Source organism: Ambystoma mexicanum, chromosome 4q, assembly GCF_040938575.1.
Source record: "Ambystoma mexicanum isolate Mex_15411 chromosome 4q, UKY_AmexF1_1, whole genome shotgun sequence".
Classification (NCBI taxonomy): domain Eukaryota; kingdom Metazoa; phylum Chordata; class Amphibia; order Caudata; family Ambystomatidae; genus Ambystoma; species Ambystoma mexicanum.
The window spans coordinates 387540200-387612288 of record NC_090928.1 but is presented as its reverse complement, the minus strand read 5'-3'; positions in this window follow the sequence as shown (position 1 = coordinate 387612288).

The window sequence follows — 72089 nt, the reverse complement described above, 5'->3', positions numbered from 1 at the left end:
CTAATTTCCCAGTATCTCTTATAGGCCTTTGTGATTCCTTATTCTTGACAATATTCGTGGCTCTCGCCAATGTTCACAATTTAGGTTTATCAGGCACCTGTAACCCACATTCACAATTACTTTACTTTTTTCCAGTTGCCTCCCCCTTCTCTGAACCACCCTGCTACCTTCTTCAGCGTTGGACTGGTTCCCAGGGTTTGGTGTTTCATCAGGGAATCTTCCCCTGGTTTCGCTCTCCGGACTCTCAGCGTCTCTGTTTCTCAACCTGCCCACCTTGGCAGTCTCCATACACATAGTCGGAGGGGATGACACTTGCCTCCTGATGCGCTCGGGATCAGCTTTCGTTTGTGGACTCCAAGCCCACCATGGGAACCCTATCATCATGCCACCAAGCGGGATGGTCCTCTCAACCCCGTCCCTGCAGCGGTTGCTGCACTGCTCTCTTTGCCTACCTTCTGGTGGTCATCTCTGCTCCATTGATTGATTCACGCTGCCACTCACCCTGCAGCACTCTGCCCCTCCAGGACGATCCTTCGTCAGAGGCTCTCCTCTTCGTAAGGTTCTCTCTTCTTCCCGTTGGGTTCTTCGTCTCTTTAAGTTTGCTGCCGACTCATTAAGGGGTGTTTCGAAATTCAGCATTGCCTAAAGCCAAGGAGATGGGATCTGAATTAGTGGTTGTTGAATGCAATACTGCAGTAAGTCAGGAATATGAATTCCCATATAAGCTGATAGTGTTTCTCTGATAGGGAGTTCATAGGGAGTTTGTCATGAGAATGGGAGTCCTTGCCCCCAAGAGGGGGAGTCAATCCCAGTTGGGTCCCACTTCACCAGACCCATAGCAAGGGTCTTGCTGAGCGGGTTCACCTCCCTAGCCACAAAGGGGGTGGCTTCCCCCCTGTGAAGTAGGGACGAATACCCTTGATTCGTCACAGTACACATTAGTGACATTATGGTAGGAACATGTTGCTATATCTTGGCATGCATGTGCCCCTCATGCATCTTCCCATTGCACTGCATGATTGAACCCTGTAGACGTTCTGGTTCTGTGATTGGCGATGAGTGCTGCATGTGAAGGCAACATCATATGTCAGGTATTTGTGTGTGTTGGTATGGTGGCAGCCCGAGGATTCATTGTATGGCTATGCATGTGGGTGAAAGTGCATTGCATGTGGTTGTCATGTCCCCTGTGTCCATTTGGTTTGACATCAGATGGTTATTGAGTGTGTCAGGAATGGACATGTAGCTTGTCTTGATAGGTGGTGGTTGTGGGGCTAACATATGAGTGGTGTCTAGACATGTTGATTTGTGGCAGAGCACAAGTGGCACATGTGGCATGTTGGAATGTTCACTTTAGGTGTATCTAAGACATCCATGTGACTGGGTTTTTGTGTGTTTTTTGTGGAGTTGGCGATGCATGTACCAATGGTGGTGTCGTCTTCTGTGAGGGATGGCGACTTGTGTGTGGAATGGGAATGGGTGTTGTGTGGACTTCGGCATCCAGGTCTCTATGTAGTCTTGGCGCTGTGTTGTGTCCTTTGCGCCGTAGGACAATTTGGTGTACTTGAAATGGGTATGGGTAATGGCCTACGTGCATACATTTTGCGTTCCCCTTGAGCCAGTTATATTCATGTTTCAGGTTTTGCATGGGTGGCAGAGATGCAGATGTGAGTGGTTGCGCAAAGGTGATGTGGTTACCACAGAGGTTCATTCCTATCACTGTGCTTCGTATGTCAGTGCACACCTTCTCTGGGATCGGGCTATGGGTCTTCTCTTCCCAGGGTGTCAGTATAACCCGGTCTGGTGGTTCTCCTCCAAGAGCTTGAGCCACAGTGAACTGGGTGTATTTGAGTTTGACTCACTGCTTCTCATCCAACCACTTCTTTTTCAACTCCTTCAGGGTGCATTGCTCGATGCCCAGGGTGTTGACGTCCTCCGTGAGTCTGACCAACCCAGTGTGTCTCTAGCTCTGTGTTGCGGTTTCCACGCATACGGATCATGGTGGTCCGGTGACTGTTGATGAACTCCACCATCATGTACACCTCTCCTTCGGTGAAGTTTATCTTGCGCCGGACCTCCTTTGCAGCTCCCATCTTGCTGAACCTCGACCACGACCTCTGCAGCAATTGCGGACACTGATGTGGTGGTTTATGTAGATTATCAGAGGTGGGGTTGGAGGCATTTAATGCTAATTATGATGTGTATATAATTCTGTTTTGTGTTGTCAAGCACGTTTTGATGGGTTGGTTGAGTGAGCGCATAGGTGTCGGATCCACCATATGGCCAGGACATTCTCTTTTTCAGAGTGTCCACTTTGTTTGCTGATTGAAAATACAAGGGTGCATTTTGTGTGTTTATGTCTTGGTATGTGTCGGAACATGTCTTTGTCAGTTTGTGATGTGCATGTCCTGTCGGTTCTGTGTCTGTTTTGGCCATGTTGACATAGTTGAAGTAGTGCTGGCATTAATGTGACATTAGCCGATGTTCCGCTATCCCGTGGCGCAATGTCCGAGTCGGGGAGTCTGACATGTAAGGACCAGGTGTCGGTGGCCTGCTTTCTGATGCTTTTCTGCATCTATGGCCGAGGTGGTATTGGTGTTTCTGTGGGTGTGTCCTGTAATTTGTGGGCATGTTGGTGGGTGTGTGTCTATTTTTGGTGGGTGTGTCCCTCATTTGTGGGGTGTGTCCATGAATGTGTTCTGGTTTTGATGGGTGTGTCAGTGGTTTTGCGTGTCTCAGTGAGTCTGGCGCCCTCAGAATGTAAGTTTGAGGATATTCACTAAATAAACTCAGATCTTGGGAAATGTGTGTCAAGAGTCGTGACTTTAACCATAAAGTTGATGGTGGAAGCGTTGTGATTGATACATGCATATTTGTGGATTGCCAAATTGAAGGCAAGGATGTATTGCAAAAGTGTGAGAGTGTAAGGGAAACATTTTCTTGGATGCAAAGTAGATTGTTTATCGTGTTTGGCAGAATATTTGTTTTCCGTGTTCACTTGCCCTTGCATGTGTTCCTCCGATTTATGTATTCATTTATTTATTTGTTTGTTTGTAAGACGCCGAAAGCCCACAGGCATCAGGGCGCCAACATAGAGACAGGATGAAAGCGGACAAGACGTAAGATACAGGACACTTAGCCAGAAGAAGACCAAACAGTGAAACATTCAGTTTATCTTTCTAACTGTCTTGTGGCTTTATTCATTTGAACAAGAGTGTTTTCAGCTTTTTTCTTAACACAGGGTGATTTCTCTCTAATCTTAGGTTTAAGGGCAAGCCATTCCAGCTTGTGGCTGCACGTACCAAAAGTTGTATCGGTTGTTTGTGTTGTATGTCCTTTTTCTAAGTGAATCAGGTGTGACTTACGTCTGAATTTGTGCAAGGAGTAAGATCTGCTAGTTTGCTAGGTCTGACTTGGTAAATGTGCCTTTTTGACCTGACGTACACTGCACGTATGACTGCATGATTTTCACGTACATTACGAGCAAAAAAGACATAGTGAAAAAATGTGGGCGATCTATATCTCCCATGGTGTGTTGCTTGACCCAATCCTTTTAATTTCTGATAATCCGCCATTTTTAAAATTTGGATTTGTAAGAGTAAAAAAGTGATTTTTGTTCTCTTTTTTTAAAAGCAGCCATAAAATGATATAAGATAAGGGAGTAGTATCATTTTGAGGTTGGGGGCATGTGGGCTGGGTAGGAAAGAAAGATTTGTAAAGGTTTGGGGTTTGGGAATAGTGTAGGTTTGTTTTTTATGAAGCATTTCTCCAAGATCACAGTCTAAATTCTCGATTCCTATGAAGCAGGAAAAGTAAGTACTTAATGAATATAAAATGATATGGTGGGATAAGCAGAGCATATGCTAGTTGGGGGAAGAGAAGTATTTTAAGTGAATTTAAAAGGCCATCCCTGATTTAATATTATTAAAAAATGCAGGGATTACTTCCTAAATGACCATAAATTAGGTGGGAGGTTGGTGTTAGGGATTCTATGGTGTGGGTATGTGGGATTAGTTTAGAAAGCTTTAATATGTGGATTGAAATTGAAAGAAAGTGCCCCACAGAAGTGCAAGTCCTACCTATGGATGTTTTCGTTATCTTTTGTTTTGACTGGACAAGCGTTTCATGTGATTTAACAATGAAGATCTTAATTCTCTCGGCACATCAGCGGTGAAGAGTGCAATCTTCATATGAGACTTGAATCCATATATAAAACAGTAATTTGAGATTCAATGGATCAAGGGAATATGTGTCAGGACCTCGCTTGATGCTGGTTCATCTGCCAGGAGATTCCATGCTTTATCCACAAAAGGATATAGCAACGTATCTACTCCCCGGAGTGTTATCAGGAGGAAACAGGGTTTACAATCCATAAACAACAACAAAACTGTGGTAACGCGTGGCTGACGATTACCATGGCAACTTTGGCGTCCCTTGCATAAACGCTCTTTCTTACATAAGGGAGAGCGTAGCCTGCTGGTTACGTGACAGTGGGAACTTAAGCCCCTCCTACGAATTCAGCTGCACTTCTGAATCTGTTCTTTGAGCCTATTATACGTTCCTGTGTTCTTTGGCACTGAACTTTTGCTACGTTATTCTTGTTCCCTACCCTTTGATTGCCTTCCCTTCTTTGACATTGCATTCGCCATTAGAAAATGCCCTGCACGCCGACTTTGTACCTTGCTGTCCGCCTGAAGCTCTGACTCAGAAATCGCCATTAGACCCCGCTCTGCATGCCGATTTTGTACCTTGCTGCCCGCCCGAAGCCTCAACCCGAAAATCTTCTGGATATTCTTTGCAGGCCGACATTGCATCCTTTGTGACCCACCTGAATACAACGATCCGGACGGCATTCTAGTTTTCCTTTGCTTCAAGACTTGGCATTGTTCTATGTTCAACCTCTTCGACCCGGAACTTTGGGGAATCTGTTCTTTGTTTTTAGATTTGCTCCTTATGAACTAACATCAGCATACTTTTCTACGCATTGCAAACTCGGACTAGAGACTTCCTTTGAGTGCTCTGAACTGCGGTTAGGCGTCCTCGTGCCGTCAGTTCAGGCTTTCCTGGATTGTTTGGACTTTTATGGACCCTTAAAGACCTTGTTTGACTTCTTTGCTGTTCACAAAGTGTTAACCATGACTCTAGTTTCACGAGGGACACAACACGATAAGCCAGTTCTCTGTTTACTATTTCTGATGGATTCTTTCCCAGTTCAATTGACTAAGACCCTTTCTGGTATATTGTTTCAGAACTCCTGTTTAGCGCTCTAAACCAAGGCTACGCTACCCTCTAGAATCAACCCCTGATTTCTATGTACACAGGTTAGCCTTTGCATTTGCATTTGCACTCTGAAGAAATTCTTTTTTTTGTTTAACACATTGTACTTGTATTTTCTTGCAGCCACCAGCAGCTCATGTTGTGTCCATCTTTCAATTAATTGTCTCCTCTGGATGTTCATTTGTACATCCAGAGGGGAACATTGGTAGGAAGAACTTGTCTCCTACACTGCGGGATCAACCAAGCACCATAAGAAATTGGAGGAGACTTCTGACAATATGTAAGGAGCGTTAAAGGGAGATAGGGGCCAAGTTGCTTTGGAAATTGATACAGTGAGGAGGGGGATCAAATTTGCACTATTTTTTTTTTAAACATCCTGTTTCTCATTTCAATTCTGGGCGCAGGCCACCTGAAGATCCAAATGCCTGGGATGGAAATATGGATTCTGAAAAGAAGAGATAGAATAAAGATTAAAAAATACATCAATTTATATGAGGTGGGAAGCACAATGGTCCTCATCACAAGTTTGGCTGAAACAAATAGCTTTACCAACGGTCATGTAGCAGTAACAGCTCTGCTTCACAACCTGATGGTAACGCTATTAGCGGCAAGCGGTAATTGTGCCGAAACAACGGCTACTTCTATAAAACTGGCGCTAATTGCACTACCGCCTGTGAACCCAGTGCTATTAGCGCCGGTGGAAATTGCTAAACCGCCGGAACAGGAAGCATTGCGGCAGCCATTTTGAAAAACACAATCCATTAAAGATCTCCACTTCCTGCAGCCATCCAGCACAGCAAACCATCCATAAAGTCTCAGGAGAGGCTAAGAGGCAAGGGGGCCGAATCTCACTTCAGAAAGTCCAGATTTAGTGAGGGTGAACTTGTGGTCCTCACAGAGTAGGTAGTGGCCCACTGTGAGGAACTGTATGGAGCCCAGCAAAGAAAGTAAGTAAAAACAGGGGGAATGCCGGGTCACACCTGTTTTATAACTCTAAATGTGCGGTCTCTACCTCTTCCCGGAGAAAAACCATAACATTAAACATGGAGTTAGAGAGTTTATACTACCTGTAATGTGATGCAATAAATCATACAATGAAAATTATCAAAAATCTACTTTATTCTATGGAGGTTAAAAAATGGTAACAATCAATAAACCACTTAGACAGTTTATAGATGACAAATGGAAGACAGGACACAACAATATGTAGTGTACAGTTAATGTACTAGATACAAGATAGTGACTATTGACCTTTCTAGTGTGGGATATTTTTATCCATACAAATGAGCCCCACTGCCTCAATTTACAAATGGCGAAAGAAACAGCCAAAAATGGATGCACTAACTACTGTGCATGCAAAAATCTGCAAAACTGCACATGGGTCACACTCACCAAAGGTTGCACACCCCTGCCACACAGTCAAAGTGGGGGTGACAACAGAATTCTCACTGCAGGAGAGTGCCAGTGGGTGCTGTTACAGTTAACATGAAGCAAGGCCACAGAATTGGACTCAAAACCAAATATGCCTTTTAAAATGCAGCTTTTGCAACCTTCACAGTGCTGTTTTGGCGCTAGATCCATTCATTTTCCAGTGAACCATTGAAAATTGTACTGAAATCACAGATCCTCCAGGTGGCTCTGAGAAACCGGGCCTCACTGACTGACAGCAGCTAAGAAATTTATTTTATGAAAAACCATTCCAGCAACAGTTTGTTTTCAGTTACACCCGAAAAATGGGACTAAAAGTGGCAACATATAACAATTTCAGCTGTACAGAGAAAACTCCAAACAAAGGCTGGATACATATATCCAGATTGCAAAACAAAGCCCAGCAGCACTCAAAAACAGAAATAATGCTGAATTAAAAGTGTATGTGCTGCATGAGAAAAGTGGATTTAAAAGTCTCTGTTTAAATGTGCGTTTTCAGGGAAGAAGTGCAAACATTGCCTGTTTAAAAGCATGTTTTTGTGAAGGGCTTAATTCTTTAAATATCAAACTCTACCTATAAACTGTGTTCAAGTTATATGTTGTAATGAAAGCTTTAGGTAACACCACAGACTAAACCTGAAAAACGAAACTGGTAAAAAGGATAACTAAACCGAAAAGACACGGACATCCCTGACCGGGGAGAGTAAAGCCTACGGCAGCTGAACGGGTGACATCGGATAGACAGGAACACAGGCGGCACGCACGGAGACTGAGTCAACTGACCCAGACAATCCCACCAACACTTTCGCCCGCCCCTTGATTTAATTACTGCCAGGTACCACACTGGTGTGGAATTATTGAGACATTGACAATCTCCCCACTACCTGAGAGGTTGTCTTTGGCAGATGCACTGGCCACTAGAGTCTAAATGGAGGATAAGGGGAGCTATGAGAGAGCATGTTAGAGGCGGGGACTAGAGGAGTATGGAACCTGTATGCCAGTCAGACTCAGATCAGGACAGAGCCGCAACAGGGGAGACTACGCAAGCCGAGTGCTTCAATTCAGGATAGAGACGCAAACTAACCAACCCTACTAACAATTTCCCTTTCTGCATACACCTCTCAAACTCCAAACCAAACACAACCAAAACCTACAGCACAACAAACCGCACAAACTTCACTACATTTCAACAACAAAACAAAAACACACATAGCCTTGCACAACAGTACATGATGACTACCGGCCGCAAACACCCCAGGCCCAGCCAACGGACCCACCGGGCTGAGGCTGCCAACAGCACATGACTGCTCTCTTGCACTTTTCCTGCTTGCTCCCACTAACTCAACCTCCCCTCATCTTTCAGAGCCGCCAGAGCACCAAGGGACCACTACGGTGGTGATAGTGCACGGTACAAATGTCCTTTAACATTAACAATAACATTCCTTAAAGTCAAAACCCAGTTTGGAATTAAATAATTAATTGTGACTTGACAGTGCCCAGCCTGGGAAAGATGACACTTCATGTTAACACCTTGCTGCTACAGGAAGGCTTAATTGATGCTGGGGGTTCTCGCATATTGACAACAATGAACTGATTAGACATTCGTCTCTGGCCCAGCCAAGGACAATGGCAGGATGCCTACAGATCTCTACAGGGGAGGAGCTGGGAGCTTCCCTCTCAAGGAAGAGGACACCTCACCCTGATCAAAGGAATTTGACAGCTGTTGCCAGTTGAATGATAGTTAAAAAAAACTGCCAAGAACTTTTGATGTTTAAATGACTATTTGTAATTAAGCTTGAAAGACTTTTAACTTTGCCACAAGAAGGAGGATAAATCTAAAAGTTGGTAGTTGTAAATCTAATTTTATGCCCTTTCTTTGAAGATGTGAGTGAACCTTGTACTGCATAAGGAACCCAAGATACACCAAAACACGGATTGCGCCAAAACTATGAATGCTGCAAGTCTAATATTGTATACCCATGCTCTAGTGATGATTTCCCAGATATGTACTGAATTAGGAATTGTTAGGCCAAAATGTTATGATTACAATTGACAAAATTCCACAGAATGACAAAGACAGCTCTCACTGAGATGGGAATTGGATGTAAAGATAACCCATAAAATATGTAATGCATGTGTCTGATGTTAGTAGAGGGCATAGTTATAGAAATGTGCATTTGTGGGAAAGTTAAATTGTGGTCAAAATCCCTGTGGGAGTTCCAAATCGCATCATAAAATATGACGGCTCTTTCTGACTTCCAATCAAAAAAAAGGCAAGTGCCTTTGACCTATCACAGCCGTAGGGGTGTGGTTTGAAATTCTGCCCCTACCATAAACTTTGTGATGTCACTTAGCATGCTAAATATAGGAACTTCACCACACACAGACACACACTGATTCCTGACTACATCCTGATTTCCGCGCAGTGCTTTGTTCCTGACTTCTTCATCCTGTCCCAGAACTTTTCATCTTGTCCTGATCCAGAATACTTTGCAAAACCAAGGCCCAGCAATTGCTGAACTCTTCTTCAGCTAGGCCCAATTCTTGACCCATCCCAAAAGTCAGGAAAGAATCATTCTGATCCAGTCTGGCTAGCTACCATTCATACTTGCCTACTGAACTGGCCATCCCGCTAATCTACCGTGTCCAGTGACCAGAAGTGCCAATCCAATCCAAATCCAGTCAGGTGCCAGTCCAATTGAACAGAACCGCCCAGCTGACCATCCTTCCAGAAGAGCCCTGCTGCCCGTAGACCCAACCCGGATTACCAGAACCCTGATGGTCCAATCTTAATTTACAGTGGACTGTAAGTATCAAAAGGAATCATAATAACCCATAGTATATTGCCTTGTCCTATCCCAATCTCAACCCATCCTCTCTTTAACTTAAGAACTTGTATTAGTGTCACACCAGTCTGAAACCTTGCTTTGATTTCTTGTAATAGTAATTATTTCTTGAAAATCCTTTTGTCTTTTGAAAATCCCAAACCCTTAATATCATCCAACGGGTAATCCGACTGAGTACTCCAAGGCGGACACGGCGGTGCTGGGGTTGGTTTACCCGGACAGCTGTGGTCTCCACCCACCTGATGCGTAGTGCAGCGATGACTGACTGGATCTGCCCTCCTAATCCTGTCTGCTTAACCCGTAGAAATATTCTCCTGCAAGTGGAGAGATGGATTTAGCCACTTGTAGATTCAAGTGATGGCACCCCCACAGTCCTCCCCAACTAATCACCTCCGAAATGCCCTCACAGCAATCTCACCTTATATTCTTGAAAGATGAGCTCTCCATCATGCGTGGATTTGCAGGGGCGCGTCGATTCCAGTTACTTCACTGGTTTGAAGGCTCGGGAGAGTTCCGGAGAGTATTGACTCTGAGGTTCCTGGTGAGGACCAGTAAGTATTAAGTTCATAGAGTTCAATATGTCCGATGTGCACTCTTGTTCCCCCCTTCCTTTCTTGTCTTGCAGCTGGCTCATGAAAAGATGCTCTTGTGGCAGTTGGTGGCGCTCAGGTAAGAGTCTGTATTACCCGGCGCTGTCCGGTAAATGTTGCACGAGGAAAACGTGTTGTTTTGTCTCTCTTTACAGATGCGGCACGTGAAAATATGGAGAGTCACAAAAGGATCCCTCCGGTGGTAAATCAGGTAAGTCTATGGTGGTAAGAATTATATTTGTTGGTTCCCTCGGCTCACCTTGTGGTTTTCTTTTGTCTCCTAGGTGCCGAAGTTCGGCGAAGAAATGATGGAGGCAGCGCCGACCCGAAGGATGCTGTGAAGACTGGTGAATATGGCGCGGCGCTGCAGCTGGAGGTGCGGCGCGTGCAGAGATGATGTTCTTTACAGGTCCGGAGACAAGATGGATCCGGAATCAGGTGTGGAATAGAAATAAGTTTGTTTTCTAACCTTGTCCCTTTCTTTCCTCTTTGTTTTAGGAGCTCCGGATTCGGGGCGGGCATGGCAGAAAGCTGGATGCAGGCTGCAGGCACGGTGAGTGTTGCGCTGCTGGATGCAGAATAACACGAAGCGTGTGTTGCTGGTCGGGTGTGGTTTAAATAGCCTCAAAAGTAGTCCCAGGTAAGAAGTCCCTAGAACCACACCCGAGTAAAAAATAGTCCCTGTAGAAAAATAGTCCCTTTCAGGCTTCATGTTGGATTGGAGTCATTTGCAGCATGGTCTGCCTGAAGTAAGTAATGACTATGAGCCTGGCGCCTTAGGCGCCAGGACTGATTCCTACTATGAGCCTGGCGCATAAGGCGCCAGGACTGAACCCAGATAGCCCCTAGCCGGGGCTGCTGAGGTTTCACTAAATGTCTAGATGCCTGCTCCCAGGGCTGATGGGCTTGGTCCGGATGCCTGGGGGTAGGCATCATGACAGCACTCCCCCCAAGGCCCCTCCTAAAGTTGTTCTTCCCCTGGGCCCTGGTTTGTCTGGGAAGTTCTGATGGAATCTTTTCACCAACCGAGGTGCATGGACGTGGTCACTTGGTTCCCATGACCTTTCTTGTGGTCCGTAGCCCTTCCAATTGATTAAATAAAAAAGTTTTGATTTAACCATCTTGGAGTCCAGGATATTTTTTACCTCGAATTCAGGTTCTCCATCTATCAAGATGGGGTCGGGTGTTTTGGTTAATCTTGTTCCTGGTTGAACTGGTTTTAAAAGTGAAACATGAAAGACAGGATGAATGTGCATATTAGAGGGTAATTCCAATTTGACGGCTACCGGTTTGATAATGGCCTTAATATCGTAAGGTCCCAAATATCTAGGGTTAAAAGTCTGAGTTCCCTTCAGAGGTATGTGTTTTGTAGCCAGCCAAACTTGATCCCCAATCTGGTATTGTGGAGTTTCACTTCTATGTTGATCAGCATTTTTCTTATATTTCTCTTTTGCTTGTTTCAAATGTTCTGTTGCCTCTTTAAAGGCTTGTGTAATAGTAGAATGCAAATGAATAACTGCAGGCATTTCTAAATGCTGAGGCGAATCTAGTTCTGAGGTTTGAGGGTGATGTCCATATATGGTATAAAAGGGGCTTTGTCCGGTTCCTGAATGTACAGAGTTATTGTATGCATACTCGGAAATCCATAAAATATCTTTCCAATTATTTTCGGTCTGGTGTAGCAAGCAACGTAGGTACTGTTCAAGGGTCTGGTTGGTCCTCTCCATCTGACCATCGGTCTGGGGATGGTGACTGGTTGATAACCTCACGTCGATTTGCGCCAGTTGACAACATTTCTTCCAAAAATGTGAAATGAATTGACTACCTCGGTCAGAGACCAATACGGAAGGAAATCCGTGTATTCAAACAATGTTTTCGAGGAACTCCTTGGCCAGAATTGAAGCAGAAGGTAATCCCTTTAGAGGAATAAAGTGGGACATCTTGGAAAAAAGATCCACAATAACTAGAATGGTGTTAAATCCATTGCATGGAGGTAGATCTGTAATAAAGTCTAGCGATAAGGTGTGCCATGATGTAGGTGGAATATCCAAAGGTTGTAAGAGGCCAGCTGGTTTTTTCTTCTGACTTTTGTTTTGGGCGCAAATGCCACAAGACATTACAAATGACTTTACGTCTTTTCGCCAGGTGGGCCACCAGAATTGTCTCTTAATTTTAGCTTCAGTTTTTGCGATACCTGGGTGTCCTTCCATCAGGGTGTCATGATAATTGGAGATGACTAGTTCTTGTAGTTCCTTGTGTGGTAGAAATAGCCGCCCTTGATAATAAGGTAGGTCATTGATGACTGAGTAGTCCGGGCCTTTCTTCACCCAGTCCTGCAGGGCTGTTGGATCGAAGAGTTGTTGGATCTTTACTTGAATATCCTCTAGTGTCTGTAGAGTGGTTATGCCAACAATTCTTTGTTCTGAAATTATAGGCACCGGTTCCGGGTTCGTATATGCTTCTCCCATCCCTATTCGGGATAAGGCATCTGCCTTGCCATTTTTACAACCTGATTGATAAGTGATCACGAAATCGAACTCAGCAAAGAACAATGCCCATCGAAGTTGACGCGACGATTGGGCGTTGGCTGTTTTTAAATACTGCAAGTTCCGGTGATCGGTGATTACCGTAATGGTATGCCTGGCACCGAGAAGATAATGCCGCCAAGCCTTGAAGGCGGATTTGATGGCTAATAATTCTTTATCGGTAACCGCATAGTTTAACTAGAATATCGTTTATGTATACAACAACACAGACGTCAATGAGTTCACGAAGGACATCGTTCATAAAATACTGGAAGGCTGCTGGTGCATTGCACAACCCGAAGGGCATCACCTGGTATTCGAATAACCCGTAATTAGTGCGAAAAGCAGTCTTCCATTCGTCGCCTTTCTTTACACGTACCAGATGATATGCCCCTTGGAGATCTAATTTAGTGTAGATGCAAGCGTCCTTTACTTGGTCTAGTAATTCGGGGATCAGAGGCAATGGGTATCGGTTCTTAACCGTGATCTGATTTAATGCGCGGTAGTCTATGCACATTCTGAGGTCACCTTCCTTTTAAGGCACGAAGAACAAAGCTGAAGATGCAGGGGATTTGGATGGACAAATGAAGCCATTAGCAAGGTATTGGTCCAAATATTGTCGTAGGTGAAGGTTTTCGGGTTCCGTAAGGGCGTAGATCCTACTACATGGAGGTTGTGCACCGGGTATGAGATCGATTTGACAATCGTATGATCTGTGAGGTGGTAGGGTGTTTGCCTGTTCCTTTTGGAAAACATCCTGGAATTCTTGATATTCCTGAGGTAACTGCACGACTGGAGTAGCAACTGTGGCCAGGCCTTGGTTCAAGGGCTTTTTTGAGTAACAAGTATGTGCACAATCTGGGAAGGTTATTCTCTTCTCTCGCCAATCAATACAAGGATTATGTGTTTCCAACCAAGGTATCCCCAGTATTATTTGGAACTGCGGGGCTTTGATTAAATCAAACACAATAGTCTCTCGATGCCCATCCTGACCCAATAGTGTCATCTCCGCGATGGAATGAGTTACAGGCCCAGAGGCAATTTCAGTTCCATCAACTGTGGTGATGACATCCGAAGTGGTCTTTTTGCAGAGAGATAGATTCATCCTAGAAGCCAACTCGTGGTCCACATAGTTTCCTATGGCCCCGATATCAATGTATGCCCTCACTGCGTGCATACGTGATCGCTGCCTTGGATCTATAACCACCATCGGTATGATGAAGTGCGAGGTCTGAGTATCCTTCTTCAAGCTCGGCAAGCGGACCTCTACGCTTGTCGGGCGTGGTCGTTTCCCGAATCAGGCTCTGTTTGATTTTTATCAGCAACTCTGACTACTTTTTTAGATGTTTTTATAGAGAAATCCCGTAGAAAATGTCCTGAGGCCCCACAATACAGACACAATTGCATCTGCTGTCTTCTTTCTCTTTCCTTTTGAGTTAAGGGTCCCTTGACCCCCCCGATCTGCATCGGTTCTGATACATCTGTTCCTTTGAGGGTAACATTGGGTTTAACCAATACCCGATTCTCGAACTTAGCTCGATCAGCCTTTCTATTCTTAAGTCGGTGGTCTAACTGGACCACTAAGTCTATATATTCTGCACAATCCTGAGGTTTAGTTTAGTTTAGTTTAGTTTATTATTTATAGGGCGCCCCATACCCTGGGGCATCAGGGCGCACAGGACAAGAATATGCTCAACTTAGTTACAGGTACATAATAAGTAGGAACAGTACACGGGTATCATACAATATACAATATACAGTAGGCATATATATACACGTCCGGAACTAGGTCCAGAAACAAAACAGTTTTACAGGTGTGGGTATACTACCGGGAGTATACAATAATATATACAGTAGTAATATACAGGTATCAGGAACATTCCAGTGCAAGAGGAAGTTGATTTAGATAGTCTGGTATAGGGGTGCCAGTGGAGCTTCAGTTAGTTTGCCAATGGAAACAGTCAGGACAGGGTAGTTAGGCGTCATTTGCTCTCAGCCAATTGATCAAATTCTGCCTGAATTTCGCAAAGGGCCGGGGTTCTCTGATGCCAAGGGGTAGTGAGTTCCACAACTGCGCTGCCTTGACTGGGAAGCTCTGTCCTCCTATAGTCGCGAGTTTAAATCGCGGGACATGTAGGCAGTTAGCATTCGCTGTTCTTGTGGGTCTGGTCGAGGTTCTAGGGTGTAGCCTATCCTTGAGGTATGCTGGTGCTTTGTTGTTGAGGCACTTGTGGGTGAGGGAGGTAATTTTGAGTTGAATTTTATCCTGCATGGATAGCCATTTATGTTCTCTTCTTACCGAGGATATATGCTCCTTTCTGCTAATTTTGAGAGCTGCTCTCAGGGCTTTGTTCTGGAGGACCTGGATTTTATGAATAGTCTGTTTATTAGCCCCAATGTATAGTCCATTGCAATAATCCAGTTTGGATAGTATGAGGGCTCTGGCAAGCGTGATGCAGCTGTCTGTAGAAAGGAATTGTTTGCTCGCTCTGATGAGTTTGCATGTGTATGCGGTAGCTGAGGCTAGGGAGTTAACTTGTTTAGCAAAGTTCAAGGTGGCATCTAGGTAAAAGCCTAGGGTCTTCACTTCCTTCGCTACTTTTATGTTGCTCCCATCGATAATGAAATTGGCATAATCCGGGCTGAGTTTGGTTATGTATGTTGGGGTGCCTAGGATAATGAGTTCAGTTTTCTCATCGTTCAGGCATAGGCCGTGTGTGGCCGTCCATGCCTGAACGATGCTGTAGATTTTATTCACTAAAGCCAGATCACTGACATAGTCTCCTGAAAGCGGGAGGAGGATCTGGGTATCGTCTGCATAATTGGTGTAGGCAATACCCAGATGATCCATTTCGTCAAAGAGTGGCTTTGTGAATACATTGTAGAGGGTGGCTGACACACAGGATCCCTGAGGTACACCACATGTTATGGGGATCGGGTCTGCTGAGGATGAAGGAGAGAAAACTCTCATAGTTCTGTTACTCAGGAAAGACTTGATCCATATTATGGCCTCTTTGGAGAAGTGGGCTGCAGAGTCTAGGTGGCTACATAAGACTGTATGGTTGACTAAATCAAAGGCCGCTGAGAGGTCTAGCAGTAGAAGTAGGGCTGCTTGGCCATTGTCTCTACATTGATCTATTTGGGCCTTGAGATCGATTAGGGCTGTCTCAGTCCCATGCTGTGGGCGGAATCCGGATTGTTGTGTTCCAAGTAAAAGGTTGGATTCAAGGAAGTTTTGTATTTGCATGTATGCCACTTTGTCTAAGATTTTCAGAAGAAAGGGCATGGTCGTGATAGGCCTGAAGTTGGTAGGAATGGCCGGGTCAAGGGTTTGCTTCTTTAGGAGTGGCAGTACCCAGGACTCTTTTAGGTTATTCGGTACAGTGCCTGTGGTAAAGGATGAGTTGATGAGTTTGGTTATGAATGGCGATAATTCTCTCGCAGCATCCTTGATTAATTGGGCAGGGCATTGATCGCATTTACAGTTGGATGGTTTAAGTCCCAGGATAACTTTTTCTACCTCAATGGTCGATACCTTGGAGAAGCAGAAACGTGATTCTTTTTTGGGTTTTAGAGGTGGAACTATAGTCTGTGGTATATGAGGTGTAAGAGATGCTTTTTTGAGGGCAATTTTAGTTTGTAGATTGGCTACTTTGTTGGTTAGGGCCGACTGTAGGCTGGAGCACCAATTTTTATCCTTGGTGCAGTTTTCTTGGGGAGCAATAGGAGTTTCCAGTTCTTTAAGGATGCTGAACAATTCTCTGACACTAGATTTAGATTGTGATATTCTGGTGTTTTACATTTCCTGTTTGGCTAGTAAGATGTCTTTCTTATATTGGGAAGATGCCTTGGCTAGGTTGAGTTTGTTTTCGGCTGAAGGAGAGAGTCTCCAGGTGGTTTCAAGATTTCTTTTGATTAGCCTGAGCTTTTTTAGGTGAGGAGTGAACCATGAGTTGAGATGTTTCTTCGGTTTACTGTTACGTAGCTTGAGCGGAGCTATGTGGTCAAGGACTGTGTTGATAGTTTCATTAAATTGTTCAACTAGCACATTTGGATCCGTATTCGCTGGGAGCGAGTTCAGATGTGGTATTATGATGGGCAGCAATTTTTCCACAGTCATAAGTTTTTTGTTCCTCATGGGCATCGGAGGGGCAAGTGGGGACTGAGCCGTGGCCGAGTTCGTAGCTACTGTGAATAGTAGTAGATGGTGGTCAGTCCAGATCTGGGGTACAGTACCTGTGATGGTTACTCCACAGTTATGTTCCGCTATCCAGTCAAGGATGCGGCCTTTGTCATGAGTGGGAAGGTTAACTTTCTGGGAGAAACCCAGTTCTTCTAGGATCAGAGCTGTAGCTGTGGACTGGATATCGTTTGCGTCATTATAGCCTAGGTTGAAGTCCCCTAGCACTATTGTTTGGGAGGTGCTTTTTAGGTTGTTGGATATGGTCGTAGATAGATCCTCAGCGAAGGTTCCAGTAGGACCTGGAGGTCTATAGATAAGGATGAGGCTTAGTGTTTGGGAGTTAGCAGTGGCAATTTTGACCGCAAGGCATTCGCAAGATTTCGTAATAGGGGTTGTGGTAATTCTCATGTCAAGACTGAGCTTGGCTATGATAGCTAGACCCCCACCTCGAGAGGTGTGTCTGTCTGCTCGTAAGATGGTATAATTGTCTGGAACTGCTAATGATAGGGCAGGGCCTGCTGCATCATGAAGCCACGATTCTGAGTTAGCCAGGAAATCGAGGTTGTCTGCGAGAATGATGTCTGAAATCTCTGTTGCATGTGCTACTAGCGACCTAGCGTTTATGAGCGCACCTTTGAGATGATGTTTGTGACTTTCAGGTTTGGGGTTCGTGGTACTGAGACTAGCAGTGGTGATGGATTTGGAACAGTTTTGTGTGAGTTTTTTGGGATTGCTATCTTTCCTAGTATATTCTACAATTGGCTTCGACAGTAGGTGTTTTTTTTTGGAGATTGAGTTGTTCAATTTTCTTAGCTGGTAGTTCGTGCAATTTAGGTAGGCGTGCGCAAAGTTTAAGGTTTCTGTCTGCGGTACTACAGGGCCTTTGTAAGATAGTATCTTCCTGATATTGGTTCACTATAGGTCCTATGATTTGTTGTGATACCGGCATGGTGTGGTAGGGGTGGTGGGTAGGGAGTGGCCTGGTGCTGTGGGACAATATGCTAACTTTAGTAGCTAGGCTAAGTGATAATGCTACTAATATGATGGAGGAGGTGATGAGGCGAGGTAGCTTAGCTATCCTATGGTTGGCAGCAATAGTTTGTTTCACTAGATTTAGGGAGTACATGCTAACTGGTTAAAAGCGAGCAGCCTGGATGCGACAAACAAGCCAGGTGCGGTTTGGATAGCAGGTGCACTTAAGATTGCTTAGTGCCGTCAACCTAGGTGCGCATGACTGGCTAGGTACAAAATTGAGATATTTCAGTGTATTTTAGGAAGGCTAGGTATAGGCGGGCTAACTGAGGCTAACAGGCATTGAAAGGTTTTAAGGTGGCAGGATGTAGATAGGCTAGATGACGTTTCACAGTATACAGCAGTCTGAGTGCCACTAGATTCAAATATGCAGAATACAGCGCAGCTAGATTCAAATATCAGGCACATCAGGGAATGCAGTGCAAAATACAGCGCCGCTAGATTCAAATATCAGGCAGATCAGGGAATGCAGTGCAGAATACAGCGCAGCTAGATTCAAATATCAGGCACATAAGGGAATGCAGTGCAAAATACAGCGCCGCTAGATTCGAATATCAGGCACATCAGGGAATGCAGTGCAAAATACAGCACCGCTAGATTCGAATATCAGGCACATTAGCTAAAGCAAAGAGCAGTATGTACCAGGCTGAAGGATGCGCAAAGTTAGGTTGTTAATGTAAATAGGCAAGGCAGTGTAGAGTTCAGCCAAGGTGAGTGTACCACAGTGAACAGCTAAGGCATGGCGTATCATAAACAAGACAGAACAACCTAGGGTAGGCGATATGAACTTATAATAGTATGCTAAAGCAATCACTTACATGGGATATGTTAAATGTACTTTCCACAGGGTGCGCAGAGGTGGGTTCACAACTTGGGCCAAAACGTCTTTGAGTTCACCCCGAAGTCCACGATGAAATAATGTAATTCGTTTTACCTCTGGCCATCCGGTTTCCACCACTAACCTATTGAAAGTGGCGATATAGGTTAGTAGATCCTGGTTACCTTGTCGTAATGATAAAAGTTTGTTATCCAGGGCCTGTCCTTGTGAATGTCTGGCAAATAGTCTTTCCATGCTCAATTGAAAACCTTGAAAATCCCGAAGAAGAGGGTCATCCTGGTTAACTAATGGAATTGACCAATCCGCTGCGCTGCCAGTAAGATATGATAGTACAAAGGCTACTTTGGTTTGGTCGTTCGGAAAAGCTCCAGGTCTGCATAAAAAGTGCAAGCGGCATTGGTTCATAAACAGGGCAAACTTTTTTGGGTCCGGGTGGAGCTAAAGGAATGCTCCCTGGTAGAACCACTTTTACAGGATTGCTCGATGAAACAGGAGTTGGATTCCCCCCGAGTCCAGGTAATGGTGTTTGCCCAGCTTGGTTTTGCAGTAATTGTCTAGCAACATCATCAGTGCGCTCCTTTGACACAATCTGTTCTCTCCTGAGGGCATTAGTCTCTTGGCGCACGGAGTGCACTTCTGCCCTAAATTCCCCTAACAATAGGGCTAGTTGGTCGGTTTCTGAGGTTTCCATAACGCCCGGATGGGGATTTGTAGATAGGCTTTGCGTTCTGTTATGCTCACCTGGCTCCCACAGGGGCGTCGGTCGGACCCGGACAGCTGCGGTCTCCACCAACGTGATGCGTAGTGCAGTGATGACTGACTGGATCTGCCCTCCTAATCTTGTCTGCTTAACCCGTAGAAATATTCTCCTGCAAGTGGAGAGATGGATTTAGCCACTTGTGGATTCAAGTGATGGCACCCCCACAGTCCTCCCCAACTAATCACCTCTGAAATGCCCTCACAGCAATCTCACCTTATATTCTTGAAAGATGAGTTCTCCATCCTGCGTGGATTTGCAGGGGCGCGTCGATTCCAGTTACTTCACTGGTTTGAAGGCTCGGGAGAGTTCCGGAGAGTATTGACTCTGAGGTTCCTGGTGAGGACCAGTAAGTATTAAGTTCATAGAGTTCAATATGTCCGATGTGCACTCTTGTTCCCCCCTTCCTTTCTTGTCTTGCAGCTGGCTCATGAAAAGATGCTCTTGTGGCAGCTGGTGGCGCTCAGGTAAGAGTCTGTATTACCGGCCGCTGTCCGGTAAATGTTGCACGAGGAAAACATGTTGTTTTGTCTCTCTTTACAGATGCGGCACGTGAAAATATAGAGAGTCACAAAAGGATGCCTCCGGTGATAAATCAGGTAAGTCTATGGTGGTAAGAATTATATTTGTTGGTTCCCTCGGCTCACCTTGTGGTTTTCTTTTGTCTCCTAGGTGCCGAAGTTCGGCGAAGAAGTGATGGAGGCAGCGCCGACCCGAAGGATGCTGTGAAGACCGGTGAGTATGGCGCGGCGCTGCAGCTGGAGGTGCGGCGCGTGCAGAAATGATGTTCTTTACAGGTCCGGAGACAAGATGGATCCAGAATCAGGTGTGGAATAGAAATAAGTTTGTTTTCTAATCTTGTCCCTTTCTTTCCTCTTTGTTTTAGGAGCTCCAGATTCGAGGCGGGCGTGGCAGAAGACTGGATCCAGGCTGCAGGCACGGTGAGTGTTACGCTGCTGGATGCAGAATAACACGAAGCGTGTGTTGCTGGTTGGGTGTGGTATAAATAGCCTCAAAAGTAGTCCCAGGTAAGAAGTCCCTAGAACCACACCCGAGTAGAAAATAGTCCCTGTAGAAAAATAGTCCCTTTCAGGCTTCATGTTGGATTGGAGTCATTTGCAGCATGGTCTGTCTGAGGTAAGTAATGACTATGAGCCTGGCGCCTTAGGCGCCAGGACTGATTCCTACTATGAGCCTGGCGCCTAAGGCGCCAGGACTGGACCCAGATAGCCCCTAGCCGGGGCTGCTGAGGTTTCACTAAATGTCTAGATGCCTGCTCCCGGGGCTGATGGGCTTGGTCCGGATGCCTGGGGGTAGGCATCATGACAGTGTTACCTTTCATACATACTTGCTCATACCCTTTTCCCTCCCTCTTCATTCGTAAATTGCCTTAGTGGAGCGTTAATCTGAATTATTCCTCAGAGCCTCAGTGTTTTAGAAGTGAGCAATTAGAAAGAAATGAGCAATGCTAAGCCTTGTTGTATTTTACCGTATACATTGATTTGATAGCATACACATGTCCTTAGGTTTCCCCTTGTTGCTGTTTTGTGATCAGCTAGCCTGAGTGACGTCGGATTGGGGTATATTCTGGTCTATTACCATACAAGCTCCTGATTACTCCAAATCGAGCGTTCAGGTCAAGCATTGTTTATATTATTATGTACTTTATAAGCTGTTTGTCTGTGTTATATGTAGTCAGTGCCAGATTGTTGTTCCTGGTATACCACTAAATTTTTGTGGCTATATGGAGAGAGAGCGTGTGCACCATCAAGAATAGGCGGTTTGGCGTTGGAGACTGGTATTACTCGCCACCCCCCATCGTTGCAGCCCTGCCATGGAAACAATTATAAGTGGCGCATTGCTAAATTAGGGCTCATGGATTGTAAAAATGCGAAATGATAAATGAGTTTACCGTGAGTGCTTATCCTTTGGCATTCGACTCTGCCGTTGTGGCAGTATCTGGTCTGAGTTTCAATGGTTACTATGCTGAAGAAGGCTAGGAAGTGGGTGGAGACTCTAAGTTGTCTGCTCCGGTGGTGGCCATATTAGAATGGTGTCTAGATGGGTAGTTCACCATCTTGTGTATATACATCTGCCATATGGCAAGGTGTGGAATTTTTAAACCCTGTAGATAAGACAATTTATAGGTGAAGTATCTATAATACCTCGTGGGCAGTTGCAGACAGCAATATGGCAAAACAGCACACAGTAGATCACAGCAGTTGGCAGTGTACCCTGTGATGGTGAGGACTGCCGAAATAGGTGGAACGACCGAGGGGTAAGGGTGCGGGCACTGCTGTCCCAACAATGCTGTGAGTTCTTAGTGACAGGAGGAGGCACTGATGAGCCATTGGCACTCACCACTTGGGAGGAAAAATTCAGCACAGTACTGGACCTCAAGGGGATAGAGGGAGTCAGGACCCAGTAGCTAGGAGGCAGGAAGTGAGTGACCCCCCTGCCCACAACCCAGCATAGGAAGCCCCAGTGGACAGGGACACAAGTCAGCTTACCCCAAAGTTGAGCATGCCGACAGGGCAGAGTGGCGGGTTGGCACATCAGCCACCCTCCAAACCAGCCATGGGTCATGGCACCAAGGGTACCCCTGAGTGTCACAGCAGCGGGAAGGGCAGGCAAGTGAACAAAACGAATGCCATGAGTACCACACCCCTACTGGTGCACCCTGTGCCAGCGTGAATGACCATGACACCTTGCAGCAGTCACCGCAGCAGGAAGCTGTCCCAGTAGACTTGCCCCATGAGGGCATGTCAGACAAGTCACAGGGAAGTTCATGTGCTGCAAACAGACATGTGCCCAGCCTGCCAATCACTGTGTACCACAGTACAGCCATGCTGGCAGCGCAGCATTGCTTCATGGAGACATGACAGTGCCATGGAATAACCCCCCACCTCAACCCCACCATGTCAATGCCACCACAGGGGGGATGTGTGGCAATGAAGGTCCACAAGCATGCTCATCAGACATAAGCCCACCCAGCATGGACATCTTGCCCTACACAAACCCAGGCCAATGACCAACAGGTCATGGGTCTCACACCCATCACCACAGGCAGCCCCATGACGGTGACCCCACATGGAACCTCCCAAAGCCAACCATGGCCATCTGCCCATATGTGTGGAGTCACACACTGTACCTTTGCAGTTGTGTCTTGCATGCCAAAACACGTGGGTGAACCATACCTGATGACACTTCCTATGCTCCCTACAGGATCAGATGCATCACCAGAGGCCTCGGACGAAGATGCCGATGGCTCATCAGGGAGTGTGCCTACAAGGCCGTCAAGTTCTGCAACCAGCACCCCATGAACGCAAACGATCCTTGCCACAGCACATAGACCGCTGTGCAACGCCTACAGCCAGCAAGTCCAGGCCTGCAGGTGGCCCCTGAGGCCCTGCCTGGACACCAGCAACCATAGCCATGGAGACAGAGGCAACACCTGCTGCCACAGACACTGAGCAGTCACAGGGGGACATCAGCCCAGAGTCACCACCTGCTGAAGGCCGTGAATCCCCAGGGAGCCCTCCGCACCACCAACCCCATGAATCACCAGGGACCACACTGCATCCTCCATGTGTTAGTAACTAGGCAGGAGTCTTTATTTAATACATGTGGATGGTGCCCTCTTCCAATATATATATACATGGTGGGTCCCTGTCGTGAATTTGCTTAAAGCCTTTGGGGGTTAGTACACCCTGTTAATCCTGGATTGTGTCCTTTACAGGACTCATGAGATAGACAGTCCTGTCTCCCCCCTCAAATCTGAAAGAGAGAGATTAGTTTGAGTGAGGCTTTTTTCGAGCAAAGTACGGGTACGCTCCTGAAGTTGTTGTTTGCTAACCATAGCAGTACGCACTCTTTCTAACAAACCAGATACACTGTCATGGCCACAGAGCAAGGACCACAAGCTCCATCCTTTGGCGCCAGGCTCATGATAAAGTGTGCTCTGCACACTTTTATTCTGGTGCACGTGTTTTTCCTCCCCTGCAGGGCCCCCACGTGCATCCAGGTCGGGTGTGGCCATAGGAATACATTGGGCTGCACATGCAGCACCTTCTGGAAGTGGCAGAGTGGGGCCACATGGCAGAGAAAAGGGGCGTGGCTGGGACCAAGCTATTTAAGCCTGCCCCGCCCGCATGCAAGCGATTCGCGTTTGTCTGCTCATAGCAGCGTAACGCTCACTGCCGCCTGAAGCGCTTCTTACCTGATTCCACTGATACCATCGCCTGAAGCGCATCTTACCTGATTCCAGCAATACCATCGCCTGAAGCGCATCTTACCTGATTCCAGCAATATCATTGCCTGAAGCGCATCTTACCTGGTTCCAGCAATACCATCGCCTGAAGCGCATCTTACCTGATTCCAGCAACAATCATTGCCTGCAGCGCATCTTACCTGATCCTAGCAGTAACCGCGGTCGGAGCGCATCCTTACCTGGTCCGGGCTTCCAACACTTACTCGGGAGCTCATCTCGGCCAGCATCCTCGTGAATCCAGCCATCCATCATACGTCGGCAGGTCTTCGGACAGCTGCTCCTGTCTGACTTCGCCAGGCCACCCCTGCAGGATAAAAGGACAAATACGGTTAGAAACAACATAAAGACATTACGCTAAGGTCACGCACAACTCAATCCTTGCGCTGGACCTTAGAACCAAACTTACCATCTATTTGGGACATCGTAAACTCCTCAGGCCTCCATTGGGGCTTGCTTCCAGCACCGCGACTCCTTTGGGCCTCTCATCACCTATTGGGGAGAAGGAAAGACATTACAAGGGATATGGACAATAATCACAGAAAAAAGGACATTGCAAAAGAATACGGACAATAAACATTGTGGAAGAACACTTACCTTTGAAGTGGTTCAGTCACAGCCGGTCTGGGCTGCCATGCACATGGACCAGTGTAGAAACTAGGTCTATCTAAGGTGCCCCTGCACTTTAGAAGCAGGATGGAGAGCTCACCCTCATAAATAAGCAGGTGACGCTATATGGGTAAGCTCATCACCACATTCTGGGAAGAAGGGTTTGAGGGAAACCGCAGCCATATCACAGCATTCTCACAGCCTCTCGTATTCTCGCAGGGGCAGTATCAACAAACAGCGCAGTCCACAACACAGGAGCAGGGGAAGAAGCCTGACCCAGGGGAGCCAGTTCCAGGGAGGGCTTCTACAGTGCCCCAACATCCCCGCAGAGACCAGGTGAACGTAACAGAACGCGAAGCCTCTCTGAATCTCTGCCTGGGCGTTTTGGAGACCTCGGAAACTGACCCGTTGGCCCAACTACTGGGGGAACTGTGGGCCGAAGTTCATGCCTCCAGACAAGAAACCAATGCCTTAAGAAGGGACCTTATTGTAGCCCGAGAACGAACTGATGACTTGGCAAGACAGATGCTTCAGACACATGCAGGTCAGGTTCCATTACCTGGCATCGCACAGCCTCCTATGCCGCAGCCATCGCCACCAGTTCAAGTGGTGCTTCCAGGTGCAGTGCCACTGGCCCCGCCCGAACATTTTAGTGGCGATCCTAATAAGTATGCCATATTCATTGTCCCCTTCACTTTCTGTGCCGACCTGGGGCTTTTCCTAATGATAGCGTAAGAGTCGCCTTTGTTCTTTCATATTTAGGAGGCAGCGCAGTGGACTGGTCGATACCATTAGTAAACCAGGATGATACTCTACTCCGAAACTTTGGAGAATTCCAATGGGAAATAGAAAAATTGTTTGCTAGGCACACCCAAGGACAAGCCCTGGATAACAAGCTATTGTCCCTCAGGTAGGGAAACCAAGATCTGCTGATTTATATTGTTACCTTTAATTGTCTTGTAGCACAGACAAATTGGCCAGAAGAGAAGATGACCACACTTTTTTATCGGGGATTACATGGGGAACTAAAGGATGTGCTAGCCCAAGTGGTCAACCCTCCTGAAGGTTGTGCGGAGTACATCAATCTGATGGTACAGCTTGACCACAGGTTGCAGAATCGAAAAATGGATCGCACAAGAACTGAAGGGAGGTCGGTCTATATGCGACCCCGGGACAATCAAATCAAAACCCACGAACCAACCGAGCGTATGCAGATCAGGGGATTACGGGCTCCTATCTCCAATGCAGGGAGACAACAACAACTCTGTTTATACTGCGGAAGAGCAGGACATTTCCTCCGGGAATTCCCGGTAAAAACCCCAAAAGGATAGTAGGTGCAACGGACAATGGCAGCGAAGAAAAGGAACAAAACCCAGAAAACTCCAACGCCCGACAAGTGTAGGGTTCCACTTGTCGAGTGAAAAGAAGGAATCTGTAAAGACCTTACATCTGGTCATCCCGGTACTTTTGGTCAAACACCAACAACCGTCAAAGGTACATGCCTTGGAGGCATATATTGATAGCATAGCGGTGGGAAATTATATTGATCAAGATCTGGCTGCACAAATAGGCCTTCCTCTCCAGCAAAAGCTAAAATCGGAAAACGTCACAGCAGTGGATGGTTCTCAGTTGTCATCCGGCCCAGTGACACAACATACCGACAAAGTCATGCTGATGTGTCAGGATGGTCATCGGGAAGACCTCTCTTTCGATCTTATTGGGGCTCCTCAGTTCCAGATGATCTTAGGAATGCCATGGCTGGAAACCCACAACCCTAGGATTGACTGGTGAACACGAGTGCTGACCTTTCATCAAGAATTCGCTAACATCTGCTTCCACAAAAGTGTGAAGAACCAGGAACTCAAGATGAAATCTATCCTGGGGCTCTCTGGTTCCCTACCCCCTGAATATTTGGATTACTAGGATGTATTCCAGAAGGAGCAAGCTAACACCCTGCCTCCACACAGACCTTACGACTGCCATATCGATCTGGTGTCTGCAGCACAAATCCCCAGCTGTTAAATTTACGCTCTAATAGAGCAAGAAAACCAGCATCTGAAGTCTTACCTGGATCAGTACCTAGCTAACGGATTCATCCACCCGTCTAAGTCCCCTGCCTCCTCGGCTCTCTTTTTTGTACCAAAGAAAGAGGGCGACTTAAGAACTTGTATAGTTTATAGAGCACTGAACCAAATCACAGTAAAGAACAGATACCCCCTGCCACTCATCCCAGAGCTGCTAGATCAGGTGAAGAATGCTCAAATCTACACAAAACTGGACCTATGAGGATCCTACCACCTTGTGAGAGTTAAAAAGGAAGACGAGTGGAAAACGGCATTCCGAAACCAAATATGGACTTTTCGGGTATCAGGTCATGCCCTTTGGATTATGTAAAGCCCCGGCGCGTTCCAACTCTTTATGAACGATGTGTTTCACGAATTGTTGGACATTTGCGTACTCGTTTACATTGATGACATTCTTATTTACTCTACGTCAACGGAGGATCATGTTGGCCATGTAAGAGCAGTTCTGGAAAAGCTTTGTTAGCACCGGCTGTTTGCCAAATTGGAAAAATGTTTCTTCCATGTCACAGAAGTTGGATTTTTGGGCTTCATGCTTACCCCAGGAGGAGTTCACATGGACACACGCAAGGTGGATGCTATCCTTCAGTGGTCGTCACCAACATCCACAAAAGGAGTACAAAGTGTGCTAGGATTTGCCCATTTTTATCAACGGTGTTAGGCAGAAACCTGTGCAATTCCCTTAGGGACCACTGCAAAAGATTTAGGACTACAGGTGTTTGGCAGTAAACCCACTTGGTAGCAGTCTGTACCACACAGATTCACTTGGTAGCTGTGGCTGAGCAGTCAGACTTCCCTCAAGAAGAGTTAGGCAGCATGCAGAGTACACACAATAGGTACAGAGACACAGGACCACAAACAAACACTGACCAGAGCTTTGGTGTAAAAGTATATAATTATTTATTTAAAAACACACTTGTAAATTACACTAGCAAAAAAGGAGGTAAGTAATTTCAGCACACAGTCACTATCATATAAATACAGCCCTATTCACTTATTAGACAAGTCTTAGTGAGGAACACCACTTAGTTTCAGACAGAGGTGAGCGCTTAACATAATATGACACTCCAATAAGTTATAAAGAAAGGGAGGGAAAAAGGCAGAGTTAAAGAAGCACACAAGTTTCAATATTTTTCAAAGAACCACAGTAAGGCAGGATAGACAGAGTTCTACTGGAGAGCAAGGAAGTCAATTGCAAGGCCCACTCTTGGAGAGAGCAAGCAGAAGGGGTCCAGGTTCACAAGTGGGGTTATGTCCAAAGATTCTTTGTAGATTGTTTGCACAAAAAGATTGAAATTAAAGTCAGGCAACGTTAGCTAGGTTATCCCAGGCTAGCCCAGGTTAGAAAGTTGAGGCTTTACTGTCACCCCGAACGATCTGTCGCAAGGGAAGCCAGGTGGGACACAGTACCTTAAGTGTGAAGGAAGCTCCAGCGGGGGCAGTTGTTCCTGGCAGCAGGTGCAAGTCGGTGTTTCGTCCAGAGGAAGAAGAGGTCTCACCGTGGAGGAAAGATAAAGGTCGTTGCACTGCCAGGGAAGAAACCAGCCGCGGAGTTCTCCGGTTAAAAGGCACTACCCTTCTCTTCGTGGTAGTGGTAAACCGTGGTATTCCGGTTGCCGGGGTGCTTGGCACGGGCAAGGCGGCCACGAGATGCTCCAGGAAGATGAAAAGAAGGCGAAACTGGTTATCCCCACCAGTCAAAGGAAGAAGACTCTCCGGACTGGAGATCTCCTCTGTCGTCGGGAAAAGTGGTGAGACGGTTCAGCAAGGCTCCACCGGTGGTGTCGTCATTGCAGGTTGGCTCAGCTTCTCCCTCCTCGGATTCTTAGGTCCTGTGGCGACTTCTGAAGTTCCAGTCCCCAAAGCCCTGCTTTTATGCAGCACACCCCCATTCACTCAGCCTAGCTGTCAATCAAACATGCTAAGTGGTGAGCCGGCCGGCTCACCACTTGGGCCAATCACACAAGAGTGCGACTTGAGTTACTAAGGTAACTCAGTCCAGGGTGCCCAAAACCCCCTCGCGCAACCCCTGTGGTACCCAGACAGAGTGGCACCACTTTTGGAGGCTTCTGTGGAGAAGCCCGCCAAAAAGTGGAACAAAGGGCTCGACTTGGGTTGGAGTCACAGAAGAGAACACAAACGCCATTTTAGAATCGAGTTCTGGCAAAAAATACCAACCGGTGAATTAATATTAATTAAATAAACCAGCGGTATGTTCGAGGCTATAAGAATTAAATAATTAAAGTTGGTAGCCTCGAACAATGGGAAAATCCCATAGAGATATATTCGCGGTCGAATATAAAAAGTAGTATCCACTGCCACCAGCCAAAACTCGATCAGGGGGGACGGAGACGTGCCCCCTCGAACAACAGACCCAGGGGCAATCGAATTGCCCCGACCAGTACGTACACAATATGATGGTTTGTACTGGTTTCTGTTCATAATTTGGAACTAGTAAAGCCAATGGTGACTTTACATGCTCTGGGAGACAGTAGTCAGTTCAAGGGTATGGAGTCTATGTTGGGGGGTCGCTACGACACCCCTGGGTTACGGCACGGAGGGTGCTGTGTAACCCACGTCAAAAACGCATGACACCCTATGGAGTAAAAGACCCCATAGCCCATAAAACACATGGAACGATAAAGGAACACCTTAAATCATGCCTAAGAGTGGGAGTAAAAAGAGTCTCACTCTTAGCAGGAGAAATAATAAACCCCAAAAATCCAGCAAAGCTGCTCGGGGACTCACTAGGTTTGGGAAATTAGCTTTTACAGAGAATTCTCCCTAACACTCGCCCCCCCCCCCAGACTAAGGGACAGGAGGATTTAATCCACTCCTGGATGAACCTCATACCTCTAGTCGATGACCTACATCCTAGAGAGTCCATCAGCATTTTGATGGTGACACCCTGACCTGTGCTCAATGGTGAAATCAAAGGTTTTCCTTTGTAAGCTATATGACCTACAAACCCTTTGAGGAACATCAGTCTTTTTAAAGTTATAGGGGATCTGGTTGACCAGTCCCTCAGAAGTTGTTACAACTTCTGAACCTGTGTTAGGCTTTTTTAAGGGGTCCTTATAAAGAATTCCCTTAGATCTATAGGGGCCTCCAGAGGTCCTCACCACCTCTCTGTTGGGAGAAGGTTGGGTTTTAGGCTTCTTGGTGGGAAGGGATGGAGATAAGCAAGGTACATGCTCCTCCTTCCTCTTAGATCTACCTTTACCTACTTTAGGAGTTTCCCCCTTAAGACTAGGAATTGTGTTGGAGTCTTCTCTGGAAGGTCCAACAGTCTGAAGGTTTTTGGTCTTAGACTTTTCTTTTCTGGTTCTCCACCAGCACTGAGAATTACCAGTTCTCTTAGGCCTAGGTAGGGTTCCAGTAGGTCTATCCACCTTTCCACAGAAGCAGGGGGAGTCACAGACTCTATAACTGGCGGAACAATGATGGAGCTTGGTTGGGGCTCCCATTTCCCTAACATTTTAGCCTGAAATTTGCCTGGGTCAGAGGTCAATTTACCAACACCAGGGCTTGTAGTGGGGTTCTCAGTAGAGGTTCCCACAGGCTTAGAGTGGTTCCTTAAGGTGGCCTCTCTAGCCAATTTGGTTTGGTTCTGGGTCTCCATACTGGGAGGCCTGGGGGTACTGGATACTACTCCTAGAGTTCTTAGATCATTCCCCAACAGGACTCTCCTAGGCACCTCAGTCTTAACACTGACAGGAATCAACACTGTCATGTTATTACACTGAATGAGGGCTGGTAGAATTGGAACCATTTGGACAGGGCCTCCAGACATCTTAGTGGGGCTTTTGCGTGCCTTAGCAACATCCTCAAGCCTGAAAAAGCTCTCATCCACTACTGCTCTGCTGGCCCCAGAGTCTCACCTGGCAGGAGTATCCTGGCCATTGACAAGAACACTGTCCATATAATAAACTTTAGAGTTTTCTGGTATGGAGTTGTACACACTCCTATTCTGATCACTAACCAGACACATGGACTCTATTGTTATACTTGCTTGAAGACCCAAAGGTTCTTCAGCAAAGACTTCAAAGTGAGCACTAGCCATTTGGACTTCCTCCTCAGGAGAGGAGTGAAGGCTAAGGAGACGGTGCTGATCCCTGTAGGTTTACCCTTACATCTGGGATCTCCTTTGATGTGGTCAGTTACCCCACAGAGACAGCATGTTCCAAATGCTCTCTGGAAGGGTGGCTTGGCCTGACCTCCTTCTGGTTTGTGACCAGAAGGTACACTAGCCTGTTGTGGTTTACCCTGGGGTTTACCCTCGTTATTTTGTTGTTTGGGGCCCTCTTTGGGTTGGGAGGTATTAGAAATCTCTTGGTTCCCTTTTGGTGGCTGCTTTCCCTCATCCTTTTTCTGAGTGACCCCTGAATCCTTGTGAGTAGTCCTGTTGGCAACACACAAGTCAGCAGCCTTAGCTAGTTTTCTAGGATCTAATTCCTTTGAATCAGCCAAGTGCTGTCTGAGCTCAGGAGAGCAGGCATCATAAATGGACTCCAACATTACAAGATTTCTCATTCCCTCATAAGTGTTCACCTTGTAACCCTTAATCCATTCCTCTAAGTTTTTCAAACACTCACTCACCCAGGAAGCCCAAGGGGTACAATCATTCTTTTTGAGGGTTCTAAACCTCTTAAGATACTGGGAAGAGGTCTTCCCAAATCTAGCTATCAAAGCTAGCTTCACACATTCATAATCCTTTCTATCCTCCTCCCCCAACTCCATTACCACATCAGTTGCAACAGGGGGGAGCCTAGAGAACAACCAGGAAAGTAACTAATTTCCTGTAATATTCTGGAGCCCATGACTATATTCAAACAAACTCAACCAATCCAACACATCCAACTTAGGCTCATACATACCCACCAACTCCTTAGGCATCCGGGGTCTTTTGGGACTGGAACTCCTAGAGGATTCGGAGAGAGAAGCACTTTCCACAGACAATTTTTTCATTTCTAGCTCATGGTTGAGCTCCATTTCTCTAAGCCTTAGTTCTTGGTGCCGTTGTTCTGTTTGAGCATTAATTCTTTTGAATTCTAATTCAAGCTTCATTTTTTCTAGTTCCATAAACTGAGGATTAAGTGTGGGACCTGGTAAGGGTCCAGTAGGTACAGCTGGCAGGGCAGGTAGAGGCCCAGGGGAGATAACTCTAACATCTCCCCCCTCCTCTTCTGCTTCTGACTCAAAGTTATCAATACTACCATTCATATCAATATAATTGCTGTTATCTACAGTTGCTGGCGTGGTAGGTTCCTCGGAACCACCATCCAGACTTTGGTTTGCTAACAACCTTTCTATTAGCTCCATTTTCTTGCCTTTAGTCAGGAGATTCTTATGCTTACAGAGAACTCTTAAACAATCAGCAGTTTTTGTAGCAAGGGACTCTTAACTATAACTTTCCATAGTTGACAGGTTTTAGAAAATACTTCTTTTAGTGCTAAGCTTTGTGGTTAGTTGCACTAAGGTATCTTTAAGCACACTAAAATGCATACTCAATACAAATCCCACCGCTGTACACCAGTGTTAGGCAGAAACCTGTGCAGTTCCCTTAGGGACCACTGCAAAAGATTTAGGACTACAGGTGTTTGGCAGTAAACCCACTTGGTAGCAGTCTGTACCACACAGATTCACTTGGTAGCAGTTGCTGAGCAGTCAGACTTCCCTCAAGAAGAGTTAAGCAGTATGCAGAGTATACACAATAGGTACAGAGACACAGTAGCACAAACAAACACTGACCAGAGCTTTGGCGTAAAAGTATATAATTATTTATTTAAAAACACACTTGTAAATTACACTAGCAAAAAAGGAGGTAAGTCATTTTAGCACACAGTCATTATCATATAAATACAACCCTATTCACTTATTAGACAAGTCTTAGTTGGAAACATCACTTATTTTCAGACAGAAGTGAGCGCTTAACATGAGATGACACTCCAATAAGTTATAAAGAAAGGGAGGGAAAAAGGCAGAGTTAAAGAAGCACACGAGTTTCAATACTTTTTCAAAGAACCACAGTAAGGCAGGATAGGCAGACATCTACTGGAGAGCAAGGAAGTCAATTGCAAGGCCCACTCTTGGAGAGAGCAAGCAGAAGGGGTCCAGGTTCACCAGTGGGGTTATGCCCAAAGAGCCTTTGTAGATAGTTCGCACAAAAAGGATGAAATTAAAGTCAGGAAACGTTATCTAGGTTGTCCCAGGCTAGCCCAGGTTAGAAAGTCGAGGCTTTACTGTCACCCCGAACGATCTGTCGCAAGGGAAGCCAGGCGGGACACAGTACCTTAAGTGTGAAGGAAGCTCCAGCGGGGGCAGTTGTTCCTGGCAGCAGGTGCAAGTCGGTGTTTCGTCCAGAGGAAGAAGAGGTCTCACCGTGGAGGAAAGATGAAGGTCGTTGCACTGCCAGGGAAGAAACCAGCCGCGGAGTTCTCCGCTTAAAAGGCACTACCCTTCTCTTTGCGGTAGTGGTAAACCGTGGTATTCCGGTTGCCGGGGTGCTTGGCACGGGCAAGGCGCCATGAGATGCTCCAGGAAGGTGAAAAGAAGGCAAAACTGGTTATCCCCACCAGTCAAAGGAAGAAGACTCTCCGGACTGGAGATCTCTGTCGTCGGGAAAAGTGGTGAGACGGTTCAGCAGGGCTCCACAGGTGGTGTCGTCATTGCAGGTCGGCTCAGCTTCTCCCTCCTCAGATTCTTTGGTCCCGTGGCGACTTCTGAAGTTCCAGTCCCCAAAGCCCTGCTTTTATGCAGCACACCCCCATTCACTCAGCTTAGCTGTCAATCAAACATGCTAAGTGGTGAGCCGGCCGGCTCACCACTTGGGCCAATCACACAAGAGTGCGACTTGAGTTACCAAGGTAACTCAGTCCAGGGTGCCTAAACCCCCTCCCACGCCCCTTGTGGTACCCAGACAGAGTGGCACCACTTTTGGAGGCTTCTATGGAGAAGCCCACCAAAAAGTGGAACAAAGGGCTCGACTTGGGTTGGAGTCACAGAAGAGAACACAAACGCCATTTTAGAATCGAGTTCTGGCAAAAAATACCAACCGGTGAATTAATATTAATTAAATAAACCGGCGGTATGTTCGAGGCTATAAGAATTAAATAATTAAAGTTGGTAGCCTCGAACAATGGGAAAATCCCATAGAGATATATTCGCGGTCGAATATAAAAAGTAGTATCCACTGCCACCAGCCAAAACTCGATCAGGGGGGAAGGAGACGTGCCCCCTCGAACAACAGACCCCGGGGCAATTGAATTGCCCCGACCAGTACGTCCACAATATGATGGTTTGTACTGGTTTCTGTTCATAATTTGGGACTAGTAAAGCCAATGGTGACTTTACATGCCCTGGGAGACAGTAGTCAGTCCCAGGGTATGGAGTCTATGTTGGGGGGTCGCTACGACACCCCTGGGTTACGGCACGGAGGGTGCTGTGTAACCCACGTCAAAAACGCATGAGACTCTATGGGGTAAAAGACCCCATAGCCCATAAAACACATGGAAAGATAAAGGAACACCTCAAATCATGTCTAGGAGTGGGAGTAAAAAGAGTCTCACTCTTAGCAGGAGAAAAAATAAACCCCAAAAATCCAGCAAAGCTGCTGGGGGACTTACTAGGTTTGGGAAATTAGCCTTTACAGAGAATTCTCCCTAACAAACGGTTTACTCCAAGGTTTTCACAAATAGTTCATCGAATAACCTCCCTACTGAGAAAAAATAAGACATTTTTCTGGTCCCCCGAAGCAGAAAACACCTTCCAGGAGCTGAAACTTGCCTTCACCTCAGTACCAGTTCTTCGGCACCCTCGACCCAACCTGCCATATGTGGTCGGAACAGACACTTCCAGCATATCCATGGGAGCAGCATTGTCAAAAAAGGACCCGGACACGGGACAACTACATCCCTTAGCATTTTGGTCCCGTAAGTTTTCCGCGCCGGAATTAAACTATTCAATCACTGACAAGTAACTGCAAGCAATCCAAGGAGCCTTCAAAACATGGAGACACTATCTTCTGGGAGCAAGACACACGTTCATGGTTATCACAGATCACCGTAATCTGCAATACTTGAAGGCTGCCGGGGCCCAATCTTCACGCCAGCTTTGCTGGGCTCTTTCCTTTGCAGAATACAATTTTATCATTACTTACTGACCTGGAGTGCGCAATGGAAAAGCAGATGCCCTATCACGCATGGGTGAGGACAAAGAAGCTTTCGCAACATCTGAGCCTGCGGCCATTATTCCCGAAGAACGGATCCAGAACCAAATTGCTGCAACCGTAGGGAGCACTTAAAAACCGATCTCCGATCTTGGATGAACCAAACAGCACAACAGGAGTGGTTAGCTGGGTGAGACCAATACTGCATCAAGGATAATCTACCCTATTTTCAAGGAAGATTATATATTCAGGACAAGAAATTGCAAGACAGGTAATAGTAAACTACCATGAATCATTAGTGGAAGGACATCCTGGGATTGCCAAGACTCGGGCCAAAATTCAAAAGGGCTATTGGTGGCCAACCTGGAGAAAAGACATTGCCCAATTCATTGCAACCTGTGGTGTCTGCGAGCAACACAAATCTCAGAAGTTAAGTCCCACAGGGTTACTACGTCCCTTGACTATACCACCAGCACCATGGCATACGCTGTCTATGGACTTTATCGCTGCCTCCCTGCAACGGGTTTAACACGATCCTGGTTATTGTAGACTTATTCTCCAAGATGGCCCATTTTATTCCATTGAAGGGGCTTCCCACTGCTTCCGCCTCTTGCCACTGTGTTTTTGTAGCAAATTGTCAAGTTACATGGTTTCCCATCGGTATTGATTTCAGATCATGGAACACAATTCGTCCCAGCTCTCTGGAGGAGGTGCTGCAAAATAGCCAAAATTGACCTCCGGTTATCCACGAGTCATCATCTCTAAACCGATGGCCAAACCAAATGGACCAATCAGACCCTGGAGCAATATTTGAGGTGTATTTTGCCAAAAACTGAGGAGTCCTGGAAAAATATCCTGTGGTTGACCGAATTTGCCTACAGTAACTCCATCCACACTAGCAACGGACAGAACCCATTCTACACAGTGCACGGCTGCATCCTCGAATGTCCACTTTTGATTCACTTGACGGATTGGAAATGCCAGCAGTTACTACATTGTACACGACTATCACTCGAACCCTTAAAGAAGCAGCAGAAAACCTGACCAGAGCCAAAGAACAACAGAAAAAATTAGCAGACCGACATCGAAGAGAGGCTCTGCATTATCAAGTCGGGGATAAGATTTGGTTGGTGTCCAAGAACATTCCCTTGAAAGGACCCCAAGCCTTCCATTCCAGGTACCTGGGACCTTACCCCATCAAAGCCATCATTAACCCTGCTGCCATGAAATTGGATTTACCAGCTAACATGCAGATCCATCCGGTATTCCATGTTTCTCTATTGAAACCAATGAAACCTGATACTTGGATTGAAGCACCACCCGAGCCCGACATCATAGAAGGAGAACCGGAATACAAAGTCAAAACCATTCTGGATTCCAAGATAGTGCGATCTAAACTGTACTACCTTAAAGACTTTAAAGGTTATGGACTTCAAGACCGTACATGGGAGCCTAGTGAATTTGTCCATGCCCCACGACTAATCAGAGAATTGCATCGTAACAACCCCACCAAACCAGGACCAGGAGGAAGAGCGCCCGTGAGAGGGGCCTTGAGGGGGGGTGCTGTCATGGGCACAGAGCAAAGACCACAAGCTCCATCACATAAAGGGTCCAGTTGGACCCAGTCCTGGCGCGTTTGGCGCCAGGCTCATGATAAAGTGTGCTCTGCACTTTTTTATTCTGGTGCACATGTTATTTCCTCCCCTGCAGGGTCCCCATGTGCATCCAGGTCGGGCGTGGCCATAGAAATACATTTGGCTGCACATGCAGCATCTTCTGGGAGTGGCAGGGTGCTGTCACAAGGCAGATGAAAGGGGCGTGGCTGGGACCGGTCTATTTAAGCCTTCCCCGCCCGCATGCAATCGCTTTGCGGTAGTCTGCTCATAGCAGTGTAACGCTCACCGCAGCCTCAAGCGCTTCTTACCTGATTCCAGCAATACCATCGCCTGAAGCGCGCCTTACCTGATTCCAGCAATAATCAGCGCCTGCCGCGCATCTTACCTGATCCTAGCAGTCATCGCGGTCAGAGTGCATTTTTACCTGTTTCGGGCTTCCATCACTTACTCTGGAGCTCATCTCGGCCAGCATCCTCACTGATCCAGCCATCCATCACCCGCCAGCAGGTCTTCGGATAGCTGCCCCCCCGTCGGACTTCGCCAGGCCACCCCTGCAGGAGAAAAGGACAAATAAGGTTAGAAACAACATAAAGACATTACGCTAAGGTTGTGCGGAACGCAATCCTCGCGCTGGACCTTAGAACCAAATTTACCATCTATTCGGGACATTGTAAACTATTCAGGCCTCCATTGGGGCTCGCTTCCAGCACCGCGACTCCGTTGGGCCTCTCATCAACTATTGGGGAGAAGGAAAGACATTACAAGGGATACGGACAATAATTCCCGAAAAAAGGACATTGCAGAAGAATACAGAAAATAATCATTGTTGAAGAACACTTCAGTTTTGAAGTGGTTCAGCCACAGCCTGTCTGGGATGGCACGCACATGCACCAGTGAAGAAACTAGGTATATCTAAGTCGCTCCTGCACTTGAGAAGCAGGACGGAGAGCTCAAACTCATAAATAAACAGGTGAGACTATATGGGTAAGCGCATGCTTACCACATTCTGGGAAGAAGGGTAGAGGGAAACCACAGCCATATCACAGCATTCTCACACCTCTCGTATTCTCCCAGGGGCAGTATCAACAACCAGCGCAGTCCACAACACAGGAACAGGGGAAGAAGCCTGACCCAGGGGAGCCAGTTCCAGGGAGGGCTGCAACCGTGCCCCAACGTCCCCACAGAGACCAGGTGAGCGTAACATACACACTGATATATATATATTTACTTGAATACAGTGTTCCAGCCTGTCCATATTGGATTGGATAACATCCATACATGAGGGCTATTACCACCCCCTCTTGATGCTGGACTAGTACTAAAAGGTAGGATGACACCCATTTGTTGTTTTGCTGAATTACTTTTGATTCACTAAGCCGTCATTTTTTAAAATACATGTCGCGCCCATTTACTAATACACACATATATTTGTTTCTCTTGAAGACACAAAACACATTTTTGTGTATCTAAAATTAAAATTGAACTCGTACTGATGAAGGCTCCATAGTTGTGGAACCATAGTCCTGGCTCATGAGACGACCGAAAACACACTGTGTCGACTACAAACACAGCAACCATTGACACTGCAATGATAGGGCAGGACCCATACAAAAAAAACAAAATTTGAATCTATCCTGGATTGTGCAGGGTTTATAAAGCTACATTGAGAGGAGAGATTTATGTTACCAATAGATCTCAACTGTATACAATTGACAATTGTCCTTTTGTGTCTGAAATTGAAAGGACTAGTTATCGCTTCGAATATAGATTCGTATGAACGCCCTATTAAAGGCCATAGAATGTGCATCAATTAATTGTTTTTAAACAAATATGTGTTCTTTGGTACAAATAAAAAATGTGTGTTTTAGAACAAACAGAAAAGTCTAAATACCAACTGAATATTTGAACTATTTGGGTGTGACATATATAGTCTTGATCACTGGTACGTTTTGTTGTGTACATAAGGGCTCCACCTGCACGATCTAGGCAGTGAAAATGTGCCTTCAGAAGTCCAAAGGTGCACTCAATGCACACATGGGTCCTGCTGTGTGCGTGGTTGTAGGCTATGTCGTGAAGTGTTTGTGGATCACGTACAGGGGTCATTAGCTAAGCCAGCTGTGGGTATCCGCAGTCATTTGCATGGGGAGAGGCACAGACATTAGTCACTGTGAAATGTGTGGGGGTGAACTTACACAGCATCATTGCAATGGTCATCATGTGCATGCTTCATCCTAGGACATGTGCCCGTACAATGTCTGTGCATGCTGTGTCACTGGTATCATTAATTGATGACTATTGTATTGTCATCACATGCACCCTGTTACGTTGCAGCAGATATATTGTGATGTGTCTGTCGATGACATGTGTGCCTGGTGGCTGTCTTGTGCCTGTGTATTGCTCTTGTGCATGTGGCTTGCTGGGTTGCCTATCGGCCTTCCCTATTCTTTTGGGGGAAGTGGGCCAGCATTATGGGCTGGGTGTACACGGGTACATGGGTGCAGCACTGGCAGTACTGCTGTTGTGTACAGCAATGTGGCACTTTGTTTTTTATTGCTTTTGATTGTGCATGATGCATTGTGGTAACTATAGTCGTGTGTGGAATAAATTGCTGCTGTATGTGTTCATCTGCATGTCCGTCAAGGTGTGTTCAACATGTGCATGCTCCCTGGGCTGTAACCTCTGATTGATGCGGGAGCTGGCCGTGTACTGGTTTTGCGTTTTGTAGTCATGCCATGCTTTTGGTCATCATTCACATCCCCTCTCCCCAATTTGGTCAGGTGCTTCACAGTGCATCGATGCTGGCAGTTTTACCCACTATCCAGCTCTGTTGTCCTCTGTGCCTGTCCATATATCCTGGTAGTGTGCTGTTCTGTAGGACCATGGAGTGTGGATGGAACCTGGGTAGCAGCACAGCAGTGGGTGATGATGAGGTTGGGGACCCAGGTTCCCTGCACATTGAGGAAGTGGTAGTGCTTGCAACTTCGGTACACTGCTTCATGGGCCTGGGTGGCCACCAACGCAACATGCGTGCAGTCCAGGGCTGCAATCACATTAGGCAATTGGGCTACGGCATAGAACTTTGCCTTCATGGCATTGACTTGGGCTGGGGTGGTGGGCAGTGCAATGTGGTATTGCAAATACTGCAGGAGTGCATCCAGCAACTGGGCAAGAACTACACAGCTGTGCCATGCCGTGCATCATGGCCACAGAGTGCTGGAAGGTGCCAGTACCTAGGAACTATAATACTGACACTAGCTTGAGCAGTGGGGCACAGCTGTACTGATGTTTATCCTGCACCCTATGTCCTCATGTATTGTACTAAGCAGCTCAGTAATGGTCTCCCTGTTGAGGTGGTACAGGGTCACCTACTGGGTGTCAGTGAGGGTCCAGGGTGAGGGCCTGTCCCTGGAAATGGGTGCACACCTTGCTTGTGCTCTTCTCCTTCTCCTCCTCCTCCTCCTCTTCTTCCTCCTCCCCCCTCCTGTGCTATCTGTGACCTGGCCTGCTCCTCTTGCCTCTCTGATTCCAGGCACAGCCTGTCTCAGCTCATAGTGGCTAATGGCAGCATGGTGTGGAAAACAGTGTTTGGATTAGGGGTGTGCCTTACGTAGCCATTTGCAGTGCATTGGTTGCACCTCTGCATTGATTTTTGCCTCCTGTGTCCATTTACCTCCAGCTAGATGCTTGAGGTAAATGCGCCGTGTTTTGGAACGTGTTTGCGCCAGTTTTCGGCGCTAATACCGACGAGGATCGGCACAGGATGTAATAGCGGTGGCTGTAATAGCGCTGTTTGCTTTTACAGTCTGAGGTATTTGTGCCAGCTCATGATCCCGCAGAGCGGTATTGCTGCCGCTATTACCATTAACACCGCTTTTAAGGGTTACTGCCAAACCTGCAATGAGGCCCAATATATGCTAACTATGAGAAGAGAAGTTTTTTTAAGTGAATTTGATTTAACAATTGAGATCTCGATTTTTCGCTGTACTTTAGTTTTGAAAATCACGATCTTCATACAAGACACATTAATAATACATACAAGCAACAGTAATTTGAGATTTAATAGATAGGGGATATATTTAATAAGCTTTAAAGAGAGATAGGGCTCGAGTCACTTTTGTAAAGTGATACAGTGAAGAGTGAGAAACATATGCACTATTTTTTCAAAGATCTCGATTCCTGTTTTAATTAGGTGAGTAGACCATTTGAAAATCGAGATGTTTGCGATCAGAATTGTGATTCCGAAAAGAAAAGCGTGTACACAAAAAAAAGTTCACTATTATTACATGGCAAACATTGGGCCTCATTACATGTACGGCAGTGCAGCTAAAAACAGTGTAAATGTGAAGATCATTTAAATACTAAAGGTTTGTCAGTGGTGTAAGTGTTCGGAAGGAGGCGATCAACACACAAGTGGCATTGTGGTTATAGATTTTTATTTGGTTCAAAATTAAAGTGGAAAACCCTAACTGTCCCTAACAATAAGAGGGGTTTCCCTGTCTCAACAAAATACTAAGAACTCAGTCAGGATGTCCGTCTAAAGCAAATAGTCCACCGTCATGTGCCAAAACCTATTTCCGTCCCTTACACTCTTAACTAACTAAGGAAAAATTAGGATCTTCTTAGTCCAGAAGAGTGACTCCCTTCTTTTGGACTGGGGCTTTGTACTGGTGATGAGACGTGTTCTCCAGATTGCATAAACAAAAAGTTCTAACAGTTCTCTGAGAGCATTTCTCCATTGATGGCAAGCACAGAAAAGAAAGTCTCTTCAAATTACTTATTCTATTCACAATAGCAGTGGGCTGGCTCCCTCTCCTCTTGGACTCATTGTGACAACTCAACAATATCTCCCTTCCATGGGTCTTTTCTTAGACTTTTTAGATAGTTCAACAAGTGGTGGGTGAATATCTCTCTTCCCCTGGTCTTTCTCAGACTTTTTTAGGAAGCCAGAGGAAATGACTCCTTTACCTCTGAATACTTTGCAGCTTCTCGTATCCCCAGGGGGAATGACTCCCTTCCCCTGGTTGGTGTACAGCATCTCTGCTATTTGTAAGATAAACCTGGTTCACTGTCCTGCCAAGTACTATGATTATTCATACTATGGCTTCTTTAATTAGTATAGCAGACCTGGTTCACTAGACTGCCAGGAGCTGCTATTGTTTATATAGTGGTTGTAATAACTTCTCTGTATTTGGGGTTCCCAGACTCTTGTTCCAACTGTAATTATTTCTTCATACTCTTTCTTGTACTTAGGGTCTCAGATCCCTACTGTATATGCAGTTGTTCCTTTAAGGCCTCTCTCACATGCTTTCTTCCCAGCCTTGAACTCCAGGGTACTTCTACCCTTCTTAATGGGTTCCCAGATCCATCCCCCATTCCCACCAGCTAGCCCTGGCAAGTCCCTAACTTCAGGGAGCTTTCGTTCAGGCTCCGGCCAACTCCAGGAGTCGATCTGTTCCACCCCATGCTCTTTCGAGTTGTCCGCCCCATGCCACAGCGTCTACATAGCAGCTGCTTGCTGATACTCTGCTTTCCACGGCACAGTCCCTTCTCTCTGGCAGACCTCTGTGGTCTGCTTCCAGCAGGGCAAAGGATCCTACTTGCTTCAACCGTTTTGGGAGACTTCAGCTTCTCGCCTCGCATCTCGCTCCTCTGATCTCACTTCTCCTCTCTGCTGACCTGCCTGTGCCTCCTCGAGTGAGGGCTGAACAAACTCTTCAGTATTTCTTCCATTTTGATGCATCAGCATCTTATTGATTGTCCATCTTGACTAGACTGCTGGAGTTGGTTCAATGGAGTGCTCTCCATTACTCTGCGCCTGTTGTCTCAGTACTGATGTTATTCATCTCAACTGGATTGCTTGGAGTCCCTACTCTTCCTCGTTTCAGTACTTTGGAAGATATTTGGTTGCTCTACCTTACATAGGTACGTGGTAGAGTGTGGAATCATGTTACTCTGTATAGGGTAGGGAGATGAGGGAGGGTATGGCGTATTTCTGGTATACATTTTTTAGAGCAACAAAAGTAACATCTGGTGATCTTTTGTTCAACATAGATGTAAAGAGCTTATATACGTCTATTCCCCAATGCCAAGGTTAAAGGCAGTTGAATGGTTATTAGTACAAGAAGACATTGTAGGAGCCTCAAATGTATTTATTATGGAATTACTAGAACTTATTGCACAAAACTAACACTTCAAATTGAAAAAACGATTTTACCTCTAAGTATCATGTACATCAATGTGTGCCATCATGGCATCTACCTATGCTAACAGTTTCATGCATAGATTTGAGACCGAACACATATTACAACCTCCTATCTGGTACAAAGATGTAAAGTATTGGCAGAGGTACATGGACAATATTTTTGGTATCTGTAATGGCACTCACTCAGAGACTTAGAACCTTTTTTAGAATACATCAATAAGATTTACAAACGCACCCGGTTCCCTGCTGAAATCAGCAATACCTCAGCTAAATACCTAGATTTCTCTGTTGAAATCAATAATGACAAATTGACTACCAACTTGTACTGCAAATCTACAAATAGGAACAATCTGTTACATAGCTTGAGTTTCCATCTGCCTAACACTTTAAAAGTCTACCTTAGAGTCGATCTATAAGAGTAAAAAGTATTGTTTTTGATACGGTTGAGAACTTGAAACAGTTAGACAACATTTTTAACAAGTTATTAGAATGAGGATACACAAAAACCGAGTTATCCATAGCATAAAATAAAGTAGATCTCAACACTAGACATGAAACTCTGTCTCCATCTCATATGAAAAACAACCTGATCTGATTTATGTGACCAGATATTGCACATAGAGCCATGAACTGCAAAACATTATAAGGAAACATTGGAAAATAGTTTAACATGGTGACAAACTTAAATTACTGTTTGAGAATGCCCCAGTATTTGCATATACTAGGAGCAAAAACTTGAAAGAATTACTTGCACAGACCAGCAGGCCAACAATTAGAACCACTTCCAAAAGAAACGGGCACATTTCCATGTCTCCAATGTAGTCATTGTAATTTTGTGAACAACAGGAATGTAGTGTACCATCCACAAAATGGAAGAAACATTTTCTTGAAGGACTTTGCCACATGTGACAGTTATAACATTATTTACTGTATTGAGTGTCCTTGTAGACAATACTATGTGTAAGGGCAATGTGCACTGTAAAGAGCATCACTCAAGTATACGCACCATGAATTTGATATCCTCAGTGGGTAGACACTTAATCAAACACAACTACCAGATTTCCCAAATCATAATGCAGATCCTGGAGGTGATAAGAACAACAGATAAATGCCTCAACATTGCAAAATGTCTCGACCGGAGAGAAGCTTACTGGATTGATCATATGGATCATATGGACTCAGTCATTCCTGGAGGAATGAACGAAGAATGCAACCTCAACAGTTATATATGAACTTTGGAATAGAACTTTATTACAACACTAACTTACTTAATTTTTGTATGATTAGAGATGTATCTAGGCTGAAGAAAATATTCCCCATATTACAAATGGACTTAAAATAACACATTATAACAAGTATTTTTGTATGCACAACGTGCTCTTCTTTCTGTAGAAATCATATATGTATCTAGGTCAAACCCTATGTTATAGGAATGAGAATTACATAATATTCCAAGGTTCCAACTCTCACAAGAGCAGGAAAACAAGACAAATGTGAACTTTTAATTGTATATTCTCACGTTTCCCTATTTGTTGACTTCACATTAAGAGGCCTAAATATTCTTTCTTATACACATCATGCACATGATGTTTCAATTTTGAGATATTTGCCTTTAGTAACTACCTGCTAAGGAATATACTTGCTCTGGTATTTGGGATTATAACACAACATCTTTTACATAATTATGAACCGCTTCCCGAGGCATATACAAATTATTTCCACAGCTTAGATATCATACCATTCTTTGGTTACCACAGTTCTGATGCATATTCACCAATTGTGCCATCAGGTGCCCAGCGTAATGTTGTCACCATCTGAGTGAAATCACGGTACGTAAACATGGCCGTACAGCATCTAAAACCAGCAAAGAATGTTATCCACAAACACCCTTATCTCTGAACATCATTTTTTTGATCCTTTCTCTGACTAAGAGGCAAGCTTTTAACCCAGAGAATTTAAAAACTAGAGTTCTTTCTTCCCTCAAAAATGGGCATTACCATCATAACTTTCCATCATATTTACTTAACAGGATATTCAAAAATTCTCATAGATCTATGACAACATGATGACGGATGTTAAGGTATTTCTTTTTTGATTTTTCTAGCCTGCCATTTTAAAATTGAACACAAACAATGCGAGTATGAGTGAACCAATGAAATAGTATTTTCTAAAGAAAGTATTATGAAATGTGATAACTTTTGACATTTTTCTGTCAATTCTTTTTTTTTACCTACCTGCAAAAATGTTTCACGATATACACATGTCCCTGAAGCTGGGTATTTGTTATCCGAAATGCATTGGCCCATAAATTGCATGTTTGTACCTGCCATTAAAACTGCATCTTTTTGTTCCTCAATGAGTGTTCATGTCAGTAATTTAAAACAAAAAAGTTGCAGCAGTGCGGAACACCTAGATTCCAATAGTTCCCGGACAGATTCCTGCCAGGACAGAATTGATCCTTTAGTTACTGCCACTTTACCTCTGAATGGACATAGCGCCATACTAGAAGTTTGGTAATAGGGGAGAAGATTTACCTCCAGCAAAAAGTTGGAGGTAAATCTTGCTCCTTACTGCCCAAAATTGGCAGATTCATCAAGAAGTAGTTCTGCAGATGGTAAATCTACCAAACAATCCCCATGGAGTTCTATGGACTCCAGAAATTGAAAGTTACCACCACTTGTAGCCCTGTGGTAACTCCTTGGGACCAAGTGGTGATAATGGTAATCGAGTTTGGAGGTAAAATTACAACCACACTCATAATGAGGCCCAATATATACTATTTGGGGGGGGGGGTAAAGAAGTATTTTAGGTGAATTTGAATACACAATGAAGATGTCAATTTTCTTTGGCAGTCAGCACTGAAGAGCTAATTTCAGTTGGTGTTTATTTAATTTGTATATTGATGAAATATCCTCTATTAGCAATGGATATTCTTAAACTACGCAACAGTGGCTTCCTCCCCATTCTCAGATCAAAATCCTAGCCAACATTGGTGGACCCAATTGGGACTTCCTGCACCAATGCAAGCCAGAGTACTCATGAAAGAACACTCATCAAACTGTGTTCACTCAAGTATCAGCTTTCTAAATGACAACACAATTAAATGTAGAGGGCACAATACCATGCAACAGCAAGCATATATGTTTCCTTGCATACATTTTCCACATAATGTGTCTCACATTCAACTTCCTGTGAACTACACGAATGGGGGCTATTACATATGCACTTATGTGGAAACAGGTCACCTCTCAGTAATGTACATAGATTTTAATAAATGCTATGTCAACGCTCGCCTACAAATGACTGGCTTCACTTAGCACATGCATAATTCTACCCAACAACATTAAGGGGAAGGAATAATGCAAACAATCTTGTTTCACTGAAAATAAGTGTGTGTGTGTGTATGCAGATTAATGGCATTTTCTTAAAAGTGCCCATAATATCATGGTGAGGCTTGAAATATTTTTTTGACTGCAAAGAATTATGAGTATGCAAATATCCCAGGGAGTGTATTACTGCTACAGTATCCAGAGAAGCCTATCTCACTTTTAACTGAACACTGTCACCTATTATTGAGGGCCATTACAGGAGCACATTCCTTGGGGGTCAGGGATAAATGAGGAGCCACTTTCAAAATCCAAGTCTGATGATTCAGCAGTACAGTGAAGAAAATGTTCTGTTTTTTCATTGAAGGACCGCAACCTCATGTAACAGTCTAGGAAACAGCACCTTCTGTTTCATTAATGTGCTCAGCAACAGAGGGCTTTTCGATATAATCATGTATTCTGTGTTTAGAACCTCTATCACTCCTGCATCTTGTTTATTCGTTAAGACTGAGTTGCAGAAGAGGGGCCATTAGTCACAGGTGAAGACACTGCTTTTTTAAACCTCTGAATAGTGCTGATATTAACCTAGAAGGCAAACCTCTGCAATTTTTTAAAAGGGCTCCACAAAGAAACTCAGGCTCTTATTTGTTAAGGCTGGAATCAGAAAGGATGGGTGAAACAACTAGAGGCCTTATTCTGGGCCCTGTTCTAATACTCGTTTATTCCATATTTTTGGACGGTTGGAGTTAAGATTTTTCAGCGAGTAAAAAGTAATTTGCATTGCCAATTTAAATACTTTTTAGGTGAGTGGAAATATATTTTAACTCTAGAACAGATATCCTTTTGTAATCTAATCTTCTTTCCACCTAGCAATTCAACAAAATATGTTATCCCTTAATGCTCCTCTCCAGATATGACTGTAATATTTCTGGAGCTCCTTTTTGTGTCGCTGCTCTGCTGGTATCACTGATCCAAACATGTCACTGGAAATGTGTGGGCAGAAGCAGGGCTTAGGCTTCACATGTCCACTGTTCCCATGTTTTTGTGGGGCACATTTGTACACCCTATGATTTTGTTGGGGGTATTTTCCATTTTTTAGGGAGTACATGTGACTGGTATGCTTATCAGTAGGCCTGTTCAAAGTAGTTTTTGTCACTGCCCTGTGCTCAGGGCAATGGAATGTTGATGATAATCATTGGCACAGGAATTCTGATCATCACATTTTGTGGTGCAACCCTTGGGCGCCTGCCTCACACATGGGTCAGCTTCCCCCTGCCCATTGGTTGTTGCTGCATGCCACTGGCACCTGCCGATCCTTTGCCAGGGGTTCTGTACTCCCAGGGCTGTTCCCAGGCATGAATGTACAGACCAGATTGCCGGGCTGATCTGGAAGTCCTGATGATAGCCAATTTGACATTTGTCTCCAGTTGGGTCTATGAGTAGGCTAGACACCTTTGCCCAGACCTCCCCTTCTGTCACCCAGGGCACACAGACTACAAGAAAACAAAATCACTGTTTTCTGGATTACTGTAGACTGTGTATGGGTCCTGTTATTGCTCCACTTGCTCGCTGTACCACCATGTTGAATCCCATTTTCCCCACCAACACGGCCAAGGGCCTTTACGCACCAGACTTTTAATAAGAAAATACAATGCAAAAAACTAATCAGAAACCACTAAGAAAACACCCCCACTATAAAAAAAAACACAGAATGCAGACTTTTGTTAAAGAACACTCTAGGTATATGAGCAGTGTGTTCAGGCACAACATTGCCATATTGTCACTGTTCAAAGGATAGGTCTTTAAGAACATGTTAGGGACGGGAGGGCTTAAAATTCAGTAAGCTCACAAAAGGTGTCCAAGGGAGGCAGGGCCTCTTCACACTACCTTTAGGTTTTGTCTTTGAGGCTCAATGCCATTGAGCCAGGCTTTTCAGCATCAAGCCAGAAGCCTGGCAGCTTTCGGCACCGGGCCAGGGCCAGTTTGTGGAGCAGCGGCGCCAGGTCCAGATATGCAGTGCTGTTCAACAGTGGCGACAGCTTGCATGTCGAAATTACTGGTGATAGCAGGTGATGTCGTGTCAGTGACCAGAGGCATAGAGAAATGAGACTGGCCTTCGGCAGCAAGAGACTCAACCAGCTCGACACAGCAATGAGGTACCTTTGGCAGCAACGTATGTGGAGCTTTAAAGAAGCTGATGACGAGGTAGCAGTGTTGAGTTGGGGATGCTCGAAGACTTAGCAGCTCTCACATGCAGAGACAGTGGATATTTGGTGACAAGTGAAGCTCTGAGATGCAGAGGCGGTTGGGCGTTGAGGTTGGAGTGGACTCCTGCGGTTCCTGTGCATTGGTTTGGACGGCGTCGAAAGTGCCCAAACCAGTGTCTATGCAGTTTAGAGCTGCAGGGTGAGCTAGTGGTCACTTCCTTGGATCTGTGGGTGCTGGGAGTCCAAATCCAAGGTCTCCAAAATAAGGAGAGTCCTTCTGTTCTGTACTCCTAGCCATGGAGTCTGGTTGGAAACTATATGGGATCCTCCACCTCCAGCGTCACAAGCTTACTGTAGGGAACACCACTTATTACCATTGGTCTCCTATAAAGAGACAGGAAACTTTGAACAAACTGCAGGGTTGAACAACAACATTCTGCAGTGAGTTATGTAAGGAAGGCATGGTATCAATGTAAGACACACACAAGTGACCACAGTTCAAGGGTGTTTATTGAACTTTATCAAGGGTGTGAAAAACACCTATCTAAACCTAAATCTAAGATGGGAGCAAGCTATGACCATCAAAATAATAATAAAGCATTCCTAGTCCGCTAATTTACAAATAGTGTAGGGAAATGTTCATGAAAAAGAAAGAAGTGTTCACAAAATAATAAGTCTGGATGTTCAGCCCATTGGCCTCCCCTGCCCACATTTTTAGCATGGGACAAGGCGGTTCACTCGAGCATAGCACACTCTTGGGCTTCTTCTACACAAGGATACAAGTCCTTTTACCAACATCAGGGCCTTCTATGCCCAAGTCTCTTACGTTCAAAGTCTCTTAATTCAGAGAGCCTGATGTACCAAAAACAATTTAAAAAGTTCCTTTCCAAATAGTCAAGTCAGCGATTCCCTCTCCACCCCAGATCCATCTCAGCCATGCTCATAGCCTTCTTTTATACAATTAGCCTCTCTCAGCCGGGCTCAGGCCAATTTTAGTCCGCAGGCCTCCCTCAGTCGGGCTCCCATTTGCCACAGCAATATCTTCTCGGGTGACGCACATTCACCCACGTGCCCGCTCTTCCGGCCTCAGATCTCCTTTTATACAATTAGTCTCCCTCAGCCAGACTCAGACCAATTTCAGTTTGTAAGTTATCGAAGGCTTTTGAATGTGCACAGGATTTAGCTTGACCCACTGCAGGACCACTTCGATTTCACAGTTCAATGATTCTCATAAACTCAGTTGGATACCAAACAGAGACCTTCCACTGAGCACCCATGTGGCGCCGGACCACTCTGTATTTGGTACATATTTCAATTTCATAAAGTTTATTCACATACAAGTCATCTTTCCTCATACAATGTTGCCGCTTGCAACCTTGAACGGTCTGCTATCAGTCTCTCTGACTCACCTGCTGTGCTGAATTCACTGACGCTTTGTTGTCGGAGCTACAGCGGCAATCGCTTCTCCCCGCCTTGGCTATCAATGTGGGAGGGCCCCGTGTACCTTCTACATGCACTGCACTGTTGTTCAGCTTTAATTCCCGGTCTTATGTTTCTTTTCCTCAAAGCCTCTTGAAAGTCACGGTCCTTCTCTGAAAAGGTCAAGGGTAGTTCCCGCTTTGCTGCCATGTCTGGTCCCATCGCATTTCTCCTCTGTTTAAACTGCCACCTCGGTATTGCTGCTTCCTCGTGTGTTTTGCCTTGCTCAGAGTGTGCTTTCGTGCTCCACCTTTTATCTGTGTGGGGAAGTGTGATGGAAGTCAGGTGTGTGTAATTATCAGCAATTGCCTGACTCTGCCTGATCCTTGTGTTGGGACATGTGAGGTATATGGCTCTGGTGTTAGTCCGTTGTCACTCACGATGAACTGTCTGTGAGAAAGTGTTTTTGTTGGGAAAGGAGGGGGTGACCTTCTAGGTATCCTACCTGGTAGGATGGGGAAAAGGTGTTATAGGTCATCCTCCTGCATTGATGCACCACCAGGAATGGATCCAATAGTGATGGCTGTGTCCTGGCCACCTGGATTAAAGATCCCCCGGGACTAGCGGGTGAGACACCTTCAGTTTTCTCACATTATTATCAATCAAATATTCTGATATTTTGTGATTTGAGAGATGTACAGCAGTTTCACACGTAATTATTAATGTTCTTTATTAGAACCATTGATTTTCTGAAGACATCAGCATCAGAGAGAATATTATCATTCTGAGAACAGGTTAGTGGGATGAGAGTTTTTAAAAAAAAATTAATTTTACCAATCCATGGTGAATAGCTAGTAAAGTGATTTCATTGAATTGTAGGATGTATAATTGATTTACAATTGAGACTGCACCCTGATGGAGAATATTGAAATATTCTCGACGCGTTTGGTGATTTTCTCACAGTCCTATTTTATTGAAGAATCAAGAAACATCACATGAAGAAAAATATTTGTAAATATATTGGAGATTATAAAACGTTTTGAATGATTATTAACATATGTTGGCAATGATTTGACTACCAGTTATCAGTATGTTGATTGTGAAATATTTCATTAAATTTAATTGTAACAAATTAATTAAGTCATTTATTAACATTTTATCAACTTCATGAACATAAACTGACCATTTGACATGTATTCACTTAAAAGAAAAGTGTTTCCCTCGATTAGAGTGCAGAAAGTGAACAACAAAGGTTATGCTGTGATTTTCTTTTGATTCAGTCAACAGTGAGGCCTTGCTCCAACATCAGCCACATCCACCGTTACCTGATGATAGCTAGGGGACATTACCTGGTGATAGCTAGGGACATAGGTCCCTTTGCCTTGGATGCCTTCTGTCTTTACCTCTATAACAGGCGACTTGGGAGTAGCCAATACTTCCAACAGTGAATATTTCTTGTCCTTTCAGAATATAAGATTAATCCAAGAATGAGCAGGTATGCCCCTGCTTTCTATCACAGGGGATTGGTCTAAAGCAAGCATGCTGTAAGGGGTTCAATCCCAGTTGTTGTAACAAGTGCATTTTGCCACATAACATCACACCAAGAGTACCCTGCTTCCAGGAAATGGAGGGCACAGGAAAATGAAAGAGAGCCCTAACAGTAATTAAGATGTTGCCATCCTTCTCCAGGATTACTGTTCCTTTTGGCTAATCTAACTCCACCCCTTCCCATGCCTTCTGACTTCAAAGGAACTCCAGTGGTTGGCAACCTAATGTGAGGGAGGCTTTTTTTTATGTCAGTGCCTGCCTTTGAAGCATGCCTACCAGGAGACCTCCTCAGGGAAACTTGTGTGCCCTGGTGGAAATGTTGCCTTTCCTGCAGGAGAATGGATAGGGCAGCATCCTGGCCATTGACCCACTGGCTGTGGGGGGAGACCGTCAGACCAGACACCAATTCACATCAGTCGTGTCATAGCGGGCCCTGCTCACAGAAGGCTTAGTGAAAATCCAACTAGTTGGCCCTGGAGATAGCTCATTCCCACCTGACAGGAGGTCACTTAGGGCAGAGGAAGATGCAGGCCCAAATCATCAATAAGTTTTACTGGCCAGGAATTCATGCTGACATAAAAAATGTTGTGAACAAATATAATAAATAAACATATTCCAGTCCTATCAAATCTTTCAAAAGACCAGTACTCATATGCCACCACTGGTTCCCTTGAATCTGTTACCAATCATTGAAACTCCATTCTCACCAATTTGGTTTTGACATTGTGGGGCCCCTAGAACAATCTACTTTAGGGAACAAGTACATTTTGGTAATTGTGGATTATGCTCTGCGATAACCAGACTCCTTTCCCCTGAGAGCAAATACAACCCAGTAAATATTGAATCACCTGCTCCCTTTCTTTTCAGGAGTGGGGTTTCCAAAGGAAATATTGACAGATCAAGGCTCTACATTTATGAGCAAACTCATGGAAGTAAAACAACTGTTGCATATTACCACTTTAAGGACCTCAGTATATCACCCATAGACAGATGGCATTGTAGAAAGATTTAATAAGACACTAAAGACCATAATCAACAGGGATCAGATGATTCCATGGGCTTTATTTGAAGTTAGGGAGACCCCTTAGGCTTCTAAAGGATTCTCCCCATTCTAATTACTCTATGGACGGGAGCCCCGGGATGTCCTAGATATGTTGAGAGAAACCCGGGAAGAAAGAGAAGAAGCCCCAATACCACTCTCCGAAACTGCAAACCGGCTTAAAGAACACATGACGGTAGTTAGGTCTTTGGTACAAGCCCATATGGCCAAGGCACAAAAACAACAGTAAGCCTCCTATGACAAAAAGTATCTTTAAGATCTTTTTCAGTAGGCCAAAAGATATTAGTATTGTAACCCACTTCCAAGAACAAACTAATATCTAAGTGTCATGGACCATATGAGGTGCTAGAACAGATGGGACTTTGTAACTGCAACATTTCCCAACCTGATTGCCGCCTAAAAAGGCAAATATCCCACATTAACCTTTTAAATGAATGGAGGGGCATCTTTCAGAGTCCAATGCCACTATTTTGACCTGTTCATTACTGGAGGGTTCTGGTAACATAGCCCTAATTCCACCTGAGCTTACTAACGAGCAAAAATAAGATCTGTATGATCTCACAAGGCAATTTACTGATGTATTTAGAGAGGAGCCAGGAGGAGTGAAGGGTATTTATCATCACATCTGCACTCCAGAAGACAAAGTGGTACATTTAAAACCATACCGATTACCTGAGTCCTGAAAAGAAACCATCATCCAGGAGGTCAAGCAGATGCTTTCGGCTAATATTATTGAACCATCTACTAGCCCGTGGTCCTCCCCTATCGTGTTGGTGGTAAGAACCGATGGGAGTTGGAGATTTTGTATCCACTTTAGGAAGGGAAATGCCATCTGCCTTCAACACTTACCCAATGCCATATATTGACGATCTTATTGAACAGCTGGGTAATGCTGTCTATCTTTCTACCATGAACCTCATGTAAGGCTATTGGCAGGTTCCACTATACGTATCTGACAAAGAGAAAACTGCATTCGCTACTACTAAAGGTCTGTTTCAATTTAAAGTATTACCATTTGGTCTACATGGGGCTTCCGCCACATTTCAGAGATTAATGGATAACATTCTACAACCCTACTCTGACTTCTGCAGGGCCTATATAGACGATATTGGGATGCAGAGTAAAACATGGGAAGATCATTTATATCACCTTTACACAGTCATGGAAGTGTTGAGAAAAGCAGTCTTAACCGCTAACCCAAGAAAATGTAAGTTAGCTCAATCTGCAGTCAAATACCTGGGCTTTTTTGTGTGGGCTGACAAACTTGCTGCTAAAAAGGCCCCTGAAGATTGGGCTGAGTTCTGTTTGACTTTGTTCAATAGGACCATGAGTACTGGTAAAATTCCAGTTTGGAAAAGAGAGGTGGTGATTCCCATTTACAAAAAGGGCGACCGAAGGGATCCTAGAAATTATCAACCAATCACGCTGCTAGATGTCCTGGGCAAGGTCTTTGCAGGCATCCTACTCAAACGCCTAAAGGAATGGGTGTTGAAAACAAAATCATACGACCCTAGGCAAACAGGCTTTGTCAGACATGTAGGCTGTGATACAAATATATTCCTAATCAACCTACTTAAGATGAAGTCCAAGAAGGAGAAAGGAAACATTTACCTTGCCTGCATAGACATGGAAGCAGCGTTTGATTGCATCATCAGGAATCGCCTATGGGCTAAAATCGCTAAAAATGGAATGCCCGACAGATCTACTATCCGGCATTATGGCCCTATATTCCGGCACCGTGATGCAAATCAGGCTAGACCAGGAAAGGAACCTCACTAGAGAAATAAAAACTGCAAGAGGATTGAAACATGGATGCCCCCTTGTGCCCATTCTCTACAATGTATTCATCTCGGATATAAAGGAGATCTTAGACCCGCCTAGATATTGTCCACCAAAGATAAATGGAACATCGGTCGGCTGGCTTTTATTTGCTGACGATTTTTTGGTCCTCCTGGATAAGACCCCCATCGGCCTCCAGAAATAGCTTGATGCTATACAGATCTATGTAGACCATAACGCCATGAAAGTTAACGTGGGGGAAACCGAGATTTTGACGATGGAAAATTCAAGATTAAAAAGCAAGAGACAAACATCTTGGGCACTGGGCCTAAATAAAATAAGATTAGCTCTTGAAATAAAATATCTAGGAATACTAATTAGTGCGAACCATTGGGAGAATCCATGGCAGCTCAACCTCCAAGCTAAAATAAAGCAACTAATGGCCCAAGGCATAATGACAGGAAGGAAATATAGAAAATTCACCCTACACCCTATTGTTCACTTCTATGACCAGAAGGTAGTGCTGACATTGACTTATGCAGCAGAAGCGTTTGGGGCTACCCTGTGAGGTGTGGGAGAAATTAGAGATCACATTCTGGAAAAGGATCCTGAGACTACCAAGTGCTATACCCATGGCGATCTTCATACACAAGCTTGGTCTTTTGTCCCTAAACATGCGGATTGTCTGGAGAGTACTCTCTACCTTTGGAAAACTTAAAACCGTCGATTGCCTGCCCCACCTCCATATCATAATGATGAAAAAAGAAGGAATGACGGACTGGGCGCTAAACCTGTGGAGAGATAGTTGCTTGAGTATTCTAATTGACCTAGGCCTTTCAGTAGAGGAACTCTGCAGAAAACCCCTTCTGGTTAAAAGTGCTCTCTGGACAGCGGATTGGTCAGAAACTGAAGCCAGAAGACCGAATTCAAAGAGAAATGTCCACCTCCAAAACTCAGGGATTTAGTGCTGAGGTTTCATTTGAACATTCTGCATATCAAGGTCACCTTGCTAAGATATGTAAGCACAGAGGAAGATGACAAATTTCGCCTCTGCAATCTTCACCAGGAATATCGCTTAAGCACTTGATTCTTTTTTGTCCAGCATTAACACCTGAGAGAACTCTTTTCCTGCATGATCATATGGTGAGACGTTTTGGAATAGACGCTGATGCTTGGTGGGAATGCCTCTATGGAGGAGCAAGCCCAAGCCTAATGAGATCTTTGGCAAAATTCATAGAGTGTATCTTCGAACAAGAACTTGTAGGGTAGACTCAATTAAAATGTAAATAAATCAAAACCGGGTATTCAGAAGGATATAGTGAGTGATCTAACTTGTTAGGATAAGTCAAACTATACGTTTTTCCGTCTGAGGTGGTTCAGCGGGCCTACCAGTGACATTTGGACTCAGTGAGGCTAACACAGACATACAACTGCCATCTAAATTCTAGCAATATTGTGTTTCCCTAATTGTTTCATCATCCCCCCATCAGTGTGGCTTGCATTGATTGATGATATTGTTTATTTATTTTGGTAATTCCCCCCTCCTTTCCCTAATTGGGGGCTGTCTAAACCTTAATCTTAATTATTTTTATGTTTCTGTAATGTAATAACTTTCTCATCAATCTTTTCATTTTTAGTGCTATGGATGTTTGTAATAGTAAAAGTCGTAATTTGGATTGGATGAATTGGGACAGCAAACGTGTGTAATAAATTAAATGCTAAAAAAAAAGTTATGCTGCTCTGGACAGCCCAACACCAAAAACAAAAAAATATCTTAGAGCCTTTTCGGAATTGATAGGCTACTACCTACTACCGCTGATTTATCCCAAACTGTTCAAATAAATCTGCACGACCCACAGACACACTGAAAAACGCTGAATCCCAAAAGATCATGTGGCATGAAGAAGATGAGATTTGTTACACCACACTAAAATAGACCTGTGTCAGAACCTCATTTTGAAAGTAGCTGATTTATCAAAGGAGTTTATTTTACAGATAGATGCCTCTTTAATGGGACTGTGAGGAATTCTCTTTCAAAATAATGAAGGACTGGAACCCCCAATATTAAACATCAGTAGGAATCTGTTTCCCCGGTTGAAAAACTACTCAGATATCAAGCCTGAGGCCCTGGCAATCAAGTGGGCTATACTCCATCTCAAATATTACCTACTAGATTGTACATTTAGACTACTGACTGACCAACATCCTTTACTGTGGATAAGTCAAAGAAAAGAGTCCAATCCAAGAGTTATGCGGTGGTCCTTGGACCTTCAGCCGTATTGTTTCACAGTGGAACATTGAAAGGGTCGAGATCAGGGCAACATCGACTTTCTTTCTCGGTTTCCCTGTGAAACATTTAGGTCCAACCCACATAGGGGAATGGTATGTGAAGAACCTGAGGGTGTCCTCACTTCTTTTCCCCCGGTATCCTCTGCTCAGGTGGCCCGGTAAAGGCCATTGCTTTTGGACCCGAGTCTGGGGGTGGATATGCGAGGGAGGATCACCTGGGTGGAGGGAACTTGGGGAATGGGGCGACAACACCTTTGGATAAGACATAGCATCCCCCTGTCCCTTTTCAAAGTGAACCTGATATTCCCCTAGCCTTTGTAGGATATTATCAGTCTTTGTCCCTTTCTTCCACCCAAAATGTCCCACAGCCATTTCATCTTAAGACAGGGACAAGGAGGAAACAACCGGGAGCTATGCACACTTCCATGCATTCACACCACTTTGGTACTGAGATGAGGAAGAGGGCTTTGGAGGAGTTCCATTGTGATAGCCAGGCATGTCCAGCAAATGGGTTTCCCCATTGCCAGGCAATTAAAGTGAAGGACTTACACCAGTAGACATTTAACAAGCCCCAGGTGTATAAGAAGGATGACCGCCCAACAGAGGGAGAGAGACGGCCTGGAGAGAAGGAGGCGGCTCGTAGAAGTGGAGGGGGCTGGAGAGGAACCAGAGGCCGTGCTGAGTGGGAGTGCGAGAGAGATGCCAGGGCCTAACCGACTGTGAGAGGGTCAGAAAGCCTGCTGTCCTCCCCACCCGGTGTTCACAATAGGAGCTGTGGGACACCCAAGCCTACTCAGCGCCGCAGATTGCTGCGAGCGTGAGAAGCGCTCTCAGTAGCTTCTGCTGTGGAAGAGTGGAGCTATGCATTGCAGAGGATGGTGAGCGCTGCTGCTGTGACTCCCGTGAAGAAAATTCAGAGCGAACAGTAGCCGGGAAGCAGAAGCGAAAATCCAGAAAGAACGGTCGAATACCGGTGAGTGCAAATAAGGGAACACTCATAACGGGGCACTCTGGGGGCTGCAAACAAGCATGTCAGAATGCCAAATGGACTGAAAATGATTGCAAGGGCTATAGGAGGCCAAATCAAGTGATTTTAAATACTGAAGAAGCTGCGAGATATTGCAAGTACTTTTGTTCTTGAAAGCCAAACAAGTCGCAAGGTATTAGAAGTACTTTTGAAAGTTGCAACAAGCATTATTAAATACTGAGCTAAAAGATATGATGAACATATGTGAATACAGCCAAAGACAAGAGGAAATGGTGAACGTTTATGAATGAAGTGAAAGCAAGGTGGTGGAAAAGGTTAAATAGCACGGAATGAGTTGTGTGAGACACAAGTTGTGGAAAACCAAAAAGATTGCCAAGAAGAATGTGAAATAAGTATTGGCCAAAGATACAGGAGCCTAAGGGACTGCAGGTTAAGAGAGAAAACCTGTTTTGGCAAAAGCCTGAAGAATACAGAAGCATACCCAAGTGAATAGGGTTATCAGTTGCGTGACCTGTAATGGGTGGACTGTGTGGTCCGACAACTGCGCCTAGACCGAGTGACCCCCTACTTGTAAAGAGCCAAATGTAAGGAAGCCTGTATATTGCAACTGTTTCTAAATTGAATGGTAAATGCCAAGACAGAGCAACCTATGTGAACCATTGAAGAGCCTGATTGACTGAGGAATTGAACTGGTGCTGCTTTGAAGGGTATAGATGTGAACTGATTTTGGTTTTGGCAGTGTGTTGAACTCTTGGGGAAGGGAACCCTGAGACTTTGTGAACTGTGTTCAATTCTTGGGGAAGGGAACCCCAAGGACTTTTGGAACTGTTATGATCTACTTGGGGAAGGGGAAGCTGAGTATAAGCCAATAGCTGGAAGAAGCTCAGAAATTTATTTTTGAACACTATGGCTTTTGCTGCTGACATCCCTACACATGGTATATACTTACTTGTTACATCAAGTATAGGTTTTAGACACAGACAGACTTTTGATTTGAATTTACTGACACAGACTATCCTTTCTTTTTAGGTAGGGAAATCCCACCTTAGCATAAGGCAAGTTAGGCCTTACTCCATCCTGACATTTAAGTAAAATAAAGCTTTTACTTATGAAGTTGAATCTGTTGTCTGTGTCTTACTTAATTTTGCCTTCACATACCTGAATACTGAAATGGGCAATGATACCAAGCCCCATCATTGTGGGTAATCTAGTTAACCGTGCTTCGCACAAGGCTTGAACATATGCAAGCGTGTTTTTAACCCTGGTAGTGCGCCACGACTACAGATACTATAGAGTTCAAACGATGTTGATGTCACCAGTGTAACAATAGACCTAGAGGTATCAGTACCTCTAAGATGGTGCCACTATCAGCAAGGCCTTTGAATAGCATCATGCGCATTGAATGGTTGCTGTGCAATGACGGCACTGTGCGGCACTGTAATCATTTGTGTGGCTTGCAGTCACTTTGGAACATAGTGGTGTTGTCAAACACGTGCCCCAAAAACAGTAAAGAATATGGTGCCCCTACAACTGTGGTGTCTACAAACTACACTTACAGTGATATGGTTGCTCATAGGTGTTTACGTGCAACATCCTCACATGCTACTTGGATAGCCAGAAAACCATCAACCATGGTAACCCGTTTAGCCCAATTTCTCCGATTTGAGATAGTAGCATAAATAATGTCTGTTTGATTCATCAGGATACGCATGGCATATTACCACAGCATAGGTAAACAAAACACAGAAAAAGCATGGAACAATGTAATAATGACCCATCCCCATATTTGCCATAGGATTATGACTCAGTATAGTTTATAAAAGTATTTTGGGAATAACGAAACCAATATATACAAAGGTATTGCATGTTCCCTCCACAGATCAATGTTGTTACAACAATCCCAGCACAGTGCTCAGCTGACTACAAAAAATAGAATGAAAATTGCAGTTTGGTCCTTATGAAAATGATGTTGACCTTGTCAGTCACAGAAACTGGTTGGCCTTGATGTTTTGGGATATCCTTTATATTTTGAGATAGCCTAAATAAGAAATGGGATTGAGAAAAAAGTAACGGCTATACCTGTAGCAGTTACATATTCATATGGCAGCTCAATAAATAGAAGGAATCAACATCCAAATGTACCTTAAACAGTTGCCTATTTTAAACCCATTCCGTATTAATGACCACGGTATACTATTATATGTGGCCCATGCATAAATGGATGGTAGTTTTTCAATGCCCATACCATTGTCAGGAGTGATTTCTCACATTTGTTAAATTTGATCTCCATGGGTAATAAAGTTTTGGTTGCGTATTGTGTAAGAGATCACTCTATTAAACTGTTCATTCGTCTTATGCAGGAATGCAGTTAAATAGGTGATTCAATGTTCTTTTGCCGAAATAAATAACTTTGAGGTAATTTACTTTGAAACCATTACTTTGACACTTTTCTTCGAATTATTATTTTTTGTAATTATGGGGCCCCCTAATCCTCCCCTTCCTCTTCACTACTACCCCTACTCTAAACCCCTCCTCACCACCTTTTTGCCCCTAATGCCTTCGAAGAAAATTACTTCTAAGTAATTTTGTACATTTAAACGATACCTCTCTGGTAGTTACTGGCAATGTGTATTGTTGCTTGTTTCCTGAAATAGTAAATTCTTCTTTGGTTTCAACTACAGCAGCATATGGCAGCAATCAAGCTGACCTAAATGCCTTTTTTAGGTCATTAAAGTCGATTGTGTTTTTCCCGATTCTGGGCCAGACTTTGTCAATAATAAGATCCACAGTTATTGCAAATTGAAGTTGTATGTCATTGTCAATCTAAAAATCGGAAATTCTATATCTTACTAATAAACAGTTATGATTTAACTTTGTATTTCCACTTTGGATCTCCAGCATGCTCCTGCTGGTAATCATGTGTTTTTGAATCTATCGCATCAAGTCCGGATTCCAATTTATCAATCAGATTAAATATGGGACTCTTATGATCCTTCTGTAATTTCCTGAATAATCTTTTGCTAATGGAAGATCTTTTCTTGAGTTAAACAAGCTTTAGAGGGAACTGTTTCTTTACCTTCATTGTGGTGGATTTAAACTGCTAATTTTGTTTTTGAAGTTATGTTCCGGTTGAACTTGGCCTCACTGGAGGGATTCAGAGCATTCCGGCGCTATGCTTCTCCGCGGTTTCCGGTGGAAGCGGCCATTGTGAGCATGCACTTTGGTGGCACGCGGTGAGGCTTGTAAGTTAATCCACATACCTGCTTTGGTCCTGCCCTGTTTTATCCTGCAGCTGGTCCGCTCTCTCCCTGTGCTTGGGTTTGATTGTGACAGCAGCACTCGATTCTCCTGTCCTCTGTAGCCACTTTCAAGGGGGATCAGTCAGCTGACAGGTGGCGAGGATGAGAGAGGAGGCCGAAAACAGAGACTCAAAAGCTGAGAGCATCAAAATCAGAAATCCAGTTGCTGCTGAGTCTAGTCAGGTGTCATGTTGCACAAGCTATACCATCTATTAAATCTATACACCAGGCACAATAGACAACACCAAGACGAGTCAAGTGGCATGACGCTCACTCTATGCTTTTCCCATAGCTGTGCCTGGTTTGCAGTGCCAATTTCTTGTGTTTCTGGGTTTGTATGGGTGAGTAGCGAGTCTGCTGTGAGTGGTGCTTCTCTCAGGATTTCCTTGTGTCTTTCTTGTTTTAAGTCTCTTAATGAGAATGCCCATTACAAGGCCTAACCACTCAAGGGTGGCGCTGTTGATCTAGAAAAGTAGGCACCCCTCGATCACGATGTTATGTATCATGTTGGCCGAAGACCAACCGTCCCATGCATTCAGTACTAAAGATATATAACCATAAGCTTGACCAAAGTGCGCCATTTTAAGGTGACTGAAATCACCATTTTGTTTTCTCTAACGTTTTGCTTTTTGCTTTCTGTTAAACTACTTTGCTGAAAGAATATTCTGCTTTGCTAGTGCACAATGCAAGGCCGAGGGAGACATGTTGAAACATAACGTAGCAAACAGATAGAAATGCTCGGTCTCCTCCCGCGCGCTATCCTTGAAAGAGAGCAGCGAGGCATCCTATCAGCTCACAGGTGCCAGCAAGTCTCGAAAACACGGTAGTAATACTAGAAGCGAACATTAAATGGCATGAATTATGCTCTTCTTTGCGGCTCCCCCTTCCCCGAGCCCTGTAGAGTCCTGGAGAGCGAGTCGACCCCCAGGATCCAAATAGAAACTAGGAGATAGGAAGGCCTGGAATGTGTCTCTTCCCCCGGATGCAGCTTGCTAGAGAGAACAGAAGCATTATGTTCTTTTCAACAAAGACTTATGTCTGCGGTCTTACAAAATTGCAATTGTTGCTAAAACGAAAGTTTAAGGTGTCATACTTGTCACCGTTGTCAATCATCATGCCCAATTCAAAGGAAAAGTACGAGGGGCAGTATTGGATGTGACACTACTGATTACAAGATGCTTGTTTTGTATATATGTAACTGATGTATGTTTTTCGCTCTCTTGCGTCTCCCGAGGTCTGATAGACACACGTCATGGGGCATGAGACCAGTTGGCCAACTGAATTTACTTTGCTTTGCAATAAACCCTAGATTTTGGGAATACAACCTTGTGTCTGGCGTATCAGTCCGTGTGTGGTGATTGTGCCTTGTTTCCTCACGCGAGGGTCCCCCGTTGGCCCCTTCAAGATGGCGCCCGAATAGGGACCCTCCCCCACTTGTTCCATCGTGTACGTTGTAAAATAAGGAAGGCGGAGAGAACGGCGAGGACGGGGCGATCGAGCCGGGATCAAGAGGTGTTCGGGGCGCCACTGCGAAAAGGTGAGAGACTCCTTTGCAGATCTGCACACATCTGATCCCTGATCGACGTGTCCGGCCAGAGAACAAGGAGACGAGGGTCCCAAAACGAGGCAGAGTGAGCCAAGATACGCAGACACGACATCATTGGTTGTGTCAGTATACGGACGAATTGTGTCTTGAAAAGACAAATTGGTTAATCAGGTGAGTCGTGCCCCGATTCGTAAGTAATCCTGATATTGGTTGAGAGTTGATTTTGCAAAATCAAACGCCCAGTGTAAGTTTGATTAGCCATGGGTAAGGTTAAAACATGCCTGGGGCATTGTCCACGGTAGCAGGATTTTTCCGCTGTGGCGGACAATCTTTGGAAACTGGCCAGGTCGCGCCACCGGTGGCAACGCCTGCGTATGAGATGTATGTGAAGTATGGTGTGGGAGCAAAAATGTTTTGTGAGATTTGGCATAGACAAACCAGAAAGCAGGAAGACCTTCAGTGGCTGAATCATGGGAGTTTTGAGATGAATAGGATAGATAATTTGGAAAAGGTGTTAATACAAAAGAAAACGTGCTCTGCAGCATTTGACATTCTTAGGGACTGAAGGAGGGAAGCTATGCTTCTTTGGAGAAGTAGAGAGAAACATGCGCGCAGGCATAAATCGAAAGTAGAGAAAGCGGAAGAGAACGAGGAGGAAGAGTGGACTGCTAGTTTGAGAAGATGAAATAGACGCGATCAGTTGAGTATAGAAAAAATATATCCACAGAGAGAATTGCATGCATCAGATGAATTGATAGAAAAAATATTGACAGATACAAAACAAGGCCTAAGGCAAGAAACTCAAAAGACTGTGGCAGTAGCTGTTACTCTACCCCCTCCTGTTGCTCAGCCCCTCCCAGCTGTTCAGACCCTAGCACAGCCACAGACTGCACACACGGCGCCTCTGGTTAGACAATCAGCATCGCAACAGATACAGATACAGCCCGTTCCCATGGCCCTATCTGCACCTCCCTCAGTAGAGATCGTTTCTGTCCCATCTGCCCCCCCTGTAATTGAACTTGAATCTGGTGAATAGAAAGAAGGGGTCGGACAGAGTGGATGTGCGAGAGTGACTCGTAGCGCGATTAGTAAGGAGAGAAAGCAAGAGTTGCGAGAATAGGCTGAAATGTATATAGATGGGAATGATGAAACGGCAGCGATGGCCTCGATATTTGACTTCAGGAGGAGCAACGAAAGACAGGTATTGTTGGAATGCATGGGTGAATATTTGGTGGCAAGATGGAAACAGATACTTGGGAAGTTACCACCACAACGATTGCTAGATTTGAATGCTTTGGCCCGTTGTAGAGGGAAAGATGAAGAGATGAGGGAACATGTAGATCGGCTTTTTGAACTAAAAGGTGAACTTGACGATGAACATACTGAAATGTTTGCCACACCTGGGTATAGGAGTAGGGATATTAGGAGAGATAGAACTGAAGCGGTAGAGCCATATATATAGCGGCGATATCTGCCGTCGTCAAGACAGACAGGCGACAGACTAAGAGTGTGTATGCGAGAGGCGTTGAAATGGATTTCGGATCCTAGTATTCCCATAAGGGAGATAAATGAAGTATGTAATGAATACCCCTTGCCAATGAGAGTAGAAGCATTACGAACAATGGTTGAGGTGCTACTCCAAAAAGTAGCGGGACACAATAGAGGGAGAGGAAACGCCCAGGGCAGAGGTAATTCGAACATGCATGGAGGGCCCCTGGGATTGAATCAATGTGCGTATTGTAGAGAAGAAAGTCACTTGCGAGCACAATGTCCACACCTGCAAAATAGAAATAGGTACGGTTAGAGAAGACAGCATAGAGGGCATCCAGGAGCAAATGGCATAACAGGAATAATATGCAGCAACACCAAAATAGTCAAGGGAATGGTGCCCAAACCCAAAGTCAAACCCCTCCTCAGAATCAGAGCCAGCAGAATATGCAAAATGGAAACAGAGGGAGGGGCGGGAACATTTTCCGATACTCCTTCGAATGCGTACTATAATAACAGCAGCGACTACACATCGGATGATGTGTTATTTCCCCAATAGGACAGCCCAAGACAGGGGTTGGAACCAGTGTCTATTCCAGTGAATCAGAAAGGACCCTACGTAGAAATGAAAGTCGGGAATAGTGAGCACAGCTTCCTTATGGATACGGGGGCGCAGAAGTGTTCAATAGACCATCACTTGGTTCCGGAGATGCCACTGTCAGGGCATAAAAATATTTCAGTAGGGTTCGCAGGTACCCCAGTAATCAATCCAGAGTCTCAACCAGTACCAGTAACGTTAGGCCCATTCACTGAATACTGTCAATTTCTCTTAACAGAAAACTGTGGGGAAAATGTGTTAGGTCTAAACCTGTTGAAAAAACTCAGTGCAGTTATACACTGTACACCAGATGTAGTATTTTTGACTATTTCGCCACAGAATGTACCAGTATCAGAATTTTTGTCCAAACCTTTGCCAGGGGAATTGAGTGAAGTGCCAACTTGTATATGGGCAACAAATGATAATGATGTGGGATGTTTGAAAATAGAGCCAGTGAAAATTATGTTAAAAGAAGGAGTAACGTTGCCGCGTATTCCACAGTATAACATTTCAGCAGAAGGAGAGAAAGGATTGAAAAGTATTGTGTCTGATTTGGTAAAATTGGGGGCTGATTGAAGAAATTACAGGCAGCACGTGTAACAGCCCCATTCTTCCAGTGTATAGGAAAGGAGGTAATGAGGTACCATATCATTTCATAATTGATCTGCGTGCACTAAATCAGGTAGTAGATCCCCAATTTCCATTGGTCCCAGATGTTACCACAATTTTGACAATGATTCCAGCTTCAGCAGAATACTTTAGTGTTATTGATTTGAAGAATGCTTTCTTCAGCATTCCAGTACACCAAGGAAGTAGATATCTGTTTGCCTTCACATTAGGAGGGCGATCGTTCACCTTCACACACATTCCGCAAGGCTACACAGAAAGTCCAAGCATCTATAGCAGAGCATTGAAAGAACAGTTAAGATATGCTAGAGTTACCAACAGGATGCTTATTGCTACAATATATAGATGACTTGTTGATTGCTGCATATACAGAAGAAATTTTTAAAGAGAGTACTGTTTTGTTGTTAACACATTTGGCAGCGCCTGGCCACAAAGCGAGTATTGTCGAAAGGAGGTGACTTATTTGGGTTACCTACTTTCGAAAGAAGGGAGAAGACTGACGCCAGAGAGAATAGAAAGCATTTCTGGCATGCCTATTCCAAAAACACAGAAAGAAGTCAGAGCCATAATAGGCATGGCTTCCTATTGTCGGCAATGGATTGGCAATTTCTCATTAATTGTAAAACCAATGGTGGAGTTGACAAAAAAGGATGTTGTGATGCCTTTGCAGTGGAATGAAGATTGTCAGAAAGCATTTGACTTGCTCAAAACTGCATTATGTTCTGCTCCAGTTTTGGGCACACCAAATTATTAATTTTTTTTTAGATTGTTTGTGCATGAGAATGACGGCTGCGCGTTGGCAGTTTTAACACAGGAGCAATGTGGAAGAAATAGGCCGTGCAGCTATTTTTCTTCTGTGCTGGACCCTGTAGCGCGTGCATTACCACGATGTTTGCGAGCTGTTGCAGCCGCTGCTGCGTCAGTGAAACAAACAGAAGGGATGGTATTGGGGCACACCTTAATTTTGATGGTGCCACAATCTATAGACGTTCTATTAAATAGAACGCAGACACAACACCTCACATCTGCTAGATTGACTAGATATGAAATTGACCTATTCGCTCCACACATCCAAATTATGAGGTGTAGCGCTTTGAATCCTGCTGAGTTAATGCCACTGCCCATGGAAGAACTTGATGGAAATGAAACACCTCCCCATGATTGTTTAATGGTTACTGAGGAAGAAACGAAGGGGAGAATTGATTTAACAGATACCCCACAAAAAGAGCCAGATGGAGAGTTGTTTTGTGGCGGCTCTTGTTTTAAATTGCCGGATGGCACATCAACTGCCGCTTATGCTATCACCACATTGAAAAGTATTGTGGAGAGTAAAAGAATCCCCTACAACTCTGCACAAGCAGCGGAGATAATTGCGTTGACCAGAGCCTGTGAGATTTCAGAGAACTTGAGTGTAAATATATATACTGAAAGTCAGTACGCCTTTGGCGTGGTTCATAACGCCGGCTGACTGTGGGCTGAGAGAGGTTTCCTAACATCACATGGGGCTAGAATACAACATGGCCCTTTGATTGTGCGATTATTGTCTGCACTTACGTGTCCAAAGCACCTGGCAATAGTGAAATGCGAGGCGCATAAAAAAGTAACTTGCAAAGTGGGAGAGGGAAACGCATTTGCGGACAGGATTGCGAAGCAAACTGCCACTGACTTGAATACCAAAATGTTGACAGTACAGTCGGAGGAAGTGCCATGCATGATAGAAAATGGAATTGCCACTGCCAAAGAGATGCAGGCAGAAGCTACTGCTGATGAGATCCAAGGGTGGGCTGAGGGCTCTGCAGAATTAGATCTAGAGGGTTGTTGGGTGGACCAGAAGAGTAGGAACTGGATGCTGCCCAATTCCTATGTAACTGCGATGGTCACGATGGCCCACAGCCCCACTCACATTTGTGCCAAAAAAATAGTCCAGCATCTAGCCATGGTATGGGAGAATGCACACATAAAGAAAAATGCTGAAAGGTTGGTGCAGAATTGCATCATCTACAACACAATGTGGGGAAGGGAACGGTGACTCCAACAAGCAGTTTTGGCCCTCCCTCTATGCCATTTAAGGTAATCCATTTTGATTTTATAGAGATGGAGAGATGCCAAAACTTGAAGTATGTCCTAGTGGTCATATGTGCATTTAGCAGATGGGTGGAAGCATTTCCATTGAAAGACTGCACTGCCATGAGCACGGCGAAAGTAATGTTAAAGGAGTACTTCTCCCGTTTTGGCTTGCCCCGTGTCATATGGTCAGATAACGGTCCACATTTTGTGGGCGCAGTAATATTACAGATTTGCGCAGGTCTCCAGATCGATAAGTGATTCCATTGTTCGAGACATCCGATGTCGGCCGGTCTTATTGAACACCACAACGGAATCGTGAAATCTAAAATTAGCAAGATATGCGCAGGAAGCAAGCTAAGTTGGGTAGATGTGTTACCATTAGCACTACTGTGCATGCGAACATCTGTGCAAGCAAGAACTGAGCTCTCCCCATATGAAATAGTCATGGGGAGATCGGCGAATGTTTGGTGTGCACCTCAGCCGAAAAGGCTTAGGGAGGTTGAATACCCTGTGCTCAGCATTTATTGTAATCTCTTGATACAAAAATTGTGTTTGAATCATTAGCAGGTGCAGGAGCATTACCGATCAGATACACTGGCCCCGGACACGCACTGGAACCAGGAAACTGGGTGCTAATTAAAAACTTTGAGCGGAATACATCGTTAGCACCCAGGTGGCGTGGTTCCTATCAAATACTCCTGACAATGCAGATGGCCATTCGAGTGGATGGACGCAAGGCGTGGATACACGCAACCCACGCCGAGAAGGTCCCGTCACCATCTGAAAAACTGTTCGATCGAGGTGACCAGAAAGAAGCAGCGGTTCCTGAACCAAAAGACATGGTTGCCAGTTCTTTGCCCCAAAATCTGTCTGATCCTGAAAGAAAGCCTGAAAAGATTTCTATAAAAGAGGAAGGGCAAACAGTGCCCCAATGTTGGCCAGCAGAATCTGCATCACTGCTGGACGACACTAAACGTGTACCACTTTGGCGCCCACCAGCATCTGCCATTGTGCCGCAGCCTGAAAGGGAACCTGCATCATCACTGTGGCGCCCGCCAGCATCTGCCATTGCGCCACAGGCTGACTCCGAGCTTGAGTCTGGAAGTGCACCAGCACTGTTCATCGACCACACGGTACCAGGATCAAGGCGGTACAATCTACGACACCGAAAGAAGGAGTGATCAAATCTTCATTTTGTTGATCTTTTGCTGCCTCTGTTTCCTATTCACGGATGAAATAGGAACTGGAGGCCTAGAGGAGGGTGGCGTGAGGGTTGTGCAAATCAGACAGCCCAACAACGATGCTAACATAAATCCATGTGTCCAGAACCCGATCGGACAAGCGGGGCGCACATGATACAAAAGGCAATTGATAACTGCTCTGGAGTTCTTTAAGCAGTGTGCTAACGCATAGAGATCTTGCCCAACGTATAAGCAATCCAGGCTGCTGAGAACTGGCAGAATAGACAGTTGACATTTATCGAACTCATTGACATTCGGACGAGTGCCGCGAGGAGAGATATCCACGACGAAAATCGCTGAGGAAGACGGGCCGTGAGAGAGAATGCCAGAACCAGCTTTTGCCCCCTCCTGCACCACTGCTGATAAGGCTAACAATGAATCAAACATAGAAACTGAAAAATTGTACAAAAAGGGTTATCGGAAAAATTGTATGCTGGTTTTAACAGTAATCATGTGCATAATGAGTATAATAGCCCCAGTAACGACAGCATTAGTATTGTGGTATCTAGAGGAAGAGCACCCCTTAGAAATCCTCTTGCCCATTAGAAACATTTCCACCACTGAAAGTCCTGTCCACGTAATTACTTACACTCTGTCCCCAATGGAATTCTCTCGTAACCAGGACTAATGTCTGGCAGAGAGACTCCCAGGACCCCCCTTGCCAATTTGCATATTTAAGTAACTTTGGGTCTCACCCTAACTTACTAGGGGAATCCAGACGTGGACCCCTTGCTCACTACTCTTAGAGAGGCACAGCTCCTCCCTACTGATGAGGTCCAACCAGACCGAAACACGTGTCTGGGGATGCTGTTGGTACTCTTGTTCAGAGGAGAATTGCCTAGCATTTCGGTGCTGGACTGACCCAGGGCAGGACAAAGAATGATATGTTTGGGATATTTCTTCTCTGTGAAAGATAGTGAGCTAAAGACTCTGGGTAAGTCTCTCGAGACTTTAGATCAGTCTGCAATCCCCTGATTGAGTTTATCACTGCACTAATTCCTCATCAAAATCTCCATCGCCAGGTGCGAGTCAGTTTTCAGATGCCCTGACGGGGAGTGCTACGATGCATAGGTCAGACCACTGGGGCAGTCAGTATTCGCATCTCGGAACACCGTTCAAAAATAAGATGTAAAAACTTGACAGCCCCCTTAGTGAAGCATTACCTTACCATGAACCACACCCCCAATGACATCTTGTAGTGGGTGGTGGAAAAAATTAAGGGTGAACCTGATACCCAACACAACCTCCTGAAAAAAGGATCTAGGTGGATTCACCGCCTAGACACATACCGCCATGGCATGAATGAGATTTTCCAGCCACTCATTTAAGCTACCCATAATGAGGAGTTTGCTGGCCTGACCCCCACAATGCAAACAACCCCCCCTGCCTACACCATTCTTGTGAACTTGGACAAATTGCATCATCACATGAGCCAATTATCCCTGAATGTCTTTTCAGTCTTTGGGGTCTTTGTGTGATACAAATTTCATATACAGGTGCGGCGGCACTCCATACACGAATACCAATATGTTCCCTTTTTCTGACATTATCATACAGTAGCACTTGGTTATGTGCACACTTGCACAACTATGTGCTGTTCTGTATTAACACACACTAACCTGCTATGAGGGTCGCACCCTGGGCTACACATGAGCACCTATTTAGATGCTGTAGACCCGTGTTTTCCACGGATCGTCATGGCTACAAGCCCATCAACAAGTTTTGAGAGCGCGCGCCCGTACTCGCAGACAAACACGCTTCCTGATCCCATGGGATTGGCCCGCGTCATGGATCTTCGAGCTCCACGCACGCGGGGTCGCCAGGGACGCCTTTACATTAACAACGGCACCCAGCGCCCGCGCCACTACTGACAACGCTTAGATGCGTTCAACACCAGTTGGCCAGCACGCTTGCTCTGCACAAGACGGACTATTTGAGTCCCCCAATCAGGTACAGAGACCCCTTGTTCTATGTACTCTTGGTCGTGCACTAAATACACCTCGGGTGACGTATTTCAAACAAGTGGTCACGCAGGTTACTTGTATTGCAGCCCTTACAACTCCCCTTTAGAATCGCTGCACACGGCATCGGACCAAATGCCTGCACATGCATAATGAGCACGCGAGGAGACACTACAATTCCTTGCCACTTACACTATAACACTAACGATACCAGTGCAGTTCACCGACTCGGACTAGATTATAACAGCATCCCCGGCGAGTTCCCCCCTCTTTTTTCTCACATTCATTTTCACTTGCCATATTTTGGAAAACGAATCATCTCTATGGCTACCCTTGGTCGTCCACTTTACTCTGGGTTTTTCCCTTTTAGTGATCCTGACCTATCCAGGACTCGTTTCAGCAAATAGTCAGCTGACTAGAAGAGATATCACTGAACCACCCACCACTCAGTGGACCACAATCACCCGACCAGCAGGTACCTCTTTCAATAATCCCTCTGTCTATGACGGTAGTCTTACTATGTTTTTGCACTGCCCCCACCGGATGCCTTTGTAAGCAGTGCAGGCCTTTCAGAAGCCCCTCTTATACCACCTCTTTTGTCTTTCTGTTCTCCACACAGAAGGATCGTGTAAACCACTATTACTGTCCGTGTCTGCATATATCTCTGCAGGACGAAGTCTGGGGACCTCGAATGCTCAGCCACTGACCTCTTGGTGAATGAAAACCGAGAACTTGGGATACACAGCACCGGTAGGTAAACTGCCAGAACGGTGCTCTGAGACCTTGTGTATTATTATTCGTGCCTGATTATTGGCATTCCACAAATATACTCACTGGAGTTCTCTATATACATTGCAGGGTCACTCCCACGGAGCCCTGATGAAGGCGGACGTAATTTACTGAAAATCCCTGAAACGTGATACAAACTGGGAACACCTGTTTTAACAGTTCCCTGTTGCAACAGACTCTGTACATTCAGTCTCTGCCACGTTGGCTAAAAAAAGATATCTTGTTTTCCTTATGACCCTGGAACATTTATTGTTACAATTAGAAGGAATACCTAAACATAAATAGGAAATCATCCACTAATTAGGACACTTTTGAAATTTGGGCGACTTTATAGCCCCTCCTGTTTCTATTTTTTCTTTGGATTTATTACCAAATACCTATGTATTCACATTAGCATGTGTATTGTTATATAATAATGTAACAACCATTGATATTTATCTGCATACTAATCACACAGCATTTTATGTTTACTTTGTTGTATATATTACACCCCACCCTTTTTTGTCAATTGATGTCATTGCTAATTGTTATTATTTTTGCATATGTATGTTCCATTTCCCAGCATTTCCCTAAATGTTATGCACTATATGTTTCTTTGGACTATTAGCAAATAAATCATTGCTTCCATATCTTTGTATTCTCTAACACACTGAGCGGTTTGTACTTCTTGACACCATGTTTGGATCTGCTATTTAGCAGACCAACATCCATATCAAACTTGTGGACAGGCCTAAATTACTGTATCTGTCCAACCCAAAAAAATTCCTTGAAAACTGTACACTAGTAAGGGTACATTCATTTGTTTACATGTTATGCTCTATGGCTCAGTACCCTTTCTGAATTGAGCCCAACCCTATTACCCTTCGGGGTTCTTTATGTTACTAACTTAGGCAACCTGGTTGCTTTAGGGTATATCTCATATCTTTAGGACTTGGGTCTGCATGACCACTAACTGTAGTCCACTCCTTTTTGCTCACCTTGACCTTCTCTCCCAAGATCAACTGTTTCTCGGTGTTCGATCGCTAAGGGTGACTGAGCATTTGGACCCACTCAGCAATTCGTGACATTATCTATTTGTTATTTATCTCTTACCTGGTATGGCAGAAAGCCAGACTCTGAGCTTTACAGATCAACTGATTCAGGACACCATTTCTGGTCCTTCCTTTTTTGACCCCACTGGTACAAATCCCTCGGTAGGGACATCCAATACAGGGGATAGCATTTTACGCCTCAAGAAGAAGTGCTTCCGCACAGAACTTCATGCACACTTTCTGAGGGAGTATTTGAAGGCTAATATCATCCCTAGTGGCTTGATCATTAGGAATACCCAATGCCTTTTCCTGGATGATAAGGACTATGTGACAAACTTCAGCTACGTTGCAACCAAGTGCAGTCGGGACTTGATGGTCCTTACCATCACCACAGCATAACGTATCAGCAAC